The 65,000-nt window shown below is 38.4% G+C and overlaps 3 protein-coding genes and 3 long non-coding RNA genes across 12 annotated transcripts in view; 3 read left to right on the plus strand and 3 right to left on the minus strand.

Moving 5' to 3' along the window:
* Positions 1-12,073: 12,073 nt before the first annotated feature.
* Positions 12,074-24,744, plus strand: LOC138030965 (neuromedin-K receptor-like). Its single transcript, XM_068878820.1, has 3 exons — positions 12,074-12,191; positions 12,925-12,980; positions 19,597-24,744. Exons 2-3 carry the CDS (start codon positions 12,962-12,964, stop codon positions 20,694-20,696), a joined length of 1,119 nt encoding a protein of 372 aa, XP_068734921.1. The 5' UTR covers positions 12,074-12,191; positions 12,925-12,961; the 3' UTR covers positions 20,697-24,744.
* A 1,097-nt stretch (positions 24,745-25,841) lies between these two features.
* On the minus strand, positions 25,842-31,859 carry LOC138028847 (alpha-1B adrenergic receptor-like). The gene is made up of 2 exons (XM_068876466.1): positions 30,888-31,859; positions 25,842-30,376 (listed from the first exon to the last, which is right to left on the minus strand). The coding sequence occupies exon 2, from the start codon at positions 30,333-30,335 to the stop codon at positions 29,325-29,327; it is 1,011 nt and encodes a 336-aa protein (XP_068732567.1). The 5' UTR covers positions 30,336-30,376; positions 30,888-31,859; the 3' UTR covers positions 25,842-29,324.
* A 241-nt stretch (positions 31,860-32,100) lies between these two features.
* LOC138029210 (uncharacterized) lies at positions 32,101-33,180 on the plus strand. The gene is made up of 2 exons (XR_011127841.1): positions 32,101-32,371; positions 32,563-33,180. It is a non-coding gene; the product is annotated as an uncharacterized lncRNA (long non-coding RNA).
* A 6,007-nt stretch (positions 33,181-39,187) lies between these two features.
* On the minus strand, positions 39,188-41,402 carry LOC138029356 (trace amine-associated receptor 9-like). The gene is made up of 2 exons (XM_068877106.1): positions 41,268-41,402; positions 39,188-41,055 (listed from the first exon to the last, which is right to left on the minus strand). Exon 2 carries the CDS (start codon positions 40,964-40,966, stop codon positions 39,956-39,958), a length of 1,011 nt encoding a protein of 336 aa, XP_068733207.1. The 5' UTR covers positions 40,967-41,055; positions 41,268-41,402; the 3' UTR covers positions 39,188-39,955.
* A 5,135-nt stretch (positions 41,403-46,537) lies between these two features.
* Positions 46,538-65,000, minus strand: part of LOC138029346 (uncharacterized) — a 27,204-nt gene continuing 8,741 nt past the window's right edge. For 4 of the 7 annotated variants that reach the window (XR_011127865.1, XR_011127868.1, XR_011127866.1 and 1 more), the window contains 4 exons: positions 58,360-58,421; positions 52,387-57,499; positions 50,890-51,020; positions 46,538-46,683 (listed from right to left, as the gene is read on the minus strand). This is a non-coding gene — a long non-coding RNA (uncharacterized lncRNA). Of the gene's footprint in view, positions 46,684-50,889; positions 51,021-52,386; positions 57,500-58,354; positions 58,422-60,880; positions 60,919-65,000 lie in introns of those variants that run through there. The other 3 variants (XR_011127864.1, XR_011127870.1, XR_011127869.1) reach the window with 2 other exon arrangements.
* LOC138028366 (uncharacterized) lies at positions 61,446-62,928 on the plus strand. The gene is made up of 3 exons (XR_011127651.1): positions 61,446-61,482; positions 62,022-62,114; positions 62,388-62,928. It is a non-coding gene; the product is annotated as an uncharacterized lncRNA (long non-coding RNA).

A 65,000-nucleotide genomic window follows, 5' to 3' on the forward strand; every position in this document is an offset into this window, starting at 1 on the left:
GCACGGCCATGGACTTAATCTGAAGTGTGTCATATTGACATATAAGAAGTCTGCAAGGAAAGTGTCTTTGGATTTAAATAGAGAAGTTAAATCTAATATGATTATGAATTTCAGTAAAGCATCAAGTTTGAATCAGGCATAACCCTGTAATCATGAAATTGCTTACTAAAATAACATCTTTTTTTTTTTTTATAGATCTTTCCTGTTCGCTGAATAATGAGGAACCTAGAGTTTACTCGTCACTTATAATTCCTGGTTACATCCGGGACCTTCACAGGCCTTAATCGCGACCCAGCTAACTGTATAAACTTGAAATAAGGCAAAAATAAAGATTTTGTGCGGATTCGATCGATGTGGGTATGTTAAGGCATGAATGAATGTATGTGCGTATTTACTATAAAACTACGCGTAGTAAAAATGAATGATTGCGCCGAAATTTTACGGAATGTGCTTTTCTCAGCGGAGAAAAGATCAGCGTAATTCGATGAAAGTTAAAATGGCTCGATGGAAAGATCACCATCATTTAAATTAGCGGAGAAGAGCCTTGGCAGTGGAGAAAAAATTCTTCCAAATCGGGTGCTTTTGATGCCCCTAATGGCGCTTTGCAAACAGTGGGTTATTCGCTGTTGCCAAAAGTGAAATGTCAAATAGCGAAAGGCCTATATCAAAGCCTAGACGAATTTGCGAAGAAAATGAGTTCTAGGATTACCGGGAAAGCAGCTAGAGATGGCCTTAAGAAGAAGCCGAAATTGGAGCTTTGCCCAAGGATGTAATTGACTGTTTAAAGCAAAAACGTAAGGTCTTGTTCTAGAGTGTCTTGACAGATGAGAAATCCTTGAAGAAAATGCTGTTGGACATATCCAGAAAAGGCAAAGGTAGTACGTTGTTAAAATTCATTGAAACATCAAATTTGAATCATGTATTACACTGTTAGAATGTAGTAGCTTACTGAAATACACCAAATGTTGTTTTAGGTCGCTTCTGCCAGCTGATAAATCAGCAAGCTAGAGTTTCCTGTGCGACTCTCTCAATCCTTGAAGTAATTGAAGTCATCCTCTAAGCCTTGCTTGTCTTAGAGCCCTTAACCCACAACCCAAGAGAAGGCCTTCCTCTAGTTCGCGCACGGCCATGGACTTAATCTGAACTGTGTCATTGACATATAAGAAGTCTGCAAGGAAAGTGTCTTTGGATTTAAATAGAGAAGTTTAATCTAATATGATCTTGAATTTCAGTAAAGCATCAAGTTTGAATCAGGCATAACCCTGTAATCATGAAATAGCTTACTAAAATAACATTTTTTTTTTATAGATCTTTCCCGTTCGCTTAATAATGAGGAACCTAGAGTTTACTCGTCACGTATAATTCCTGGTTACATCCGGGACCTTCACAGGCCTCAATCGCGACCCAGCTAACTGTATAAACTTGAAATATGGCAAAAATAAAGATTTTTTGCGCATTTGATCGATGTGGGTAAGTTAAGGCATGAATGAATGTATGTGCGTATTAACTATTAAACTACGCGTAGTAAAAATGAATGATTGTGCCGAAATTTTACGGAATGTGCTTTTCTCACCGGAGAAAAGATCAGCGTAATTCGATGAAAGTTAAAATCGCTCGACAGAAAGATCACCATCATTTAAATTAGTGGAGAAGAGCTTTGGCAATGGAGAAAAAATTCTTCCAAGTCGGGTGCTTTTGATGCCCCTAATGGCGCTTTGCAAACTGTGGGTTATTCTCTGTTGCCAAAAGTGAAATGTAGAATAGCGAAAAGCCTATATCAAAGTATAGACGAATTTGCGAAGAAAATGAGTTCTACGATTACTGGGAAAGCAGCTAGAGATCGCCTTAAGAAGAAGCCGAAATTAGAGCTTTGCCCAAGGATGTAATTGACTGTTTGAAGCAAAAACGTAAGGTCTTGTTCTAGAGTGTCTTGACAGATGAGAAATCCTTGAAGAAAATGCTGTTCGACATATATAGAGAAGGTAAAGGGAGTATGTTCTTAAATTTGACGAAAGCATCAAGTTTGAATCAAGCTTTGAATCAAGCTGTAATCATGTAATAGCTTACTGAAGTACACCAAATGTTATTTTAGGTTGCTCCTGCTATGTGACAATTGATAAACTTTAGATTTGAATTTGACTTCCTTTACAGTCTTTAACTCAGAAACAAAGCGGACACACTCATCTGGTTTGCAGATAAATATGGACTTATTCCAGACTGTCTAGTTTTGGCAGAGGTGGATTCGGGAGAGGGAATCTCTTTGGAACTAAATAGGGAAGGTATTACACTGTAAGCATGTAATAGCTTACTGAAATGCACCAATTCTTTTTTAGATCGCTCCTTTCAGCTAACAGATAAGCAACCTAGAGTTTCCTCAGCGACTGCCCTAATCATTGTACTAATTTAAGTAATTGAAGTCATCCTGTAGGCCTTTGTCTCACAGCCCTTAACCCAGAACCCAAGAGGAGGCTGTCCTCTGGTTTGCGAACAGATATGGGCTTATTCTGGACTTTGCCATGTTGACACACGAGAAGTCTGCAAGGAAAGTGACTTCGGATTTAAATAGAGAAGGCAAAGGTAATACGTTGTTGAATTTCATTAAAGCATCAAGTTTGAATCAGGCATAACCCTGTAATCATGTAATAGCTTACTGAAATTACATCATTTTTTTAGGTCGTTCGTGCCTGCTGAATAAAGATCAAGCAACCTAGAGTTTCCTCTGTGGTTGCTTCAATCTCTGTTCTACAAAATACTAAATTTCCTGCAGGAATTAAACTCATGCTGGGAGCTTTCCTTCTCTGAAGGAAGAAAAAAAGGATAGTCTTTCAGTCTGTAATTAATGGAGAGGAAAAGTGGGGGAGTTTCCTCTGGTTTGCAGACATAGATAACAAATTCGGGAAGAAAACTTTGAATTAGGCATTACACTGTAGTTATTTAGTAGCTTACTGAAATGTGCGAAGTTTTATTTTAGATCACTCCTGTTAGCTGACTAATGAGCAATCTAGAGTTTCCTCTGCGAATGCCCCAATCCCAGTTGTACAAAAGACTGAATTTCTTGTATTCCTGGTAGCGTTCCTTGTAGTAAGTAAAAGAAACTTGAGAGTGTTACAGTCCTTAACCTAGAACCAAAGCTTGGAATATCCTCTGGTTTACAGACATGTGGACTTGTGCTAGACTGTCTTCTATTGACAGTTGAGAAGTGCGGAAAGAAAAGAGATTCGATTTAAATGGAGAAGGGAAAGGTAGTATGTTCTTAAATTATATAATGTAACATTTTACTGAAATACACCAAATTTTATCTTAGGTCGCTCCTGCCAACTGAATAGTGAGCAACGTAGAGTTTTCTCAGCTGTTTCCTCAATCCCTGTGGTGCAAAATAATGAATTTTCTGCAGAAATAGAAGTCTTGCTTGGAGCCGTTAAGGGAAGGAAATTTGACAGTCTTACAATCCGTAGCTGCGATACAGCCTTAGCGTGGGGTTATGCTCTGGTTTGCATTGACTTAAGCACTTATTCCAGACTCTGTCATATTGACAGATGAGAAGTCAGGGAAAACGATTTTGGTACTAAATAGGGAAAGCAAAGGTAGTGTGTTCATAAAATTTGATTTAAGCATCAAGTTTGAAAGAGGTATCACACTGTTATCATGTATAACTTACTAAAATGCACCAAATTTTATCTTAGGTCGCTACTTCCAGCTGATTAATGAGCAACCTAGAGTTTTTTTTTCTGCTGTTGCCTCAATCCCTGTGGTAGAAAGTACTGAATTTCCTGCAGGATTAAAGTCGTGCTGGAAGTTTTCCTTCTTTCAAGTGAAATTTGACACCCTTACATTCCTTAACCTAGATCCAAAGTGGGGTGCAGAGACTTATGTACTTATTTCAGACGCCGTCATTCACAGATGAGACGTTCGGAAATAAAATGACTTTGGATTTAAATGAAGAAGGCAAAGGTAGTATGTTTTTAAATACGATTAAAGCATCAAGTTTGATTCAGGCTCTACACTGTAATCATGGAGTAGCTTACTGAAATACACCAAATTTTACCTTAGGTCGTCCTACCAGCTGACAAAGGAGCAATCTAGAGCTTTCTTTTAGGCTGCCCCAATCTTTGTTGCACAAAATACTGAATTTCTCTCACAATTTCTCTACTTGTAAAAGGCGGTTCTATAGATCGCACAAACAGCCAAATGATGCAACTGTGGTGGCGAATTTTTGGCTCCACATTTCGCAAGAACAACAGATAACAATCACCCCGTGTCCACACTGTTTCACAAAGTTTGTTATAGATTATAAAAAAAGTGATTGCGTTTCGCAAATGACATTGAAAGAGTTCACGTGTCACGCAGTGTACTCCACCACAGTACTCCACTAGAAAGTGCTGTATATTGTGTGCAAACCTATATCGTTGTGTATTCTAAGTTCATAAAATACTTTACTTTGTGTTCTATAGCACATAACATTTGTAATGATTTTGTAAAGCACAAGGGAAAAAAACAACAGTACTCCACTTATGTACGATATTAATTTCATGGAAGTGGATTTAACATTAAATCCGTGAGCCCCAAAATTAAAATTAAAATTGTCAGTGTCAAGCAGGATGTTATAATTTAGTCATATTCTGCACGTACTGTTGTGTAGGCGTTTTTCGCTGTTCACACCCCTGCTGGAACGTGATTTGTACTTTGTAAAAAAAAAAAGTGTAAAATAAGTTCCTTTTAACCAACTTGTTCAAACTCCCTGATGAAGCCTGCGTAATCAGACCATACCGGTCGGAGAAAGTTGACAAGGTCTGTTGCTGAGTGCTGCTCACACAATTTATTTTAAAAAAATAATAGATTGTTTTAAAAAAAATTAAAAAAATGTCTTTCCGCATTTTGCTTGTTGGCAAAACTATTTCCAGGAAACTTTTCATGAGCTGAAGTCCACATATTTTTGCTTAATTAGTTCCCAGCAGAGTAACAGTGCATTGGGGAATGTCAATGCAGCAAAACAATTCGACACCAGTTTGTTTCTGTTCTTTAACATATTTTAGCCGATTGTTCCGCCTGGGCTGATAGGATATTCCGTGTTTGTCTTCTGTGATATAGTCAGGAAGAAATCTTCCTAACATCGGTGTATCCGACATTTTTCTTAATTAGGTTATCCTTGTAGATAGCCCTTTTTTTTTTTCATTATAATTCGTGGCATTTTTTTTTCTTACCAATTATAGGCAAGGTTATTTAATAATCTTTTGTCTTTTTAAGAGCTCTGAATTTAAGGAATTATTAATACTTAGTGCACTTAGTACTTAGTACTTAGTGCACCGCAAATGAAAAGAGGCAATATGACGGTAAGAAACACAAGATCAATGCTGTGCAATACACAGACTTTGCAATAATGCACGAAACATTCTGCTCCCGCTTTGTTAACATGAAGAAGTTCAGTTTGACCTTTTATTTCTATTCGGTGGGAAGGACTGGAGTGTATTTTCCCGTGATAAAAACACGGACAACGTGAAGGAGGGAATGTCAATATGAAACTTCGGATCGAGCATTTGGAAGTTCATCAACAATGTGAAATTTCCGAAGAAAGGGAAATCGTCATTTTGGAGCAACGTACACCATTTTTTAGCCCTTTGTGTCAAATATGAAGGTGAATTTTGTTGCTTTTATAATCTTTTCAGGAAGCGCCTAACTTAAAGCTACGTAGCTGATTTTGCCAAAAATAATGTTTAAAAAAAGTGCTATTGTTGATATCAGATCGAACATTTTGATGATGTTGCCAGGATTTTATACTGTTTCTCATTGAAGTCATGCTATGGCACAATTCCTTGTAAAATTACGTTGTTTCCTTGAATTGTTTTTTCTAAGTGTCGGTAGCTACTGCGCGTGCTTGTAATGGATTTCTGGCCATGGTCTATGCGAAAACTGTTCATCAGTAAGATACCTTAACTGTGCGCAATGTGCTTGAGGCATGACGACAGAAGGTTTTGTCACTGTAAAACACTTTGTAAAACTCATTAATAATTCCGTAATCACATTTACAAACTCTCAGCTTTGCGTCCAGTTCATAAATGTCTTCTGCTAACACACATACACAAAGCAATGCCTAAATAACTGCCTATGTCCAGAAATGCACGTTACTGCATGCACTCTCTCCCTCCCCAGTCCGGTGTAGGCCTGTCGTGAGCTTGTCGCATGCGACAAAATCGTATCGTGTAAATCAGCCCTAAGAAGGACTTGAACTAAACTAAACAAGTTTTTTTTTTGTTTGACGACTACTTGGCAACTTCTTGAAGCACAGCCACTAGTGCCTGATAATCTTGCTGTTGTTGTTGTTACATCATAGTCATTTGTATTTTAGTAAGTCGTTGAAACTGCTTGGGTCAGCAAACATTGCTTGTTAGTGCTCTTGTTGGCGGATCAGTTGCTGTGTCATTTCTTCTTGCTTTACTTGGGCGCACTGCACCTGTTTCTTTAATTCTAACTCTTCTTGCCTCATGATCATAAATGAAAGAAATGTCTGTATGAGTTTCTCAGGTCAATATGAAGCAATTACTTAAACCGTGCTGATAAGTGTCAGGAATATTCGTTTTCCGAATTCTCCTAAAGGCACTCCATGCGGTTGTTTCAGATCTCCCTGTTCACCGTTTCACCACCAGCCTTGCTGACCAATCCCTTTTTTGTTTCACCAACTTTCTCCAAAGCCTTGCCTCTCATGTCTTCTGCTTGGTTTTTCTGTATCGCTGAGCTGGCTTTTTCTCCTCGGTCACAACATCTGCTGATCCCTCTCTACAGCCTCAGCTTTTTCTTTCTTTGTTCTTCTTTTTTTTTTTCTTCTTCTTCTTCTTCTTCTTCTTTTTTGATTTCTAAATTGCGCTTCACAGGTCTTGCTCTCTTCTCCGACATTTTTTCCTGTGTTTTGTTATTAGAACCAATCAATCGACCTCTTACAGATGTCACAGAAAGAGAGAATCAGCGCTCAGTTATTGCATTTAGTTGTAGAGCTTTCCCTTGCCACAGTTTCGCCCTTTCTCTGTTCCCCCTCTGCTGGCCGTAAGAATCAACAGCTAGCACATCTTTTACTAATAGAAGATCATGTTCTTTAGTCCAGTACATTGGGACAGTCCTTAACGTAAATAAAGTAGAAGCGACTCACAATTCGTATCGGATTTTTCAAGACAGCCATTATAAAATCACCTTTCAAAATGAAACTGACCGCTACTGTAGCCGTGACAGATCGCTTGCCCTTCTTTTTCTTCTCCTTCCTTAAACACTGATATCTTTAGTCAAACGAAGACTAGTAAGTTTAGCGTTGTTAACTTTGCACTTGCTGATCCAAGAGCAAAAATATTCCTAAACAAAAATTCGCCACGTCGCAATAAAAATAAGCGTGCTTTATAAGCGACTGAGAGATAAAAAAAAGTAAAGAAAAAAATTATAAAATAATGATAATGACGATGACGACGTTGATGATGATGATGATGACGACGACGATGATAATAAAACTACTAATAATGGTAATAATAAGAAGAAGAAGAAGAGGAAGAAGAAGAACTAATGATAATGGTGACAATGACAATGATAGAGATGATAAGCTTTAATTGGGGAACCCAACTCTCCAAGGCGGTTTTTAGTGGGCCTTCCTAATCCATTAACAACGTAAGTTACGCACAAGATAAATAAAATGAAGGTATAATATGTAAATTTGAATTCTAAAAACGTCAAATTTGCTCGGTACATTACAAAAAGGACTAAATTAATAAATTCTTAATTATAAAATTTGGTTGTATTAATGACATGATATTCTTTTGAAAGGTTTTCAGTTTTTTTTTTTTAAAGGACTTCTTCCGGAAAGGAATCCTAATTTACGTACTGCATAAGGCTTATCATCGGATTTCTGACTTTACTTTCACCAGGATATGTAACATTTCTCACAATGCATGAATCGAGTTGATTTTTCACAGATTATGATCACAGCAGTCGAATTTCAGCCTCCCCCTCCTCCTACCCTGAGTCACGGACGGTGGCATCTTACTTCAGTGGTTGTCGCTAGACGTTTAAGAGATAAGATGCGACATTGCAAGCTTGCCCAAATACCTTTTTCCAGCTGGGGACGAAGTTTCTGTGCATTGTTGGCCGTGCAGCAAGCATTTTCGTGGATTTTTGACGTTTTGACCGCGCCTAAAGGCGGCGAAAGACGAGATACAAAACCCTCAACTTGCTGCGCAACATTGTTTCGTTGCAAGTTTTGATCGATGTTTCGCGTTTTTCACCTTGCGTGATCAACTTCACCCGCAACAAGTGTTTTTGTTGCGCGACAAGTTGATCATGCAAGGTGAAAAACGGGAGACATCGACCCAAACATGCAACGAAACAATGTTACGCGCCAAGTAGAGGGTTTTTGTCTCTCGTATTTCGCCGCCTTAAAATGGAGCGGGAGAAACATCGAAAATGTGTTGCTTGTTTCCTACACGGAAACACTATGTGCACTACACGACGCGCTTTTTAAGAGTCCTCTTATCAGACGGTTCTTCGTTCCTCCCGCTATCTTTAACGCAAAGAAAATGAGTCTGGCAATAAACTATGCAGAATCGTAAATGTAATTGGTAAGGCAACCAATCAGAAATACCAACGGGTTTTCTGGTAATAACTTGACAACGGTACCACCAGAGTCCTACGGCGAGTGATCCAAGAAGCCAAATTCTAATACCTCTATGTTGGGCAATCTGAAGATTTCTTGTTAAACGTGGTTTACCAGTATATAAACGACAGTATGTCTCTCTCACTTTCTCAATTTGATAGCTTTATCCTGTAGAATTTCTTGAAAGGAATTTTTTGATTTGACTTCACCCGATTTCTGAATCAAAACAATATATATTATATATATGATGATGAAATACTAGTATTTTCCTTTTTCTAAAAGGTCATATCTTCACCGCGTCCAGTGAGGATATTATTTTTCTTTATCTTTCACACGTCAGGATCTAGGTTTCGTCATGGTAACTAGAACGATTAGCCAGTAGAAAGAGAGCCTGCCCTTCTTGCAAGATGCTTTTGTGCTGTAATATAATTTTTGTATACCACATTAACATTTTTAATATGACTCAATTTGACATAATTATGGTTTGTTTTTCATATCTTTGAATCAAGTTACGTATTTCACAACGTGTGTTTTAGCAGTTGATGAGCACTTTTTCACCATTTCGAACATAAATAAAACAAATTGTTTTTGATAGGATATTTTAGCAGTTTCTACATTACATGGCCGCTTGGAGATATGAACTTTATCTTCTCGTGCTGATAGTATCTCGGACTTTTTCGCTGTGCTCACTCAACTCGTGAGAGATACTATCAGCGCTCCCTATTCCCTAAAATGCAATATTTTAATTTTTCGAGCGGTACCTAGTGATAATAGGGCCTTCAAGATCTACGACAAAGACGCCGACGGTAATGTCACCTTAAAATAGAACTTTGCACTATCATATATCTTTATTTAGCGATTATTCCATATCCTTCACGTCGTAAAATAAAGGCTAACTAAATTCTATCAATAAATAGGTGCAAGCGGTTTTAGAGTACATTTGTAAGCTCTAGTTGTCAAAACCTCAAATTTGTTGACTTCACGTCGTTGTTATACAGAGTACCGCAAAAGTGGTAAATTCGTGCCGCACGTGAAGCACGATTATTTTTTCCTTTTTCAACCAATGATATTCTTGTTTGGTAGCGCTGCTGTTGCCGTTTCTTTGACTCCCTAAAGCTCGCCGCACACGATGAGGAAAGAGCTGAGCAAACTGCCTCGCGAGGAGGTTTGCTCAGGCGTTTCCTCGCGTGTGCGGGGAACTTTTGGTGAGAAAGTCGTCTCGTGAGGATAAAATCAAACATGTTTGATATTTTTGGCCTCGCGAGGCAAATTCATCACTGTGTGCAGCCATCGTGAGAATCGAGTTGAGCTCGGTGAATGAAGCGTCCAATAAAATACATGGCATTTTCACGTGGCATCAGTGGCGTCGGAGTTTCGTCCCCGACGCCATGGTGAACTACTGAAGTCGCGTGAGAATGCCATGTATTCTATTAAATGCTTGATTAACCGAATTCAGCTCCATTCTCACGATGGCCGCACACAGTGAGAAATTTGCCTCGTTTAGCCCAAAATATCAAACATGTTTGATGTTATGCTCACAGCCTCGCAAGGCGAATTTCTCCCCGCACTTTCTCCGCACACGTGAGGAAACGGCTGAACAAAACAACTCACGCACTGCCAGACTTTATCCAACTTTACAAGAAAGCCAAGAGTCCCCTGTCTAGCTCTTTTGTCTTCTTTAAAACAAAGAAACGTCGTACCGTCAGGTATAGTTAATAGAGGGGAATAGTAATGTTCTCTTGTTTTCGCCTTAACCTTTCACAATAAAAATGGTTGTTTACTCCGTACTGGGGACTGAACTAACCAATTGAAACCTGTTGATTACGTAATTCATGCATAGTGTAGGGGCGCAAAACAAAAGATTGTGCACGGTCGTGAACTTTCCAACATAAATCTGGGCATCTTGCTCCTTTTATGTTTGCCGAGCTTCAAAACCACTCCCCTCTATTAACTATGGTTGTTTGAGATAAATGTTGCTTGTTATAGAGGCAAATACGATGTGCCCTATAATTTTGTTCCGCAACACACGCTATCAAAGGCTATGCTTATCAGTGAAATAACGAGCAAGGAGAAGTAAAGAGATCTGTTGAATCAAGCATTTCTGATATTTAACAGAAAACCTTGCGTAGTTTCGTCAAGAAGTAGATGAGTAGACGTCTGCACATGCGCACCTGTCAGGGGCCGTGTTTTCACGACAGCCGTTGTCTCGCTTAACATTCGTGAAAGTGGTTTGCTTGCAGACTTCCTTAAGCAACTTAAAATTGATACGTGTTTTCACGGGTAAGATTATACGTGGAGAGAGCAGCCAATGCAATAATAAAAATAGACGCCCGCTGTATTTCAGATTTGAAATTGTCCCTGGCTTGTTTCCTAAGCGAGGCGCTTAACTTTAAGCGAGTTTGCAAAGGAACAATTTTTACGGAATTTTCGGTTGTCACTCGCGAAGCAACCTGAAAAACCGCTCGTGCAAACACGACCAATGATATCGTTGTGCCAGGGCCTCGTTGGCTTTCCAAACAAAGGGCCTTTTGTTACTGTGTTTGGCACATTTGAATAACACAAATAATGTCTGGAAACAGATATCTTCCCTATAGTTTAAGCCAAGTATTTGTGTTAATTTAAATTTGGTGCATCATGCAGTCACTGTCCAACCGTCAGCCTAATGAACAACATAGTTCTTACTTTGTGCCAAAGCTTGCCTATCGAGAATGATGCCAATTAGTTCTCCTTCAATGCAAACAGTCGAGCCCCTTTGCTTTCAATTTCCCTTCGATTGACGCAACTGTGTACTTTGGCTTACTGTGAAAACAACAAATATCCTTCGACCAATGAAAATCGACAATCCATTCATTGTCACATTAAACTGAAATGTTTAGTTTCAATGACGTCAATCTGCTTGAAAAGATAACACTAAAGTTGTTATTCCGGCTTTCCGACGTGGAACGCCTCTGTGCAATTATTTTTAAGTTCGAGAAAAATTTCGATCATTCCAATGATTTTGCCTTCACAAAACTGAATGATTTGATTCTTAACAGGGTCTACACCAGTGAAGCTAAACGAAGGATCTCTAATTTTATATCTACTGTAAATATGACTTAATGCAATGATCTTGTAAGAAAAAATAATGATAATTTTAACTCAAAATATTCATTTTGCTGTTCCTTTGCAATAGATACAAAAAGTACCGGCCTGCGAAAAACAAAAGAAAACATTTTTTTAAATCTTGCTTCAAAAGGATAATTGTTTTGGAGGTTTGGCACTGTGTCATTAAATGAATGTTAAATAACGGGTATTTCATTTCCCACACTTTGAAGAGCCAATCAGATTAGGCTCTTAGGATACCATTTCTTTGAAGTGTCAATAGTTTTCCCAAACGACTGACGATATTCATGAGTTCGTAATTGGTCGGAACTAACATAAAAGTCCGACGGTAAGCCATATGTTCATTGTTAGAGCGTTGCCATAGACATGCTCCCAGTTTTCACGATAAAGCGTCCTTCGCGCACAGTAAAAGACGCTAAGGACTTTAGTATATAAACGGAGCTGTTCTTCCTTTTCTTAAATCACGGTAAGTTAGAATTTATGAAATTCGATTAAAGTTTGTCGGGAAAATGAGGCATTACTTAAATTATTAATCTTACCTTTGTTGTGTATGATATTGATTTCCATCTTTCTGGCATCCCTTTTTCTGTTTTTAACCTCTCCATTTGAACTTTGAGGCTAGAGGAACATCATTTTAGAAACCTTGACGAACGATGTCACTAAATTCATTTTGCATGAATGTACGATTCAAAGTTTTTTTTTTTTTACCTCAACGTATCACTGAGTTGAATGTAAAACTGTGTCATAAAATTGTGCAATACGCGCAGTGCTATGTGTTTCAGTTCTACTTATGTTTTATTATTGTTGTTATTTTTATTTTGCTTAGAATTGTAACCATATTCGTTGTCCTTTAAAACAAAGCGTGCATCAAAAACGTTTACACACATTTAAACGAAGGAAATACATTGACAGGCTAACTTTTCAATTTCACATGCCTGTTGACGAAAGAAAATTATCTTCCAACCGGAACTGCTTGAAGTCATAACTAGCTCATCGCATGGTTGTTATGGACTAGGAACCAAGAGGGATTGATTCGACCAAGTCCTCTAAAATCCCATTCCCCTTACAACCGTTCACTTTTATCATGATCATGCTAACTACTGCTATGAGCAAGAAGAAGAGTGGAAGGATTTTAGAGTACTATTCTAACCCCCCCCCCCCCCCCCCATTCCCTTTCCCTTTTTATTTTCTTTTTGCAGACGGCGTTTTAGTACGAGACTGACTGTGTTTTATCAAATGAATAACTCAACATCAGGTTTGAATTATATGTTTTTCATTAGTATATGCTGCGCAAGTGAATAGTGCTTTCCGCACATTCTGAATCTGCAACTATGACAGAACTAAATCATAAACTTGCAGTTGTTTGCAAATTGTCTGACGAGTTGATAATGTTGCTTGTATTTTCATCTATAATAAGCAGATACATCTTGTGTTTTAGTCTGTATTGATTCAGAAGAAAACTTGTCTCTTTTTGCCAAAAAGCGTTTCTTAAATTCAAGGAACTGAACCAATGTTCACAATATTATATAAAACGAAAAGAAAAGGCGCGTATGCAGGTTTTCGGGTTTGCATAAAAACAACTATTTTAAAATTGTTGTATGATAAAGAATTATACCAGTGCTCCTATATGATTCGTAGGCAATCCTTTAAATTTCGTTTGATATCGGTTCTTTCGGTTGTTTGGAATGCTACACGTCCGAGATGAAGAATCAAGCTAAACTTGTGCACTGCCAATGATGTCAGGTAGACCTAACATTCCATACGAGGCCCTTGCATTGTTGTTGTTATCATTATCATCATCATCATCATCATCATCATCAGCTATGTTCTTGACAAAGGATTGCTTCCTTAAAGCAAAGGGCCGGGATCAAACCATGATCCTTTGGCGCTAAGGAGTTTTATTGATAAAACCCTTCTTAAATTATGTACCGTACCAACTAGTGTTATCTTCTGCAGCTCACTATTACTGATATCTGTTTGTTCCTCCAGGCCTTTTTTTAAAGTTCCAAGTGCTCCCATTAGTATCGGAATAGTATATTATTATTATCATTATTATAAAGTTTCAACATCCTGTTCTGGCTGTTGTCATTGCCGTCTTTTCTTCTGTTAGGCGAGTCATAACAAATGACCAAAGGCTAAAAGAATTATCTCTTCTTCACATTTCCAACACTTTCCTCAATATCCTTGCAGTTTCCAACAACAAGGCAGGTTTTTGCATTTCTCCAACATTGAATGGTATCCCTAGTTTTCCAATCATCTATCAAATCCTTTGGTGACACTTCCAGGGGCTCCTATCACTACAGGTACGACTTCTACTATTTTGGGTTGCCATAGTCTTCCGGTCTCTCTCTTCAAGTCCTGGTATTTTTTTCCCCTACTCTTACATTAGCTGGTACAGCAATATCGATGATCATCCCCTTTCGCTCCTTCTTGTCAATTACAATTATGTCTGGTCTTCTTGCCTCTATTATTATTATTATTATTATTATTATTGTTGTTTTGTTATCATTAATTTGTTTTTTGCTTTTTTTTTATTTGGTAATCTTTCTTTTATTTATGATTAAGCATGTTTTTTCAAGTTTATTGTTTTACGAAGAAATGTATATTTCTTAACCTAACTGAAGACATTTAATTCAAATTCAAATGGAGAGTTCATTTAAATTTGTTAATTTGTCATCTCTCAGACCAATGCTCAGACAAATGTCCAATTGTTTTTTTTTTTTTTTTTTTGTTCGAAATCCGGGAAAGTTTGCTTTTGTTTAACTAAAACTTTGTGAAGGCAAATGTTATTTAACTTACAACGGCTTCATTCTCAAACAGCGATCACCTAAAACTGGCTCGCATAGTTTTTAAAAGCCCTTTTAACTTTTATTTACCTAGTAGTGAAATATCACTTAGTACTGAGGAAAGGAGTGTTCGATTTCAATGTTTATTTTTATTTTTCTCGTTTTTGCAGTTTTTCTTAAATGTTTCTATATGGAAATGGTTTTGAAATTCGACAAGTTTATTTCTTTTATGTTTTTATTCACTGTTTTGGCCCTGACCGTGCACAAAAAGACAGCGAATCACAAGCTTCGGTTAATTTAATCAAAACACAGTTGTGAACCAAGAACAAAAGATTGTGCACAGTCACGGTCAAGTAAACATGACGGGGGATGTCAATGTTCTCACTTTTGAAGTTTCCGGAGTTTCATAACCAGTCCATCTACATGAACTATGGTTTAAATTTATCAAGACTGAATGAGAAAGAAACTGAGGAAGGTTGTCTTGGTGAGAGCCAAAGATCATACACAATTTTGTATATAAGAACCTCTTTTATACTAAAGTTCAGGCTGAGATTAATGGATCAAAATTTTATGAACATACAGTAAAAAACGCACGTATATAAGAATTTAGAATTTTTGAACCTGTTAGGCTAAAATTTTCATTTTAAAGCCCCCTTTTATAAGAAGTTATTCAGCCTAAATTTTCAATAGGTTAGTATTTTACAAACATGAAACGTAACAAAGCATTTAATGGACACTGCAGCATGAAAGACATACATACTAGTACTTCGGAAATATAAATTGACTGTATGGTTATCTAAACTGTATTCTAGATAATTATTTAATACAGGAATATATTTCATATCACGTATGCCCGGTAGTAGTTGTCTGTGCAGATCGCTAGTGCCCCTGTCAAATTAAGAACCTATTTAAGAACCTAGGTAACCTAAAATCCCACTAAATACCATTTCTACAAAACCTATTTGGGCTAAGTTTGAAAAATCTAGGTTCTTATTGTACTAAAAACAAACCAAGATCGAGAGTCAGTTAAGAACGTCTTTGTTTTGTTCATCTGTTGTTTTTTGTTTGTTTTGTGAGTGGTATAAATAACTGTAAAAAAAATAATAAAACTGTAGTCTAACAGGACAATCAACATGTACAATATGGTTTTCTTATTGCATGATACTCTGAAGAAAAACTCATTTTGTAGTCGAACTTAGCATCATGATACTACACAACTGTAAGAACGTGTTAGGAATAATTTCAGGTTCAAATCGCAAAAAAAAAGGAAAAATAAAAAACTTACATCCGTTCGTTAAAAAAAAAAGTATATAGACTGCAGACAAACATGTTATAATCAACGTTGCAAGTGAAAGTCTTTTTAGACTATTTACAATAGGCTTCAAAAATAAACTTCTAACGAAAGCGTTCAGTGCTTTCTGTTATTTATTTTGTATGTTCGAAGTCTGGCATAAATTTCTTGTGAACTGTAACATATCACGGAATATTGGACTCGAATTATTCTTCAGAAGGATTCATCACCAGCATGTCTTCCCTTTAGTTATAACATAACGTAGTTATTTTTTTTAATAAAAAACTTCGGACATTTAAGTCGTACAACGAGAAAACAATAAAAATAAACATGGCGCCACCAAAGAGATATGAAAAGCTTGTGTCACAAGACCTTTACCCGAAATAATTGTGAGACAAATAACTTGGTAAGTTCTGATGACAGCGGAAAACATTTCATTCGCTAAAAAAAAGCGCGGAAGTCGATACAACACGATTAAGACGAATATGGAGCCATTATTTTTTCTTTCCTAGTATGGTGTAGGACGTCTGTCTCCTCAACCTGGTTTTAATGGCTTTTAATTACCTGGGACCCAACCCATTGAACTATTGTAGGTTCAGATGACAAGAGAAAAAAACTTAATTTCCGTAAGCCAACATGCATGCGAAATTGAAAACTGTGACATTTGTTAATGTCGAGTTCTTTTAAACCAAAAGCAGGCTTTAACGGATGCAAATTAAATTCGATGGTCGCTTTGTTTCAACTCTCAGTAGTATTCCCTTTCTCAACAAACGCAGAAAATGTTAATAAAAGAACCGAAGTCTTTTTATCACAATATTGATCCAGAAATGTGCTTGTAAATTTTTTTTGGACTGAAAAAGGCCTGAGGGGCCTAATAAAACGTTGGCTTTGCAATTTGCTGTGCCTCCCTTTTTCAACAACAGCAACAACATTATTGATGTCAAACACCCAACTATTATTACAGAGGAAATTAAAGATTTAGCTGACATGTGCATCCAAGCGAACATCCTTCCTCACAGTTTGTCTGCGAGAACTGACAAATGGTAGTGTGAGCAAGTTAAGAATCACTCAGGCATACCAAAAAAAAAAACAAAAACATGACAAGAGTGAGATTAAAAAAAATACAATGATAAAAAAAGCCATACAATACACACCGCCTGTGCAACAGAAGACTGGTCAACATTTGTTTTATAGTAGTAGTTATCAATTATTTGCTGACGTGGAGCAAACAAAACAAAACAAAACTTTATTTCACAATGGCTTATTAGATCACATAAAAAGATATTTGTATGGCTAGTTACATTAAAGTTATCGAGGTATTAATGGTTAAATTAAACCATATTGATAACAATAGTGGAAATGCTTAGCGCCTAAATAAACCACACATTTTTCTTGTTAGACACCAGACTTGTTAAGTTTCATTTTAAAATATAGACATCTACATACATACACAGCACACACACACACACACACATTCACGAACACTTGTTGTGAAAAATATAAAGTAGAGGAATTATAAAAACTTAGATGTTACATTTCTTTCCTTAGTAAATACTGTTTAGCTTTTCTCGGGAAAATGAAAAAAATGAGTTTTTAATGTCATGTGGTAGTTTTTGCCAGTGGTCAGCTGCCAGAGTCGACAACGTTGTTTTTCCAATATTAGTCCTGAAGCGTGCTGTATAGAAGTTGTTTTTTGAAGCATATCTAGTGTTGTATGTGTGAACATCACTAGCATAACGTAGATAAGAGGTAGATATCCACCACATTTAACGACAATGACATGCATAATTGCTCTTGCATGAACCACACAAGTTGAATAATCACCCTCGCTTATCCATAAAATTTATTGTTGGGTAGCCGAAGCGAAACGGGGCGCCATTTGTTTTTCTCCGTTTTCTGAGGACTGACTCTGCACCGCCAAGCTAGCCAATCAGAATGCGCGGAGAGCACTATTCACTTGTGTGGTTATACTTGTTTAATTAACATAAATTATGTTTAAATGTACTGTACCAAGAAAATATTGCGAGCACAATCATGGCTCTGAAAAACATAGGCCCAGAAATGAACTGCCATATTTAATTACTTTTGCGTCAATATTTGTTTTGCATAAAGCAGGCTAGCAAAATCTGGGCCCACACAAGGACAGAGAAAAACTCTGACCAGGGTGCGAATTGAACCCACTACCTGAAGATGTTAAAGTCATGGCAATGAACATGTACAAGTACGAGGAAGGCTTACGTTTCTACAAACGTTAGTCATAGTTTTTCTCTGTCCTTGTGTGGGCCCATTTCTATTGGTAGGTCTAACGCTCACAAGGTTCATATGGGGTACAAAACTAGCACTTCACATTACACTCTAATGAGTTAAGTCTGTTGAAATATAAAGTGCTACACGGCCAACGTTTGTAAAAACGTAACCCTTCCTCGTACTTTAACACAATTTGTACCTTGCTTAGTTAAGGAAAGGAAAGGAACTTTATTTTAGTGTCTAATCTTCTAGACCTGCAGAGCACTAATCGGGGACACTGTAAATTGAAATTAACAGGTTAACGTAAATCAAATCAAATTTCGGTTTTTGAGGAGAGGGGAAAACCGGAGTACCCGGCGAAAAAGCTCAAGGTAAAGAGTAGAGAACCAACAAACTCAACCCACATATGACACCGAGTCTGGGAATCGAACACGGGCCACATTAGTGGGAGGCGAGTGCTCTCACCACTGCGCCATCCCATCCCATCGCATTGTTGAGTGTTAAAATAGGATTTTTGTTCCTTTGCTTGTGACAGCAAGTCGCATATTTTGACGTCCCCCTTCCAGGTACTAACCCTGACGGAAAAGGCGGAAAAGGGTTAACTTCAGGAAACATTGGTCTTGGAAAGCTGTCAGAAGCTCAGTGTACAAACTTAAGCTTGTGGTGAAAAAAAGTTGTAAATGATCAACATGTCAGCCTTGAAGCCAAATGTTTCTCGATTTCCTTTTATTTTCGTCAATATTTCTGGGTTTAGTATTTTACTTAACCACATGTCTTCTCAGGGGGTATGTAGCAAAGATATCTACCATGGCACTGTAATGAATTACGATACCAAAACAAGATCGTGAACTATTAGAGCTACATATTACGCAAGGACAACTTGAATCTCCTGAAAAAAACAAAACGCAGCTCAGTTGACAGTTATGGAAAAACACTATCAAGTTACTTCACTACCATATGTGCGCAATGCGTTCCTACTTTAAAAAATATCCCGTATCTGTTTCAAAAGCTCGGGGTTTGAATTCCGTGGCAACCTTTCACAAGTGTACCAACGGCAGAGGCTCTGTGTTTTTTTTCAGTTCTCTGATGGAGATAGCGTGGCCGATAGAGCGACTTTCATATGATCTTGAAAAATAAACGTAAAAACAGAACGTAAACAAAAATGCAAAACATTTAATTGGTATATCAAACAAAAACAATTGAGCGCGAATTTTCATTGGCTTAACGAACGCGGATGCAAACAACGTCATCTCTCCTTGGAACTTTCTGGAAAGCGATCGGCATTTCCATTTGACGTCATTTGAAATGCAGTAATGTCGAACGACCTTCTCGATGGTGCGTACTGTAAAATCCCAAACGAAAACCAGCCAGAGGGTTACAATTTTTCAGCGTGAAAACGTTTCCTCGCCGATATGATGATGATGATGATGATGAACTTTACTTGAGTGTTATGTCATCTAGCACTGGGTTGCTAATCGGAGACACTAAATTGAAATCAAATCAAATGAAACAAATTACTAATTTTGACTGTTTCTACTTATTCACAGATAGTGGTTTTGCCTCCAAGCCACAAACAGCTTCGATAGACACGAACATTAGCTGGCCAATGACAGTTGCGTTAACTTCTTTAGCAGCCGTTATTGCAGCCCTCGATTTGTTTGGGAATGTCATAGTCATTTACGTGATTCGCGCAAGAACGCCCATGCGCACAACGATTGATCTTCTGATTGCAAATCTAGCAGCCGCTGACCTCTTGATGATCCCAGTCATTGCGTATTTGGTAAAATTCTTTTATTACCAGTTTGAATGGTTTGGGGGCATTATGGGACAGATCACATGCCACTTGGCTCTCCTGCTCCACGCTCTCTCGGTCCTGAGCTCCGTTTGCACAATATCCGCCATTAGCATCGACCGCTTTTGTGCTGTGTATTTTCCTTTAAAGAAAATACTCACTAAGTCACGTGTTAAAGTAATCATTGCTTTAATATGGCTGCTTTCAATAGCTTGTGCACTCCCTGAATGCTTAGCTGCAAGAGTTTTTCTTGTCGAGGATAATTACATTTGTGTTCCAGATTGGAAAGACAGTGCGCTATCGTCAGCCAACTATACCCTTATCTTCGTAGTTTTAAGCTACGTCTCTCCCTTGGTTACCACGACAACTCTTTACCTCCTCATCGGTGTGAGGCTGTGGAGAAGTGTGGCCCCAGGACACCAATCTGAAGAGGGAATTAAAAGAATAAAGGTGACGCGACGCAAACCCACTAAAATGCTATTCTGCATTGTCCTCGCGTTTGCATTATGTTGGCTTCCTCTTCATTCTGCGGAACTAATGCGGCGTTTCACACCAACAGTTTATTGGCTTCGCATTCCTTTTAATGTAGTCATCGTTTTACCATGGTTTGGTGTCGCTAACAGTGCCATCAACCCTTTCATTTATCCCATTTTCTGTGAGAAGTTCCGTTTGGAATTCAGAAGAATATTCTGCTCCCTTTGCTACAAGGAAGTCCACCGAAAAAAGTCCGACTTGTCGGTGTTTACTGGAATTGTTAAATGGAACGTAAAAGTGGGTAAGAAAAAGCATGAAAAGGAAGAAAACAACACGACTGCGAGTTTAACCACAAACACCTCTCTGGTCACCGCTCTTTAACCGATATCCACGCATAATTAATATATTTCATGTTAAAATCCGGCTTCGTATTGAAGAATCAGAAGCGAAAACTTGAGAACGGAACTGAAGTAAATCGGGAAGTGTCGTGCAGCAAACGAAGTGAACCGAGTAGGTGTCAAGAAGGCCGCCTTTACTGCCCAGATACCCGAATGGTTCACGTTCATCAAGCCCAGTAAATGAAGCACTAGAAACATCATGACCATGCCCCCCGCCTAAATGAGGCCTTATATCCCTTTTAATAGAGCTTATTCTCACTGCAACATCGCCAGTGGTAAAGTATCATACGCCCATCTTTCTTTTCTCCAAACAATAAGCCAAGAAACAAGTAGCGATGATTTTGAGAAACAAAGACATGTAAAAACTAGCGATAAAATGTTAAATTTCCGACGTTTCGGCGACTTCATGACGCCATTGGCCGTGTTTCTACGACAGTCGTTGCCTCGCTTAACATTTTTAAAGTGGTTTATTTGCAGACTTAAAAAGTGACTTAAAAATAATACGTGTTTTTACGGGTAAGATAAAATTAGGAGAGAGCACTTGCCAATGCAATTATGAAAATAATAAAATTAGCACGCCTGTTGTTATTCCGATTTGAATAACCGCAAGCGACTCTTCATTGGCCGAAAGTAATTGCCAATTCACTTAAGCTACCTGGTTTGGGTCGTGTTCTCTCCAACGGTTTTTCAGGTCACTTAGAGACTGACAACCGAAAATTTCGTGAAAACAGGCGTGCTATTTTTATTAGTGTGTGTAATCAAATGGCGACGAGTGAAATAAGGAAATAATTTCACGCGCGTTTTGTCAAAATTCTGATAATTTCCCGAGCCTTTAGGCAAGGGAAATTATCAGAATTTTGACAAAACGCAAGTGAAATTATTTCCTAATTTCACGAGAAAACCATTTGATTACCTTTTAATGTCGTTGGTGACAAATTACGCTCACAACCGTAATTGTAAAATCGCTCGAGTACTTTATCCAACTTCTCGGGAAGAATCATCTCCAGGTTTTTCTCAAGGCTATTTTCGTCACACCACTTTCAGTTAATTGTGCTCTTTCACGTATTTAAATTTTCTGCCGCTTCTTTTAATTTGGTAACTTCTTCAATGGTCACTGTCTTAAATCTAGACGCCATCTTGGCTCTGATCGAGATACAAGAGATGTTACCATGGTAACTTTGTAATTTCACATGTGAAATTATAAATAACGCTGAAATTTCGCGCCTCAATTAAGGAGTAATTTGTCACCCATGATATTACATGTATTTTAATTAAAGCATTCACAGGGATCGAGCTCTCTCCTCATTTAATCTTACCCGTGAAAACGCGAATTATTTTTTAAGTCGCTTAACGAAGTCTGCAAAGAAACCACTTTTAGGAATGTTAAGCGAGACAATGGCTGTCATGGAAGCACGGCCTTGGTGGCTTAAACGTAACGAGAATTCTTCTGAAATTTGCCGAGTCGCTAAACTTTAAGCGATTTGTGAAGCGATTTGTGCAGGATACGAAACGACAAGTATAAAATGAAAATCTTTGTAACTGCTGTTTGTTTTCTTTACCTGCTGAAATTGAAATGGTCAAAGAGCAAAAACATTTATAAGTTATATCTGTTAGGAACTTGTATATTCATTTCCAACACCTTGATAATGGCCTCATGAGGACGCCGAAATGTCGAAAATTTAACATTTTAACGCTAGATTTACATGTCTATGTTACACAAGTAATGATATCGAGAACCACTTTTAAGAATTAGCCTGAAAAAAAAAAAAAGGAAACTGTCACTTGTTATTCCTCAAATGTTGGGGCTACTATATAGCTGAAAAAGGCTTAAAATTGGAGAGGTGACGAAGTTTAACGAGTTCTTTCAGGCTTTGAGGCAAGGTCACAATATGAAAACAATAACGTCACCACTATTGTGATCCAAGTGAGCCCTGACAAGTTTTGGTCGTCTCTGACTAAAAATTCCCAAAGAAGATTTCTACAGAAAATAATGATATTTAATGAGTGCCCACATTCACCCAATATTCTTAATCTGATTGGCTGTACCGTGATCTCTTGGTTAGTTTATTGATGTACTTTGAAAAAGTTTGGGAGGGTTGACTTTTTGTCGTAAAACTTCGCTGACGAGTACGCTTCTCTATTTTGAATAATCGCGTTAGGTTGTTTATTCATTTATTTCGTTTTTCAAATACGCGTGCTAGGATCCGTACTTCGGAAAAAAGGGGACTTAATCCGGAACAACTTCGACGTAAACGTGAACGTCTCTCCCAAATATAATCATAAGCATTTCACGATTATTCTAGCTTGTTAGGAGTTGTGCAATACGGGCGAAGCATCCTGAAATTGGATGGGTACGAACGGTTTTAAAGTAAAGGTAGGAAATCAATGCTTAATTGTTGCAGGTCCATTTTATCGCCAGAACCGAAAATTTGCTGATCATTTACGTTATTAGGGAGTTTAAGCAAAGACGACGGTTACGGCAGCGAAAACGTCAGTCCAATATATAACTTAGTGCTATCGCAAGTATTTCGCAATTATTCAGTCTTGTTTACCTTAAACAATACAGTCGAACTATCTTGTAACTGGATGGGTACGAACGGTTTTAAAGCCAAAACAGAAAATGACTGTTTCATTGTTATATCCTCGCGTTCTCGTCAATTATATCACGTTGTTGTTTTGTGGAGTACGTCAGAAAAATACACGGAAATTCGTGTTGCACGTGTAGCACGAGTATTTTTTTCTTTTTTAACCAATGCTATCCTTGCTTTATGGCGTTGTCGTTCTCGTAGTTGTCGTCGTTGCTTATAATAAATTAATTAATTAAACTTGCTAGTACCAGAGTACTAGACCAGCTTTGGCAAAAGCTCTTGGGATGGGTCCTCCCTTAAACACAAATGAGCCACGTCCTACGTGAAATATCGGCTAGTGATTTCTTTCTGATTTATGTTCCGCCTGTTCGGCCTTTGTACGCTTCTGAAATAAATTGAAAAGCCAGAGGTTGACGTCATTCACAGAATGCTGCATATATTAGACTTATTAAAAAGGGTCTATAGCGATAAAATAGACTACTTTGGCAATGTCAAATGTCCATGGAATCATGGGCAGTTCTCGTATTTGGTGGGGAAACGTTCAAAACTGAAGACTCAAATGAATGCTGGTCATTGGCCATTCTCCTCACCCACCTGAAGAACTAAGGAAGTAATGCATCGCAAAACAGTCTTTTAAAGAACGGTATAACACTGAGACAAGGGCCAATGGTTTTGACGACATTTGTTTTCAATGACCACAATTCGCCTTGACTTCAAAGTAATAATTTACTCGTATGTTCTTGCGGTTCTGTGGCTCTTTATAAAACGAAATAGCAATTAAATAAGTAAATAAATAAAGAAAAAAGAATAATAATAATAATAATAATAATAATAATAATAATAATAATAACAATAATAATAAAGTAACATCCAACCTGACGTACATAGGGAAATGGCAAAATAGGCAAATAGCGGAATCATATTTGAAGGTGTGTACTGTCGCACTTTGTAATAATCGTTGCACTTTGTAATACCTGTCGCACTTCGTAATAACACTTGTCGCACTTTGTAATAAAAAAGCTGTCGCACTTTGTAATAACAGACCATCGCACTTTGTAATAAAAAAAGCTGTCGCACTTTAAAATAAACTTGAAATAGGTGGTCGGAGGACGCTCGTGATTGTTTAGGCCGCTCATGAGACGACCACCACATTAACACAGAATAATATAATATGCGCTTAATTTCCAACAACTAGGAAAGATGTGATTGTCACAATGACGTAATTTAATGAGTGTAGGTATTGGCAAAATCCAATTCCATTATTTTTCCTTCGAAGTGAAAAAGGTGTCTGACAAAATCAAGAAGTTGGAAACAATCCGCCATTTTAAATTAATTAAGTGTACTCCATTTTACTTGAAACCCAGAAATCGAGGCAATCGTCATTGAAAAATTGATCTGTTCTTCAAGATGTTTAAAAATCTAAAAAAAAAAGGCCGAAACTTATCACTGTGAAACTATTGAACCCATCTGCCAGTTGATCATTTTAAATTATTTTTTTAACGTCCCGGTTAACGACGTTAACCATGGGCCAACATCTTTCCGCCAACTGGAGATGCAAAGGAAGTAATCGGTTCTTTGACGACTGACTTGCATCGACCGACACTTGTTATCTCTATTTTATCCTACCCAAGGGAGATGTGTACATGTCACAGCGGCACCCAACGACGGTTTCCCCCTAAATACATTGAAAACACTTTTTAGACTATCACTTTTAGATCTCTAGAAATGCATTCTAAGCTGGCGTAGCTTATAAGATTTTTTATCTTTTCGGTCATTCTAGGAGAAGTTATGTTTTTTTCGAAATTACAAGGGCTTCAGTTTCATTTTACCAAGATTTTTGAAGTAATTTGACGTATTACGAAAGTGTAAATTTTACTAATTCCTCTCTTCTTTCAATCCGAAAATTTTAGGTCTTTTTTTTGTTTTCTACGAAAAATAGCCCAGCCTGAGGAGTGAAATGCCGAAAAGCTAGACTTAAGAAAAACGTTGAAGAGTAATTCGATAAGCTTCGACCCACTACTTATACACATGACATTCATCAGTCAAAGCCAAGTTGTATAGGTGTTGTCTAGTTTGGTGTTAATTTTCACGCCCAGACGTCTGGGTGGGTACCCTACACTTTTAAAGGCTGATACAATTAGAATACATAATTGTACTGTCAACATGGCTTTTAGATGTATTGCATTCCTTATAAGTTGCATTTGTTAAAATACTGTATTTATGGCGAAAAGGCGAAAGGAAAATATCTTCATCCTTTCAGTGAAGAGGCTTACAAGACTCTCTTGCTGCTGGTACAAGGAAAATTTAACGTGCCCGTAGCAGAACGTACACACGAACAAAAGGATGCCGTCGTGCGTTATTGCCGAAATCGTGATCGCTTCCATCTTGGGCCTCAAGCAACCCCAACCCTGTACTTTGAGGACAAAAAGGTGATAAAGAAGTCAGCAATATCGGGTCTTGTCTCAAAAACGTTTGATGACGCAAAGTCTGGTGGATGCAAAAAGCTGCAAAATCGAGCTGCTGCTGGGTTTGTGGGTGTGAGCGAGAGAAATATACTGAGGGAGACAAACAGCAAAATAAAGTATCGCATTCATAACGTCAAGTTTACCAATAAAGCTACGCCAATTCCAGTTACCGCAAAATCCGTTCAAGCTCAACATCAAGTTGATCTCATGGACTTAAGCAAAGATGCAGTTGAACACGACAGGCGAGTGTACAGATATGTTTTGAGCCGATAATGATGGATGTTTTTAGCCGGTATTCTTGCCTGCGCCCACTGGAAAAGAAAGCAAGTCATCATGTTAGCCAAACCCTTAAAGCGATCTATGCAGAACATGGTCCACCAGATCGCATTCAAAGCGACCGTGGATCGGAGTTTGAAGGAAAAGTTAGACCTCTTTGTAAGGCATTAAAGATAAAATTAATTAAGTCGAGGCCTTACCGCACGCAGTCTCAGGGAAAGGTAGAGAGATCGCATAGACAATTGAGAAAAAAGATTAATGTATGAATTGGTAACTCTGGGGAAGAAGGGAGTTAATTGGTTAGCAAATGTCGATGACTACAATCGGATTTTGAACAACGAATGCAAGGAAGAGCTTGGCTGGAAGACTCCTTTTGAAATCTATTACGGACGGAAATATAATCTATTAGTGAAGGCGTCTCTGGAATGTGTAGATTCGGATGGTAATGATGTAATTATTAGCGCACCAAGAAAACGAGAACTGGCTTCATATAGGAAAAAATGTCAAAAAAAATACGGTACAGAGCTAAGCTTTATAGCGCAAAGCTTAACGATCGGATGGTGAGACGACACAAACGGCTCCACAACTCTGAAAATTTTAAACTCAAAGACAACGTTTTGATCCGTTACAGACTGCAAAAAGGGGGTAGCCTCCCACCAAAAAAGAGATTTGTGGCCGGTGAAAGGCACCGATGTTAAGAAGAGTAAAAAGAATCATGACATATATAAAGAAAGAGTTGTGCCGCCGAACTCTAACGAACAAATTGAAGAGTGGATCTCGGTGGAAAACATAGCGAGCATTCGGAAACGCCAGTCAGGGAACACAAGCAAGAAAAAGCAGGGATTTGCGAGAGCTTAGGAAAAAATTGATGATGCCTTTAACTGCCTGCGATCGGTTTTTGGAGCGAGATTTTCCCCACATGAGTTTAACTCTGATGCATAACTCCTTAGGTGACGGAAACTGTCAGTTTGGAGCGCTGTGTTTTTGGTTAAGTCGCCTGGGTATACACCGATCGCCGGAAAAAGTCCGTGAGGAGATTGTAGAATACCTGGAGAACAATCCAAGTGACAGCGAAGGCTTTCCTTTAGAACTACATGCAGGCGTGCCTTGGCCATATTACTTGCAGTCAATGGCAACGGATGGTACCTATGGTGACCAAATAACTTTACAAGCGGCAGCAGACTTGCATAACATTGAAGTTTTAGTTGTTTCAACTCTTGGGCATAATGTCACCACGCTGATTTCTCCGTCTGCGAGCATACCTTATGCAAGAGTGCATCTGGGACACTATTCGGAGCAGCACGGAGAACATTATATTTGTGTCGAAGGTGGGACTTCAGTTTCGGAGGAAGACCCACACCTGGCAGAAAGTTACGAATGTAACCAAGAAAAAGATGGTGATTCATTAAGTTCCCAAGACACATAGGTGGTGCCCGCGAAACATAGAGAAGAGGCGTCGGCAGTGCCTAAGACAAATCCCCTGTACCAGTGGAGATCCGCTTTGTTGGAGATGTCAGCGTCGGGATGGTCAATCACTTCGACGATTTGACCTGTCACATGGATAGGCTTCCAAATGAAATTCTAACCATAATCATTGATCAGGTCTTACTTTCTTCAAACTTTTCGTGGCCTAACCACGGATGCCAAGTTTATAATGAACTGTGCAACGTTAATACTCGTTTTCAAGATATGACCCAAAGGCTGGCTTTGAAGGTTCTGCCGCGTATTTATTTCTCTAGTCTCGGTGTAGCGGGAAAAGTCAGCGTAAAAAAAATCCTAAAAATGTTTGGACCTTCAAGCAGTGTTGTGCTTGAATTAAGGCGAATAATTTATCCTGCGTTATATAGGTCTTGGATGGTTCCTCATCATGGACATATATTGGCGAAACAATTCAGTAGAATACTAACCTACATAGAGGATGGAAATTGAACATAAACGTCTGAGACTCATATGATTTGTTAGTATCATTGACTGTAATAATATTTGCTTTTCGTGTTCGCATTTTCTTTAAGTTTCGTTATGTTACCTGGGCCATACTTTGTGATGTCGCATTTTCTCATTACTATGAATGATGCTGTTTCATGCAGGTTCCAGCGTATTCGAAATTTCCACAACATTCATTAGTAGTGGTCATCGTGGCACAATGACGTGATGTGCAATGTTTTGAAGAACTCTTTAGTGCGAAAATAATAGTGATAATAGTAATGATGATGACAATGATTGTGGCACCTGGTTGTGCTCTGAGTTAGTGATTTTTATTTGGTTTTATGAAATACAGTATAGCTTATTCATGGTAATAAATACAAATCAAGTAATATCTCTGTATATGTCTTAAGTAATACCTCGCAGGTAACAAAATCATAGGTTTCTAGTTGCCTATACGATCACGTTTCGCCTGAAGGACACCTTCAATTACTTTTACCAACAATTAATTAAATGTAATTCCAATACAAACTCCCATTTTAAACGACTGTCCCTGTCATAGGCGTAGACACTTTCTCTGTATCGATGAGTTGATGCGAACACTTATCATTATTATTATTATTATTATTATTATTATTATTATTATTATTATTATTATTATTATTGTTGTTGTTGTTGTCGATGATGACACTTATTTCTGGGTTTACTTGTCCTCCGACCATCCATTTCAAGTTTATTACAAAGTGCGATGGTCTGTTATTACAACGTGTGACAATTTGATTACAAACTGCGACAGGTATTACAAAGTGCAACGGTTATTACAAAGTGCGACAGTACAAGGTGTATTATTTTTAGCTTTACTCATCTATGGAATTCATAATAGTTGGTGCAGTCCTCCAAGTTCTGTTCATTTCTAGTATGAGATGATGAGATGAGACGAGCTGTACATGTTGTAAAAAATTATAGCAATGTTACTAAGTAACTGAAAGAGAAAAACAAACAAAGACCAGGTAATGAAAGATTTGTGTGCAGTTTATAACTCCACCTAATGTACAATTATCGGATAAGAGATGCTGTCACCGTTGAAAAAGGAGTCAAGTTACTTTTGTTGAAGCCTGCGCTCGCACACGGGCGGAGAGAAGCGACAACCGGAAATACGTCTGCGAGCGCAGGCTACATTTGTAGGAGTAACTTATCCGTTGTAACCGCTAACAAAGTATAAGCGCGTGGAATTTAGAAGTCAGTCGTGAAGATAGCGCGCCACTCTGGATTATTCTTCCTGCCTTGGTTTGGTTCATGCAACTCGTTATATGCATTCCTACCTCGATTTTCTGTTCTGTAACGCTGTCTCGCTCATTCTTATTTTCCAGTATTTTTAGTTTTTCCAATGGTAGACAGTTCGACAGCTCGCGTGGAATCCAATTGCAATCTGCTTTGACCGCAGCACCGTTTAATGATTCGACAGAACGCGTTTCGAAGCTGTGAGTTCATGAGCGAGTAAATCACAAAGTTGCAGCAGGAATTTCCGTAAGCTAACGTTATGACAATTCTGAGAACAGCGTCAGGTACTGATGAATCCCCTTGAAAAGCGCGCAACGGTGTTGTTACGAAGTAAGGCATCCACATAAGAAAAAATACACCAACGACCACGGCTAGTGTCTTTACAGCTTTTTTCTCCCGTGTAAACCTATTGGAATCGTTTTGGGCGCCACCGTAATGTATTGCTGAAATGCGCCGAGAATTACGTCTAACTTCTTTAAAAATGATAGCGTAAGCAACTAGCATTATTGTTACGGGCACTAGGAAGTAAAACACTGTTATAAGAATCGCGAAAGTTGCTTGGTCTTGCCAATACAGCGCGCACTCGGCCAAAACCGGATTAAAGCGATGCTTAACGAGTCCCAAAAGAGGAAATAGGGCGAGAATAATCGACTGTATCCATATGTAGACCAAAGAGATGACAATTCGGTTCCGAGTTACCATAATGTTGTAGGATAGAGGCCATTTGATTGCCACGAGTCTTTCGATGGTTATAACGCAGAGATGAAGAATGGAAGCTCCGCATAGAAGAACGCCACACATTGAAGAGATACCACACCATGTTTCACCAAACAGCCACTCTCCCGCGAAGACCGAGATGACAACGTATATAACCCGTAGAAGCGGAACTAGGAGATCGGCACAAGCCAAACTGCACACTAAATAATTAGTTAAGTTTCGCAAATTCCTAAATCTCCAAATTGCCAGGCACACAAGACTGTTTCCCAGAAGAGTTAAAATAGACAGTAACGAGAGAATGATGCCGTAGGCAAAAGACCCGATGGGGGAAATTGAGACAAGAAAGTGCTCAGAGTTACTTGTCTGATTCATTACTCGGCTTGGAATGAAGTTACTTTGTATTGCTTTAGTTCCTGAAATAGAAGTTCATATGTAAATGATGTGTAATAAATACACTAGGGAATAGACCTTCAATTTAGGAACCGTCCTAAGTTGACAATAGGGACTTAAAATCATCGAAGGCGAGGTCGGCGAAAATGTCACCTCAAAATATAACTTTGCACTATCTTAATTCTCTTGCGGTTAGTCCATCTCGTTCCACGTCGTAATACGTCGACGAATTATTCTAAACGTAAATTGGCACGAGAGGCTTCAGAGTATAGAGATTGAAAGATCCGCATTTATATATTCAACTTTGGTGATTTAACGCGGTTGTTACCAGAGTACCGCAAAAATATGTGATAAAATGTGAATAGCACGTGCAGCACAAATATTTTTCCTCTTCAAACCAATAATGTTATCGTTTTGTGGCCTGTCATTTTGCGAGCCGTCATTGATTCTTAAACTACCTGTTGTAGAGTTCACAGAATCTTTAAATGAAAAGATAATCAATGTGGGCTTTTAAGGCAAGGAATTTTCCATTACCTTCGAGGGCGCAATTTAAACACCACGAAAAGCTCCTGCTTGCCTTCGAGTATTGAGGCAACAACGTACACAAAGCATTCTTTGAATGCTATTGTCTGTCTTTCTCTTTTCAAACAGTGAAGTAAACTGAATAGCAAACACAATTAGCATCTTTCTGCGTCACTCTATGAAAACATAAGTAAAGAAAATGCATTAAGTTAAAAAACCGCCTTAAGATTAAGATTACTTTCCCAGTAATTGAGTAGCTATAAAGTCAATAAAAGACCGAGAAAGCAAACTTTTGCTCATTTTTTAAAAACAGTTTCTCCTGTGCTTGATTAATGCTCCATAAACCAATTCATCGTTGAGGCGGCCCCCAACTGGTGAAGTGTATTAACATCGTCTGGCGCTAGACAGTAAATTGTAAAAGTCTAGCTTTTAGGACCAAAATGATACAGCTGATGGTAAAACTCTAGAATATCCCACCACTAATTTGTATTCTTCAAACAATGCCGCTTTTAAGAAAACAATACCGGCGGGGTATTGTGACACGGTGGTGTGATTATCAATAAAAGGAATAGCTCATTCTTTTTTGTGATAGATCCTGTGGAAATATCTTATTATTTTAACTCGTGAAGTAAAAATGAGTTCAATCAATAAACGCCTTTAAGCCATGGGCGGAGACCGGAAGTGAACATTTCGCATGGCAGGGCAGTGGTCCAAACAAGTTAAAAAAAGAAAACACCTCACTTACAGTTGCCGTCCGCGTTGTTCAAAAATACCATGTGCCTTAACTACCCTAAAATCTCTTCGCAAAGGTTAACCCCCACATAAATAAAAATGTAAAGAAAAAAAAAAAAAAGGAAAATAGCGAAAGAAACATATTCATAACATGATCTCGTGGTCACTTCCACCGCAGAACCCTTATGGTGGGTTTTTAGTGTCAAAGTTCGTCGAAAATTCAAACAAGTATTCCGCAATTCAAACATTCAATTTAGCTATTTAAACCTTCAGTTTGAAAATTCAACAATTCAAACATTCATTTTGATAATTCAATTCAATTGAATATTTGAGTTGTCTAATTGAAAGTTTGAATGGCATGCATGTTTGAATTTTGAAAGGTTTGAGTTGATGAACTCAGATTTAGTGGAGGGGAATGGTTGTGAAAGTCGGTAAACTTCACAGTGACATGTTATTGTTATGATTTTTTAACTTGGTCACGTGACGTTAAGCCTGCACACACACACACAAAACAAGATGGTGTTTCAAGCGACACGAGAGGCGAAAGAAGAGTAGTTTTTCCCTTATAATACTGATTATATCAAAGTTAATATGGATCGTTATAGAAAAATAGTTCATAGAAAGTAATGCCATGTGACAATTGTGCAGTTTGGGGCTGTGGATCGTGTTGAAGGACGAAGGGTATTGGAATATGGAAGCTGCCATCGGCGAAGAACGAAGCGCACATGAAATGGAGGGACGTTTGGCTCAATGAGATTACAAAGGCAAGAGTGATAGACCAGGATTTCAGGCGGTTAATTGCAAATGATAGAGTATTCACCTGCGAGAATCAATTTGAGCCCGAGGGCATAGAAATATGTAGTACTACTTATAGTATTTCGTCTCAGTTTATAACTTTTGTTTAGTCTAAAACTATATTTTAGCTACATGTTTTCTTTTTGGTTGTCTGCTGCAGTTCATACGGAGAAATCGACAAGGAAAAAGCCACGATTTGGTGCCCTTCCAAAGCTTAACATGCCAAGCAGAAGTCATGAAAGTAAGAAGCCAGCCCCTCGAACATGCCGAAAAGTCGTGATCACGTGGTGGTGCCTTTCAACATCAAAAGCGAAACAATAGGCCGGTCCTCTGAAATTTGCCGGTAATCATAACCTTTCCCCTCCATTAACTCTGATGAACTCAATGTTAGAATTGCCAAATTGAGGGTTGGAATTACAGAACTTGATGTTTGAATTGCCGAACTGAATGTTTGATTTGCCAAACTAAGGGTTTGAATTTCCACACGGAAGGTATGAATTGCCGAATTGACCGTTTGAATTGCTTACCTCGTCCCTGCCTTTTTTACTCGGCGAAAGCAACATTTATTTTTCGTAATGTAACAAATGAAATTTTAAACTTACCATTGCTGTTATAATCGTTAGTTATGACTGGATCATGGAAAGAATGTTGCCTTCGGGTAAGCAGGTGTTTGTCAGTGGAACTTGAAATACGACTTCCCTAACAACGACTGCGTAGGAGGAAGTTTTTCTCTCACCTTCAGTGATGTATATACATCGTCATTAAACAAGTCCGGGATGAAGGCGGCCTCAATTCGTATTGGCTTCTTGTTAAAGGGAAATGACATTAATTACTCCGCCCCCCCCCCCCCCCCCCCCCCACCCGCGATGAATACACTAGACGGTAGTTTCAAAACGTAAGAGGCTTGAACTCTAGGTCGGTTACAATCTAACGAAACTGTGGTGCTGCGTAGGTGGGGAAGTAGTATACAAAAATTTGGTTTTATCAACAGAGCTGATAATGTAAATTGACCACCGTACAGAGATTCTAAAAGCTGACGTTTCGAGCGTTAGCCCTTCGTCAGAGCGAATGATGTGGCATCACGGTGGCACCCAAAGGCCGTATGTCTTAAAATTAGTCAAAGTTACCTAAATTGGTTTCCACAATGCTTTAAAACCGGTTTAGAGAGTTTAAATCATTTTAGGACTCTAGATTTGACTTCAGTTTTACTTTTACCCGTGACCAAGCGACGTAGGAGAAAATTTTCCCATCCTTCCCACGGTCGAATTACACCTTAATTAACTCTCATGATACAGTTTAGTTTGGGGGGTTAGGGGGTTCATCGAGGCATGATACGGTCCCAAGAGTATTTAACTTGTACTGTTTTCATGTAAAGAACCCCCCAAAACGAGTTGCCTTATGGGAATGGGAAAATAGCCATTTAACATCATGATCATCAGTTCATATAAGAATAATGCTTGTAAATACATTAAACAAGAAATATAAGTGATAGAAAAGGAGGTTTAGGTGCATCTTGCGCCATTATCAAGGTTACTTAATTAATGATAAAAAGCGGTTTGTGAAGAGGCTAAGTTGATGCAAATTTGCATAATAAGAGTGCCAAGCTATACATGAATACTTTAGCATAAAGAGGATCAGACTGTACATTCAATGCTGGTTTAAGATCTCGAACACACAGCATTTCATTAACAAGGCAGTCAAATTTGTTGGTGCATTTCTTGATGACATTGAAGTGTGCTAAGAAATTTTTCGAAACAGCAGTGTTCTGTTCTTTGGAGTAAGGATTGAAAATAGATGACGCCTTTTCACGGTGTCCCTCAACGCGCGTGTGAAGGAGGCCCTTTTTGTACCCGACATAACCTGCATCACACAGGTCACACTTGAATAAATAAACATCGCATTAAAGTAAAGTAAAGTTAAGTAAGCATATTTAACGTCGATAACTCGTAAAATTAGGAAGCTTAAGCATGCGCGGTTTTAAAACGCAGAGGGCAACCGGAAGAGAACATTTCGCGTGGGAGGGCAGTGGTCTCTACCAGATTTTTATATTAATTATCTTTAATGGAGAAAAGATACTTAGCAATGTAAAGGTGGTTGTTTGAAGATAAGTTAAAAGGGAAACCGTTCACTTCCGGTTGCCGTCCGCGTCTTAAAAACGCGCGTGCGTAAACTCCCTAGTAATCCAACTGACAAACCTGAGGTCGACGGTGCGCTGATTTTACTCGCCCCTCTCCGTCAGTGCTCCGTTTTATGGGTATTTAAAGCTACTTAGCTACACGGAAAGGATAGAGGTTGAAATAAGGATGCGAAATCCGGGAATCGAACTCAGGACATCTTGCACCAAGGCCGCGCACTAGCCGACTGTGCTATCCTTGAGCTCACGCAGGCTAAGATCTTGTTTAACCCTTTCACTGCCGAGGGCTTCCCCATTGACGAGTAAAATCGTCTGACCTCAGACAGAGTAAAATCAGTGTCAATTTGCATTTTTGGCGGTGAAAGGGTTAAGCTTGCGGCTAGTAAACACGGGTTGAATCGTCTTTTGCATCTTTATAGGGGATAACTATCCAAATGGCGTCATCGGTATGCTGTCTAGACTGGTCCACTGCCACTCTCGAGGTGATAAACCTGTTGATGACGGAAACAATAATGTGTTTCGGCTACCTCTTCTTACGGAAACCTCCACTCAAGCGTTTACTCTCTTCTGAGAAATGCACGATAGCCGTTGCGCACGATGAAGCATGGTAACGAGCAAACCATGCTTGTAGCGGCTGTCCACATGGCTACGGTAGTGCAGGAGTAGCCCTGTGTTTGTAACGTAAACCTTTGTTTCAATAATTGGCACGTGATAGTCGTGATGGATAAGCAGGAATATCTGCGGTTGTTATCGCAGATGTTCCAGAAGATCTTAAACCAGCATTGAATGCACATTGTGATTCTCTTTGTGCTGAAGTATTCATGTAATTAGCTTGGCACTTTTATTATGCAAATTCGCTTCAATTTTGCCTCTTCACGAACCGCTTTTTATCATTAATTATGTAACTTTAATAATGGCGCAAGATGCACCGAAACGTCGGTTTCTATTACTTATATTTCTTTTCTCATGGATATCACTTCAAAAAAGGAAAAAAAATAGAAAAGAAAAAAACAAAATGCCAAGGAAAGTCGCCCATCTCCTCACAAAGCCTCGTTTGTTTGTTGTAGTAAAACAAAGTGTTTGATGGCTTATTGCGACACCATTCTTAGTGATTATAATAACAATGTATCTGGCTCGGGTTGCTCGAAGCATGGTTAGCGCCAACCAGCGTTAAATACCATATAAACCTATAGGTTTTGATACCTCTTAACCAACGATTAGCGCTAACCAGGCTTCGAGCAACCGGCCCCTGATGACTAGTGAAAGTTCTAATTGGTGAAATATCATTCATTCTGTACCTTTTACAACTCTGATTGGTCCCATGTAATTTTTTCAGGGGGTTTGCCAAATATTCATATTTCAACTCGCTTTAAGACAAACACGAAAAATGGCAATGAAGGACTGGCCAAACGGTAGACCTGGTCTAACGCTTGCAACATTTCAACGCAACATCTTGCAACATTGTTGCATGATGTTGCGACATGTGTTGAACGAGCTTGCCAAATTCACGCAACATTTCCGACATTTTCAAAGCAACATGAAGATGTTTTTTGTGCCCCAGGCCTCTGACGCGCAACAACTGGACCTAGCGGCATTTCCTAGTGCAACAGTGTTGCGCGAATGGAGCCAAACGAGTACAACATCATGCAACATCCAAAATGTTGCACGAAAAATTTGACCGTTTTAAACTTGATCCAACATCATGTCGCAACATACCGTAACAGGGTGGCCAAACATATGCAACATGTTGTGCCCAACAATGTTGCAAGATGTTGTGTTGAAATGGTGCGAGTGTTTGTTCAGGCCTTTAAATATGTTAAAACATTGCTGGGAGGAAAAACTTTTCTTTTTGTACTTGGCCACCTTGTTTTGTGCCGTTTTAACATGTTTTCACGTGTCGGAGACGATTTGGATTTTGTCAAACAGTTGTTAAAACATTGTAAAACATGTGTTTTGTTCTCGTGAGTTGGTGACCGATGTTATGCACGTTTGGACAAACACGTTTGACACACGCATGCAGACTGAGCATACTAATTTGTTATATCCATGGATACGGTTTCGTATCACGTGTACATTTCTTTCAAGAAGGAGAAAGAAGAGGACCACAATTCTTTGCCTTTTTTGATTTCAAAAAAAGATGTTTTAGGATGTGTTATGCCGTTTAACAACTCAGTAAAACATCAACATGTTTTACCATAAAACTCATGTTTAAGCACATTTTACCGCAAAACATTTATTGTTTGGACTGAGGCCTTAACAATGGTAATATTTAAACAAAATATTAGCTTAAGAGTTTGAGTAAAATCACCTATGCAAAATACACAGCTGATGTCACCGTGTCGTTTGGTGGCGTTGCTTTTTAATAAAATTGACGCAAAGTTGACATTTTCTTCCACCCCTGCCATTGTTATTATAGCGTCAAAGGTATTAATAATTCTTTTTTATTTGTCTATTGAAGACACAAAGAATCAAAACACCTGTTCCTTTCAGAAGCAAAGCAACCGAAACTGACGCTCGTTGTTAATTCTAACGTCTCTGTTCTCAAAGTATTCCGACTTATTCATTTTGTTATTTCACTGAAAACACTAAAATGCAATACATGCTATCAAATTGTTATCCTTAATTATAGCTTAAACGTCTTAAATAACTACCATAGACATAAATCCCCGGGGGGGGGGGGGGGCGTACTCGATGTATCGCTGGTTGGGGAGGTGCGGCGCGGCCACTCATACCCTGACCCTGTTTAAGACAAATATTGCTGATTTTCCTACCCATTTTAAGACAGAATTTCGATTTTTGATACCCTGTTTAAGACATTTAACCCAGTTTAAGACAAAAATTGATAAATAGATACCCTGATTAAGACAAAAAATGATAAATTCTATAACCTGTTCAAGACAAAATCCCGAAAAACATTGCCTGGCTGGCCGCACGTTCCCATTAAGCCCTTAAGCCCCCCCCCCCCCCCCCCCCCCCCGGCATAAATCCTGCAAGAGAAGACCCAACGAATATTTAAAAAAAATTACAGTAGAACATGCTTCGTAATTTCCGTTTTTGGGCTTAAATCCATTTTCTTGGTGAATCAAAGTTTGTAATATTCCACGCCTCATAAAATATATTTTCATTTTTCCTTGTGCTTGCTCTGTCTTTAATATGTGATCTCATACAATCCTTCGTCAGCATTGTTGAAATATATATATATTTTTACCTGTGAATCATCAAATTTTTAAATCTGCGAGAAAATCAGATGAATTTTCCGGTAGTTAAAATAATTAGAAAAAAGACATTGGTACCAATGGAAGTAGTATTTAAAGATAAAGTATTTAAAATTGTCAATGGCAAACCCAAATTAAGCTGTGAATCGATCAGCTGACCATCAGGCCCTAGTTGTTCAAACGATGGATGGCGCTATCCACCGGATAAACACTAGCAAAATCGATTGAGTGATCCATTGGATAGTGATTTATCCGGTGGATAGCGCTATCCGTCGTTTGAACAAGTGGGGCCAGCTGTGTACGTGCCATGCACAAAGCTTCAGTGAAAATTGCTCGCACTTTGCCTGCGTATAATTTTATCTAGTTAAATTTATTGTTTTTTCTTTTCTGGTTTTATTATTATTATTATTATTTTACTGCTGTCCTGCCTACTCTATATCTGACAGTATAAAAAAAAGCCTTACTTGTTTGTAATTCCGTTCCTTATTTTTCAATATATGAATAAAAAACTCTTTTTTTTTTTGAAAATTCAAAATGGTCAAATGAGAGTCACTTACCAAAACTGAGCTTAGCCGCGATATAGCTCTGGTAAAGTTTATCATAACCCTTGTTCTTGTGATTTAAAAACAAACAGGAAGGACTTTTCCATTTCCAAATAAAACTTCATATAATCTTTGACTTAGCGGATTCATTTGTCACGGCATTGCCGCAAGATTATTAGCTGTGTGTTTGAAATGATGCTCTGCTTTTCCCATAGATGTTATAGATTTTATATAGAGACAATTGTTTCTCATGCTGAAATAAATAACAACTTAATTTTAAAAAGAAATTTGATTTCAGAAGACGACTAAGAGTGATGGCAGGTGTATGATAGGCTCCTTTTGATGGACAATCTTGGACAAAAGCTAAGTCAGCGAAGTTTGCATGGGAACAAGCTGAATTCAAACGATGTTATTAAACTTGGTGATTTGGTTCACTGGGAACTATATGACACCTTTTCGGATACAACTTTCATCAAATAAAAAAAAATGGTAAGGATCTACTGTGGGAAAGGCACTCATGGGTTTGGTTGCAAATGAGAAAATTAATTGAAAATTTGAGTAGCTTTAGACCATAGTTAGTAGAGGGGAATGGTCATGAAGGCCGGCAAACTTCAAAGGGAGAACTAGCTTCATCTTCCTCTAAAATCGCTAAAATAGCATCAAAATCGTCTCCCCACACGAACATTTCCTCCGAGTCCTCCGCCATTTTGTTTTCAGCTGTGCACCTTTGCGATCACGTGATAGGTTCCTTCAAGTTGTAAGAGCGCCTATTGTTTAAAACCTTTGAAGTTTGCCGGCCTTCATAACCATTCCCCTCTACTAGCTATGTTCAAACTCTGTAAGATATCCTCAGCATGCACAATCTAAGCAGTAGTTAGCATGGTTTTGAAGTTGTTGGGTTAACTTTTTTGTTTTTATTTTGTTTTTTCAATCCAACACGATGCAAATTTCTGCAAAGTTTGCTGTAGACATAGAAAAATATATTTCCATAATACAAGGCATTTTTCTTACGGCTAAGCATACCGTGAAGTCGGCCGGCCGAACGTTTACCGGTAACCTTCGAGTTTAAACCTTCTCTTTTTTTCCCGTCCGTTTACACCATTTTCGGAAACTAGGATTTTCCCCAGAAAACTTACCTGCTGGTTTGATTAACTGTTACATATAGCCCAATCCTACCCTAATTCTACGCTGACATGAACAATATCTTTAGGTGCCTTTTCTAGATGAAGCTGAGCTTGCTTGAATCCGGATAATAGGGAATAAGAAAACAAATTTCTTAAGTTGAGTCAATCTCCAAGGTAGATTATCAAGATCAGAAAGTTGTTTTAGCCAAACAAATATCAAATGCTAGGAAAAAGGTCTTAACAAATACGTTTGACGTTCGAATCATTTGACTGAGACTAAGTTCTTTAGTTTTCTACATTCGGTACATTTGCAACTGAAAGTATGTTTGACATTTTCACTTAACAGTTTCATTTGAAATGCCTCGTTAAAACTTGGCAAAAATCAGCAATCATTTGAACTTGACTATTTTTTAGCGAGTATATATTACGAGCGACGATTCCTTTTGGTTTTCGTCAGTTGTGTATGAATTCCTCTTCTTTCTCTTATTATTATTAATATCATTATGTAGCCCAACTACAAGCTACTTTATGGCATCGATCAGCGATGAGTTGAAGGTAATTGCACGATTTCATCGACTACGTGGGCTTTTGTGAATCGTAGCAAATTGGGACGTTTAAAAATTATCTTGCAAGCGGTTCTAAACTGGGTAGATCTTATAGAATATACCCAGGGGTTGATCGCTGAGGAAAAATAAGCCACAAGGCAAACCCAAAGCCACACTCTACGCTCCAATATAACAAACGTTCTCTTGTCTTCTGGATTTTCTGAACCAGATATTCTGAGCTGAATTGCCGCTGTCACAAGACTTGGACTCCACAGAAAGATGAAAAGAAGAATCACTATTGCTACTGTAAAAGCGGACTTTCTTTGACTGATCAGGGCATTGTTGTCTCTCCAAGCGCTTGATACCTCTCCCGCTCTTCTGATAGTGTTTTGGCGGGCAATCTTTCTCACCTGAATCCTAGCCGCTTTAAGAATACTCCAGTAACAGAACGTTATGACAATTCCTGGTATTATGCAAGTCACAACTGCCATGACGAGCCAAAGTATTGATAGATGCTGTGGCTCTTTCGTGAAAATACGCACACTGGCAAAAATCACAGAGACTACCCACACAGATATTGTAGCGATCAAGCACTTTTTGCGAGAAGATAATTCCGAATATCTTAAGCCAAAGTTCACCGCGATGTAACGATCGACACTGATGGCTGTTAAACCAAATGTAGTCGCAACTACAGCCTGAATCCAGGCAAAATCTTCAGCCGTGTTAAAGACAGATCCCTCAAGACGGCGCTCAGGATTGAGGTAGCTAAATACTATTGACTTATAGGCTAAGAGAGGATTAAGGACAACCCCAACCGCCAAATCGGCCGCTGCTAATGAAGCTATGAAAAAGTTGGATATTGTATGCAAGGCCTTCGTGCGATAAATAGCTGTTAAAACAACAGCGTTGCCCACAATAGCCATCATAGCTGACACACAGCTCAGTAGGACAAGAACTATGAATTCCGAAGACTTTGCTGTTATCAAGAAGGCTGTCTCGTTCATAGCTTGTGTGATTCAAGGCTTTGTTTTCCATAAAATGTCTGATGCAGTTCGTTGTTGTCTTGAAGGCAATTTTTGCCAGCTGCATTCATCTAAGAATTAACATCGAAACAGATTTTCATTCAAAATTAGCCTTCATTAAATAAACAAAAAATTCACTGCTTCATCTTGACAAGATATACGTCGAACCAATCATAGATCTTCAAAAAAATTAATCTGTGGCATGATCGATTAAAATATATAGAAATGGGATCCATGCAACCAGGTTCTTTATTTGGGAACTTATGACACAGTTAACCCTTACCCGAAAGATCCACATGTCTTTAAAGGCTTCTTGAAATTTGAAGCAATTGTTAACAAATGTCTCAATTTCCGAATCGCTTTCAAAAACATAGCCACGAAATTAAAGCAACTGAGAAATTTGTTTTGGCAAGCAAATCCTTTGTCATGAATTTTCTTTCCATTATTTGCTTTGCCGTCAGGCTATGTTTACTAATAGATCATGAGAAAATTGAATGCCCAAAAAACGACAAGCATCTACATAGGTCAATATAAAAGAAAAACGGCGGCAAATATTTCGTCCGTGAAGGGCTAAAGCTAAAATAAAGAAAACACCAGACACACGGTTTTGAATTACATGAAAATCATCGGTTTCGTTTGTTGTTCTTCAGATGAATTATCGAAGACTCCGTTATGAGGGCTAATAATACGCTGGTGCACTCAGCAATTATTCTTGCAGCTTGTCCCGTATTTTATTGAGGCAACAGTTCTCACATTGCGAAACAAGTTGCACGTTTCATGCAACTTAGGTTGTCCTGAAGATGCTCGGCAACTTTGGGGCAACCTTCCCGATTTCGGGGAACTTTTTTTTTTCTGTCAAGCAACGTCTTTTATTTAAAGACAACAAAACCAAAGGAAACAGCCATAAAAATCGTTAGATGCTGTACAGTTCTACCTTCTTGTGCACGTTGCCTAGTCTTAAACAGTACTGGTTAGTATTTAAAGTGCCCATAACCCCAAAATACTTTTTTCGCTAAAATGAATCTTTGCACCCGTTCGAAACGCAATGCGGCCATTTTTTTTCATTTTTCTAACAAATCCTGCCATTTTATAGGCTTCGAAAGTTGCGAAAATCCAAGCATCTTTTGTTCACGACCAAGTCAGAAGGGGAGTGAGTCCATTCCCGTTTTGACGTCAAAAACTGATTTACATGTCATTAACTATTTGTAAAAATGCATGCAAAGTAGTTTGTGACGTCAAAACAGGAATAGACCCACTCCCCTTCTCACTCGGTCGTGAACAAAAGATGCTTGGATTTTCGCAACTTTCGAAGCCTATAAATGGCAGGATTTGTTCGAAAAAGGAAAAAATGGCCGGCAATACGTTTCGAACAGGTAGCAAGGTTCATTTTAGCGAATAAAATATTTTGGGGTTATGGGCACTTTAAGGCTATTCAGCTGGTCAGCAGTGCGTGAAAAATATGGCGGACAACAGCACTTAAGAATAAGATCGGTAAACCGAAGAGGAGACCCTTGAAAAAGGCATAGCATAATGAACATGGTGCCAAAGTGATAAAGGTATGTTCTAAACATGCCCAAACATGCTCTCAGAAGAATCACAGAGCACACAGTTGAGGGGTTAAATTAATTGTTTTATTGAAGTTAAAAAGCTCAGGAGTCCGGCAGGAACATTGAAAAATGGTTCTTTTATGGCCTCTTTTTGCTGTAAATATATGGCAAATTTCGGAGCAATTTCCGAGAAACTTTCAGATTTTTTTAAGCAACTTGTGAGCAACTTTCCGGAATATTTCGAGCAACCTCTTTAGAAAAAAAAAAGGAAAAATAAAATTTTGGAGCATTTTGTGTTCAGCCTTAATACAACTTGTCTGGCTAGCCTTCGATGATCACATAAGGATAAAGTATGCCATAAACCACTTCAGCACAAGTTGCATTACGTAATGCTTGAAATATTCGTTGAAACGTTGCGTGAAGCGTTGCGGAAACTAGAACTAATTCTACTTTCCGAAACGGTTTCTGCAACCTTTCTCGTAACGTTTCTTGCTGTTGCAAGGTATGTTACATTCTCTTAACCAATAATCCCCTTGCTTTGGGGCGTTGTCCTTTACGTAACCGTCATTGCTTCTTCGACTTCCTAATTCTTTCAACCTCTCTAAACAAATTGCCTTCGCTGAGTGGAATAGACTGGTGCCTAGAGAACAACTTAACTCCTCACTCGGCAAAGTGCGAGGCAATGCTACTGATGAAAAAAAAAAACCTTTCATTGGGCCGCTCAATTTAATCGCTATTGTAGAGATGATCAGATCGAATAGGTCAACAAAACCTGTCTCTTGCGCAACGACCACGGCCGACGGCAACAGGAATGTCAAAATTTTGCATATTTAGTTTTTCACTTTTTTCCAATGCATTTCTTCGCCGTCGTCTGCAAAACAGCAACGTGAAATAGCCAAATTTGAGGTTTTGTCAAGGACGACAGCACTTGAAGATATTTTTTTATTTCCTCCCCTAAATTAGTTAAGCGCCATTCCGACCAATGTCATTCTTGAAGAACTATCTCACCCTTGTCATATTACAGAGATTGAAACAGTCATTACAATAACGCAAATTTATCTTTTGAGATGATGTTCTCGCCGCGGTCGCCGTTATCGTAGTTTGATGAAGAGATCTCTCGTCAGATCACCTTGTAGTTGCAAAAATAAGTTTGGTAAACAAATTGAACCTTTTGATAAGGATTTGTTTTTATTTCAATTAATAAAGAAGCCATATTATATTTATACTTTAGGCTTATCATCTCCTCACACAGTTTTATACGGCGTTATCGTGTGGGAAGGCACCATAAATGCGGAGCAACTAAATTCCTTAGAATTGACCCCTTGAAGAGCAGATGGAACATATTTTAACGTGACTTGCGATTTTCCATGTTTTGACGTTTATGAGAATTCCAGTACGCTAAGCTACCTATACAAATTCAGGGTAATGAAACTTTACTAAAGGATATTTGCGGTGAAGCATCTCCTGCATTATCGTGCCTAGGGATTAAAACGTGCAAGGCCCATGACCTCAGACTGATAACTGTCCGTCCAGCCTGCAAGCAGGCGCCTCCATTGAAAATTGGGCGCGGTCAACATATAGAGGCTTCGTGACTAGTCACTAAGCCCCCATATTTCGACCGAGCACTATTTAAAACGGTAGTTACTGCCTCTCGTTTTAAGAGTTCTTTCCTTAAAAATCTCTATCAGTTATAGATGGGGGGGGGGGGGGGGAAGGGGAAAGGTAAAAGAGATGTATTACGAAATTTTAGAAAGTAGATAACGTCAGTTTTCACGGGCTGCTTACCGTCTTTGGCTTTTTCTGGTAACGTGAAAGAGGACAGATAATACACCAAGGAACTATACTTTTGCGGCCAGTCAGCACTGTCGCTCGGAGGTATTACAAGAAGTTTAAATCCTACAACTAATGCATTAGATATCTTCCACTTCGGCAAATTAGAGGACACAACAACAGTTTAGAGTACTTAAGAACATTGATTTTATTTTTTTTTACCCAAGAAACACAAGAATGCTGTTCTTTTAATTTCTTTTACTCTTTACTAATTCGTTTGAACTTTGTAAAGAGATCGAAATCCAACTCGGAGTATTTGATGACATATGAATATGTTCATTATGTCACGTTACATCTAGAAATATAAAAGTTTTCTTAGCATTACGGAACTTTAGTTTATGCTAAATGCCTCCAAGGACAGAAATACAAGGAAGGGTTACGTTTTTTGCAAACGTTGGCCGTGTAGCACGTATACTCATAATTAATAGAGGGGACTGGTTTTGAAGCTCGGCAACATCAAAGGAGCAAACAAAGTTGCCAAGATTTAGGGCAGCAACTTGTGAAAACACAGTCAAGTAATATTAATATTTAATTTTAGGAGAAACAATTGCGATTACTTGTTAATAACATAGGGGGCAAAATTTTCTTAACATTCTTAACATCGAAAAACAATCGGACAAGTCGAGTAAAAACACCCGTTCGCTCGCAAGCAAAGCAAACAAACAGACAAACAAGTCAAGTATCAGTAAAGATGATTGCTATTTATATCCATTACAGAGAAAAAAATCGAGTTTTAAGCTTTTCGTGAGAAAAAGCTCTTGCGCTATTCCTCTTATTAATCAATAATTCACCTTCCGGAGTATCTAGTTCTTGATCCTTTATGGCCTTTTAGCGAATGCAATGCTAACATAGTAAAAGACAAATTGAAAATGAAGAAACCAACTAAACGTGGAAGCAATGCGTTGAGTCAATCAGGTGCGGGTATATTTGCCTCTCGACCAATCGTGAGCGAGTAATTTTGTTCTCTTCACAAAGAAAATAATTTGCCCTCCATGTTATTAACAATGGTATACTTCAACAGACTTAACTATTAGAGGGTAATGTGAAGTGCTAGGTCTCTATCTATATAGACATATAGACCATGTGAGCGTTAGCCCTACTAATGGAATTGGACCCACACAAGAATAGAGAAAGCTCTAACCATGATGGGAATTGAACTCACAACCTTTGCTAAAACGTAACCCTTCCTTGCACTTGTACGAAGTCATTGCCGTGACCTTGATAGCCAAGCTCCGGTGCGGTGCACCATAGTTAAGAAATTATGGTAACCCATCGATGCGAGAAATGTGGGTTTTATAGCCATGACGTCATCAACCGTCCGTACGTACGTTTACCCGTCCACGTATGCCAATGTGACAATGTGTATCACGCTAGTTTACAACATACATCACTGATATTGGACATCCATGTTTTGATCAATTGATACCTGTCAAAACAAGGTACCCGCTGACCGGTATCACGTGACCATATCGCGGGCTCAAGTTTAGAGCTCACCGAGATCAGCTTTTTTTTGAGTTGATCGCTGACCAGGTACTGGTTTTCGATTGGATTGTTAGCTCAACCCAGGTTAACCCGAGGCTTCATTTTTCGCACGCTTTTTGTGCCTCGACGTGGCTACACGGCAATACTACGTCAACTATAGTTTCCACACAGTCAACGCTTTTCTTGTTTAAGGGAAAAACGGTTTGGGAAAAGTTTCCTTTGTGCATTGTTTGCTGGTTTCAATCCAGTTTGACATATCATGATAGCTGTGGTCCACACTGGTGGCTACGCAGTTATTGAAGTCAAGCATCGCAGGGGTATAAACTTGCCTTTAATTTGTTTGTCTGCTGCTTTTTTTCTCTGTATTGCAATTTTTGGCATATATTTAGAAGCTCTGATAAGGTTGCATTATGCCTGGAGGACCTATGACTAAAACAGAAAGGAAAGGCCTCTCTGTAAAGGTCAGCCTCGACCTAAAAAAATGTTCATCAGTATACTAAAGAAAGTGTAAACCCTAACCCTAACATTACACACAGATGTGAAATTTTTTGATGATACGGGGCGTGTATAATCCTGTTTTCAAATTTGAATATATGAGAAGTCTAAGTCCTTTTGTCCAGGGTTGTTGACCTTTTCAGCAGTTGCTCGTAACATTCATCAAATAATTGTTTATGTCAAAACGCAAACACAAAGATGCCTTTTCTTCCCAATTTATTAATTTGACAACAAAAATGCGAGCCTTATGTAAACCGATTTTATCCATAGTAAATCCAATAAATCCCTTGCAGATATTATTTCCATCAGCTGACTCTGTGAACAGCAGTTTCTCATCTTGCTCATCTGAAAAATAAAGTCAAATTAAACAAAAACAAAAGAAAAGAATAAAAGAAATGCATACATAACAACTGTCCTTAGCTGGCAGATGTCAAAAATTATGAAAAACATAAGTCAAAAACGTCAAAAGCCGAAAGAAGTTTGCAAAAGTGAGTGGACGTGTGTCATGAAAGTAATGAAGACGAGAGACTGACACAATTGAAGACAGATTTAGGTTTCAAGTCAAGTTATGATCCTCGCAGTTATGCGATAGCTTAAAGAAGCCTGAAAAATTCAGGACTTCAACGGGGTTTGAACACGTGACCTCGCAATACCGGTGCGACGCTCTAAACAACTGAGCTATGAAACCAATGACGTTGGGAGCTGGTCATTTATGGGTTCCAATTAATATTCCCGACCAGCTTCCAACGTCAGTGGCTTCATAGCTCAGTCGGTTAGAGCGTCGCACCGGTATCGAGAGGTCACGGGTTCAAATCCCGTTGAAGTCCTGAAATTTTCAGGCTTCTTTACGCAATTGCAAAAAATTGCGTTCATAACTGCAAGGATCATAGCTTCACTTGATTTCATATCCGCAGTTCATGTATGATCCATTTCATATATCACTTCATCGTTTCACACTACAACTAAGGTTGGCAGTCATACAAACTGAGCCTTGTGCCAAAAGTCCGGCAAAAGGGCTTCAACATTTGCTTAAACACTCGTTTGCATTTTCAAGTGTAAAACGCTGTTGACCCGCTCGGATGGCAAACGGTTTCATCTTATTATCAGTAACATTTGCCAAATGATTCAAAGCTTCACCAGAGGCCTGGTATTTATCCTACGGCTGTTTCTATGGATAAGGGCAAGTATACATCGTTTAGAGGCCGATTAATGCTTATGACCATACCTAACAATGTTGAAATATGGTGGTAAACTCTACAACAACTTCGATTAAACATGTTTCAACACAGCTAGGGTATAATAAGGTAACAAACGGTTTGGAAATTAATGATGTTCAACAAAATTGAACGAGGCTGTCTCTGTAAAATCGGTCCGGCCGATCCGCTTTGAAAATAGATTTCGCTCATTTCGAGTGTATTGCAAGACTTCCATGTGCTTATACTAAAACCACAATCCGCTTGATCGGATCTTTTAAAGTATTGAAGTTCTGAGGGATTTTTGGTTCATTCGATCGAACTCTCCTGGCGTCCTATATCGAGGCTTCCATTTCACACAAATTTGAAGATCAATTAATCAAGAACTAACGAAGCCTGTCTAAAACAAAAACGATGGCCAGCTACTTCATGCCCTTTGAATACAACGGTGACTTTCATTAACACTGAGATTGAATGATGCTACCAGTGAGACCTAAAGGCACCCTTATCATACAGCCTAATCAGACACGCGAACACCGATCAACTTCAAACTCTATTTATGAAAAAGTGAGACGGTCTTTTTGAATCAAACCAACGCAGCTAGAACGTAAGTACCATACGTAATGTCATTACGGAGAGAAACCTTAGGGTCCGTCCTTGACGGAATATTTATAGCTCTCTGAATTTGTCTAATTCCGGGGATCTCCAAGTTTTGGCTCCACATTGAAAGACTCGTTAACAGGGAGTGTTGCACCAACCTCGCACGCAGATAGATCTAAAACAACCGTAAATAAACAAAAAATACATTTAAATGCATTACAGGTCAAAATGAAGGGGAATAAACTTTCTTTTAACGGCTTCAGCTTGGCTTACCTGCGACAGATAAATGTTTCAGCGTTCAAATTTTGCTCCATGATTTTACAAAAAAAAAGGACGATCTCTGCTGCCCAAGCACTGGATCCCTGAAGGTGCAAATCAAGTTTGGGTATCTAAGTTGCCTTTTCTCTGCCAGTATCATTCTTACATGGAAGTTTTTCCTCGACAAAACGGTGAACATCAATTAAGATCGCCGCCATATTTACCTGTTGGGACAACCGCTGACCAAATTCAATCATAGCACTTGTGAGGTAAAGTAAGGTAATAAGAGTTGGCAAATTGCTTCCTTTGCGTCAGTCTGAATACTCTTTTAGAAAAACGAATATTTTATCGCTATGTAAACCTGTTACTTCTACTTATGGCCTCAACTCCTTTCGTTACTTTGCGTCTAAGAACTGGAACTCCCTACCTGATAATGTAAGATCAGAGTCTACTTTACCTGGTTTTAGAAAACTCCTCGAAGCAATCTCCTTTTAGATTTAACAGTATATTTAACATTTTTTCATGTACGTAAATAGGTTTTTAATCATGTATATAGATTTGCTTTATGTATGTATGTATGTATGTAGATTTTTGTGTATTATATAGATTTTCTCTTTTCTCTTTTGTTCTCGAAGATATTAGCCTTCAGGCTACTCTGAAATTCGAGTTTAAATAAAGTTCATGTATGTATGTATGTCACTTACGAGATTTTTTGCAATTGTCTGCAGGTTTAGCGAGGAGGAAGTCTAAACAATGACAACTTTTATTGCAATCAAAGTCCTCACTGACACCTTCCTTCCCTCAGTACCTCACAGGTGCTATGATTAAATTTGGTCAGTGGTTGTCCAAAACGTAAATATGGCGGCAATCTTCATTGGTGTTCACCGTTTTGTCACATGTAACTAGAGACAGCGCGTCACCCACGACTTGTCCCTCAAATTTTCATGAAAATTACATGACGGGTGGCTTACATCATACTTACAAAAAATGAAGAAACACAAACATTTTGTAAAATCTAACCATTCTTGAAAAAGTGCGTAGGCTTAAAAAGTGTATATCAGTGCTACAAACCCACAAATGCCAACTTTGCGTGCATTGGAACGTTTTGCTCCGTTGCTTCTGGCTTGGGTGACGCGCTGTCTCTAGTCGCTTCTCGTTTTGTCGAGGAAAAAACTTCGATGTAAGAATGATAATGGCAGACAAGAAGCAACTTAGATACCTAAACTTTTTTCTCACCTTCAGGGATCCAGTGCTTGGGCAGCAGAAATCGTCCTCTTTTTGTAAAATCATGGAGCGAAATTCGAACACTGAAGCATTTATCTGTGGCACGTAAGCCAAGGTGAAGCCGTTAAAAGAGGGTCATTCCCCTTCAATTGACCTGTAATGTGTTTAAAAGTATTTGTCGTTTATTTAGCGTTGTTTTAGGTCTATCTGCGTGCGAGGTTGGTGCAACGCTCTCTGTTAACCAGTCTAATGTGGAGATCACCGAAATTAGGCAAGTTCGAAGAGCTATAACTATTCCATCAAGGACGGGTCGCAAGGTTTCTCTCCGAAATGACATTATGTATGGTATTTATTTTCTAGCTGCGTTGGTTTGATTGAATTTGACCGCCTTACTTTCTCATAAATAGGGTTTGAAGTTGATGGGTGTTTGCGTGTTTGATCAGGCTGTATGACAGGGCTGCCTTTAAGTCTCGCTGGTAGCTTTATTCAGTCTCAGTGTAAATGAAAGTCATCTTTGTGTAAAAAAAAGGCATGAAGTAACTGGCCGTTGTTTTTGTTTTGTACAGGCTTCGTAAGTTCGTGATAAATTGATCTTCAAAGTTGGGTCAAATTGAGGCCTCGATATGGGGCGCCAAGAGCGTTCGAGCAAATGAATCAAAAATCCCTCAAAACTCAGATAATTTAAAAGATCCGATCAAGTGGATTGTGTTTTTTTAGTATAGGCGCATGAAAGTCTTGGAACGCACAATAAATGAGCGAACTCTATTCTTCAAACCGGATCGGCCGGACCGCTTCTACGGAGACAGCCTCTCAAAGCCATTTGCCTGGGCCTGAACATGCTTGTCAAACTAACCATACAATTGGGCGGGATAATTAAAAAAACTGTCGATCTGTTTACCCCTAAGAGAACAATCAACCCTCTTGTTCGGATGCGGACAGCATGTCATTCTATATCCCGTTACGGGTTACCGATCTGGATCATTGAAATACTTATGCTGTAATTTCTGCATTTGTTAGTCTTTTCCACTACGTTTTGACCTAACACACAGGCAGTCCAAACTCCACGCGAACGAATCATGACAAACCATTCAAATCAACTGTAATGTTAAATTATCAACAAAGTTAAAAAGTTAAAAGAAATGCAAGATTTTTCAAGTCATTTAAGAAGTTCGATTACTTGACAAATTTCTCTTGTAAGGCCAAAGCTAAAACCTTACAAATTTTCTAGTAAAATTATTTTTGTCATATATGATTCAATATTCTTTGTGATACATACCTTTAGAAGTTCAAGAACACTTCAAATGTTGCAAAAGTCCTCAGAGCAGCACTGCGCTACGCATGGGATACTATAGGTTCCATCTTGACAGCGAGTTGACAATGACAAGCATTCATCATTCGAAAGGCATCCTAAGTGAAGTAAAAATTATAGATAGGTAATTTGACCAACAAAGAAAAAAAGATCATTAAACTACCATTCAATAGAAAATAAAATATCACATAAAAAAGACATGTCAGTGGAAAAAGCAACTTTCCAAGCGTCTTGAGTCACCTTTGTAACAACTCCTCTCGTTAAATTCACTTTAAGTAGTTAAAACTACTTTTATTGCAAAAAATCATCAATAATTCAAAACATCAATAAAAAGTCAAGTGCATGAGTGTTAAACCCGATAAAAAAACTCCTGATTAGAATTCTTTATATAGAGAATATTAATGAGGCCCAGCCCGTTTTTCGTGTATGCTAATATATAATCTCCACACGATTTTAACCTTTCTTCGGACTCTTGCGGGACATACTTTTGAATCAACTAAAAGAAGAAAAAAAAAAATTAACTCGAAGCACGTGCTTTATCGGGTCTGAAAACAGGAGGCATGTTCAAGCTCGTGTTTTCAACAATTCTTTTTTTTTGTTTTTTTTTTTCAAAAATATCAAGTTTTCCATTTAAGCCTTGTTTTCCTCATCCTAAATTAGTCTCGGGCCGAAATCTTTTTGTAATAGTGTAATGCTTGTAAGCAGTCTATAACTTCAACGTATTAAACTAAATGCTCTGGATAGCACAAGTGTTACTAATATATTTAAAAATAGAATACACTCACTATGGCTGAAGATGATGTTTGAAACATCGAAACATGTTCCTTAAACTCAAAAGTGTGGTTGTATTAAAAAAAAAAAACATTAAATTAAATACACGAAAAGATGCGCCCGTGAGAAGGATAGAATACAAGTTGCTTGGCAACGGGCTAAAGGACAACTGAAACACCAGAGTCCAAGGCACCTAGAGCCTAGATAAACGACCTACAAACAATTGCAAAAAGAGTTGAGACACTCACTGTTATAAACCGTACAATGCGTATCATCCAAGTAAACGCATCCCCACCCCCACCCCTCCCACCAAGCTAAAGGGGGGAAGGGAAGGAGGGGCGTTAAGACTTTTTTAATGAAGTGGAAGATGAGTTTTAGGAAGAAGAAGTGAATTTTCAATGCAGTGTCTCAACCTTTTTGCAACTGCTTGTAGCTCTCCAGTGAGTTGCAGTAGCTCAATGGGTAGAGCATCTGATCGGTGTTACAGAGCTCGTAAGTTCGAATCCTGCCTCAGGCGATGATTTTTATGTTAACGCAATTGTTTATACGAACACCCCTTTTAGAATTGTCAGATTTAAAGCTGCTCTTTTTCTCCAAAATTGCAAAGCAAGGAAGACAAATTTTTTTGGTAAATTATAAAGGGAAGTTTCATTGGCAGTGGCGTGAAATTAAACACAAGCAGCATGATATTACCCTTTTCATGATGATCAATGTCAGTGCGATATCCATGGACGCATACTGCAGTTGACAGAGGTCCACCAAGGTCTGGCAACCGGCATGAACGGCTTGTCATAGACGAAGAACAATCCGCTAATGGACCTTGACAAAAGTAGCAATCCAAGCTCAAAACTGGAAAATAAAACAGGAATTTGACAAGAAATTAGATAAAATGAATCAGGTCAAAAACAAATGGTACCTAAGGCAGGTAAAGCTTATGCCAAGGATCCTTTGGTGGGATCATATTTTGTCTTTCCATTACCTCTTTTGGAGGAGGCTACACCTAACAAGTGAATTCCACGGTACATTATACGCTAAAAACCGATATCGCAAGAATCACAAAGCGATGAGTACGATATCGGTTTTTCGAGTGAAATTTACTTTGGAATTCATCAGTTTGGCAATGAATTTTTCTTGAAGCGCATGAGATTTAAAAGAAAACAAGAAATAAAACGTTTGTTAGTTTAAGGTCAAAACAGAGTTTTACTGATGTACTTTATTCCACTTTATCTCTAAAAACGAGATCATTCACATTTTGATGTAATTCATTAAAACACGCCAGGTTGGCTTGGAACAAGAATTGGCAAAATACGGCAATGCAACCAAGAAAGGACGAACTTGAAATAAGATCCGCTCCATTACTTAAATAACGTTTCGGTGCTTTACACAATTTTTTGAAAACACAAGCTAGTGAAATTTCCCCCTAATTTTACAAGAACTCATTGCGATTACGTGTTCATAACATAAGGGCAAAATTTTGTTGTCACTGTCAAGACACATAGAAAACCAGTTGGGAAACGGATTAAAAAGCAATTGTTCGCTCGCATTTTAGAGCAAAGCGGACAAAAACACTTTTTCTTTATGTCCAAAAGAGTAGAGATAATTGTTATTTAATTCCAGTTGACAATAAAAATTCGATTTTCATTCCTGAACAAAGGAAAAACCGATTAAGCCACTTTTTGAAAATAACAATTCGTTCAGTGCCAAAGGAAAGAATTTGTGGAGTAACTTGTTTCACTAAATATATGAGTTATTACTGGTATTCTGTTTCGTGGTTGTCATTCTCTTTCGCTCTCCTTTCGTTTCTGTTCTAGTCAAAGGTCATCCAGGCATCATGTAACCTTATCAGGGCTTCTAAAGATATACCAAAAAATTGCAAACGGAGAAAAAAGCAACTCTAAGCAAATTATAACTAAACACTCCGGTTTAAGTTTATATCACTCCGATGCTTAGCCGCCAGTGTGGATCACAACTATCATGATATGTCAAACTGGATTGAAAAATGCAAAAAGAAAACATTTTCCAAACCGTTTTCCAGCTGAACACGAAAGGCGTTGACTGTGTAAGAACTATAGTTGACGTAGTATGGACGTGTAGCCGCGTCGAGTTACCTAAAGCGCACGAAAAATGAAGGCTCGCTTATATCTAGGTGAGTTAACCTGGGTTGAGCCTGCAATCCAATCGAAAACTGAAACCAGGCCTGTGGTCTCCCTTGAAATTTAAAAAAAACAGCTGACCTCGGTGAGCTATAAGCTTGAGCCCGCGGTATGGTCACGTGATGTTGGTCAGCGGATACTTTGTTTTGACAGGTGTCAATTGATCAAATCATGGATGTCCAATATTATAGATGTATGCTGTAAACTAGCATGATACTGGTCACATTGACATACATGGAGGGGTGGACGGACGTACGAACGTACGGACCGTCGATGACGTCATGGCAATAAAACCAAAATTGCTCGCATCGATGGGTTACCATATTTTCTTAACTATAGTGCTCCGCGCGAGTGCGCCTTCGGAGCGCGCGGAGCTCCCCTATAAATTTTTGAGTGAATATTTTATCAAGAGATCTTTTTCGTCAATTTGTAAACATTATTTAAGCGAACATAACTCGAGTGGACAACCTTGTCTTTCAGAACAATTTCACGTGCTTACTAAATGTTCTAACAAATTTGATTGCCTAATTAATGAGATGCTTTATACAAGAAAACTTGAACCATCCTAAATGTGCAAACGGACTTCATTCGCGCGAAAATATTCACTTGAAGAACTTGTGATCCTTTGTTATTATGCTAATTCGTAGAGACTATAGATATCAAATCTTCGCATTACTTACTCACTTTGCCTTGAAACTGGTGTCATGATGACGCCGAAACGTCGGCTTTAAACGTTAATTAAGGGGGTACTTTCTAAAGAAACTGTTGTGCTGCGTCGGTGGGGAAGTATAATACAAAAATTTGATTTTATCAACGGAGTTGATAATGTAAATTGGCCACTGTACAGAGATTCTAAAAGCTGACGTTTCTAGCGTTAGCCCTTCGTCAGAGCGAATCCAATCCGATTCGCTCTGACGAAGGGGTAACTTTCGAAACGTCAGCTTTTAGAATCTCTGTAAGGTGGCCAATTAACATTATCAACTCCGTTGATAAAACCAAATTGTTTGACGCTAATATTCGCTTGCTCATGTCTTAAGAAATCGTTTTTGATGAAGACTTTTAGAAGATTTTCTGTTTGTAAAATTCTGCAGAAAGACGACTTGGCTGGCGCACTAGAATACGAGGAAGCATCTCTATTACCAGCGAACAATAAACTCAACATGCTCAAAGTGCTAAATGTTCAGTCATAACGGACAGAAACGTAAACTCCTGTCAGTAACGGAAGACAGAACAGTTTACAACAGTTTACAAAATCAAAAGATCCATGCTGGAAACTATTGTATGCAGTTTAATCCTTTAACGAATTGTCGAGAACAATAATTGTCGGCTGTCTTTTTACATGTGCTAAGCTCCGCCCAACAGAAGGAGGACTAATTTACAAAATCAAAAGATCTTAGCTGGAAAGTATATTGTACAACCCGGACAATGTACATAAACCCCTATGTAGTTCAACTTTTACTTCGTAATTCTTTAATAAATAACTGTGAAACCTACGGTGACGACCACTGCGTCGCCAGCTCCAACTGAGACAAGTCCTGCTCAACCTCCTACGATATCTTTAGGGAAAGCCTAAAAAATTAAAAACTTCCCGCTTCTCCAAAATATACACCTGCGACTGGATTGAGGAAAACTAAAATTCCCCATCCCGTTCAGTGTCAGATCTGTGTCACCGACAAAACGAACACCTCCCTCAGAAACGATGCGTGTTTGAGCAACACCAAAATCAACACCTACGAGTCAATCTAAAATTTCTGTTGTTATTGTAAAAGAGGATGTACCAGTTTCATTCGAGACGGCGGCATTTCGTTTGGAAACGCCCGTGTCTACACCGAATCGTAAAAGGAAAACAACAAGAAAACCAAGAACGCCTATGTTAGCAAGGCTGAGAAGCAATAGACATTGGGAACCAACCTGATCGGAAAAAAAAAAAGACAATATATAAGAGAAGGATATGGGTTGCTGTAGTTGTAATTATAAGCTTTGAGTGAAAATCATGGCACCCATCATGACTGAAAATAAGAGCAGATCGTGTTGTAGAGAGCTTGAGAAAGAAAGAGTAAAGAAAGCCTATTGGATGACTCTTGCCTTCTTGGTGTATAAGAACTTATAAGCGCCATGTTTAAATGAAACAGTTTTGGATAAGTAACGCGGGAATGTGTGCTGGCTACGGCACGACTTGTTGGACGTGTTGTATGCAATGGCGCCGTAAGAACAGACAGATAGCCTGCCTTTATATTAGCGCGATGATAATTAAAGATATGCAGCTTATGGGATCGTGCATAAATACTAAACATAAGAACAAAATGTGTGCATAATAAAGTAACAAAATAAAGTAATAAAGTAAAGTAAAAGTAAAGTAATAAAGTAATAAAGTAATAAAGTAACAAATTAAATCAAACTATCTAAAGTTAAATTATATATAAATACTTTGCACAATGGAGAATCGGCTTTCCTTTTAACGCTTCTCTATATATATCTTTTATACGCTTCTCTCTCTCTCTCTCTCTCTCTCTCTCTCTCTCTTTAGATATGTATATATATATATATATATATATATATATATATATATATATATAGAGAGAGAGAGAGAGAGAGAGAGAGAGAAACACAAAAGCTTCACAAAAACTCCAAGTTTCCACAAAACTCTGAACTCATTGTAGGGCATCCTGCACACCGGATTGCTTCGAGATCCTGGACTCTGCAGCCCCTAAGTACCAAGTGAAGCTTAAGGAATCCATGCTTATAAAATGAGAGAAGCCCGATCTCAACTAGCAGGTGAAACACATTAACCTGACTCTCTCCCTGTAAAGACTAAGCGTCACTCATTTCAAAATTTTTGTCTTGTTTTGTTTTGTTTTAGTACGCAATATTGACAACGCAATGTAGCGAACTTTGTAAGATCGCTCGCGCTTTAAATTCAATGGCGATTTCATAATATGTAACACTGAAGATGACGGATTGTACCGTCGGAACATGTCTGGAAAATTAAAGAAAGTTGTTATGTTTATACGAATATCTATATCGTTGCTGCTGTCTAGACCTTTTGAATAAAGTTTGTCTAGTCATCCGACCAATACTACTTCCGTTATATTTACTGCGTCCTTACCCAAACTATCCTGACAACAATTTTGTGTGTTTATAGAGGGTGCCCCCCTGGGAATTACCACAAAGTTGATGTGCTGATTATCTAACAGGCGTTACCCGGTGTTACTAAACAAATGGTGGGAACTGTCACAAGATGAATTTGTTTGCGGTGAAAAAAGCAGCAAGCAAAAATGAACAAAAAGCGAGTGCTAGTGGTAAGACAGGGCCTAAATTATATGTTCCCCTAAAAAAAATGTCCCTTGTGTCGCCATCCCTCGAACTCGCCTCGTTAAGAATCTAAACTATTTGCTTCTTAACGGTGACATCTGTCATACCTTAATTATACTGTCAAAAGTATTAACCCCAATCCGCAAAAATAGAAATCTTGAATATTGAAATTATTTTAAATTTTTAAAGTTAACTTAACTGATATATCTTTGGTGTGATTTTCAAAGCATCATTGTTCCTAGCACATTCTCTTCCAGGTGACATTGCTCAGGAATAGTCAGCGCTAACCCGCATTTAAGACGATATGGTAACAAAGGTGACAATCCTACCTTTCATGACACCTACAATAAAGGAAAGACGAATTAACGAGGATTATAAAAAATATATATTGTTAAGTATTGAAAGAAGTATTGTGAAGTTAAAACTATCGAATTAAAATAAGTAGATTAAATGAAAGCAGCTGGACCTATCACAATCCTGAGAGAGCGGCAGCTAAGAGACGAAGTTACAAACACCTAATGGGGATAATGAATTCAAGATGCAACATAGTTGAATACTCCAGTCCTAAATCCGACCAGAAACTTATCAGGAGGACACCATACCAGCTAATTATGGTGTCTTATCCTCGACTGACACAGCACAGCTACGGTGGGCTCCCTCCATCATCATTTCACATTCCAACCATACTTAGACGTAACTGCGACGAAATCAGTGAGTAGGAATGGCGCAGTGGTGAGAGCACTTGCCTCCCACCAATGCAGCTCAGGTTCGATTCCCAGACTCGGCGTCTTATGTGGGTTGAGTTTGTTGCTTACCTTCTCTGCACTGAGGGGTTTTTCTCCGGGACTCCGGTGTTCCCCTCTCCTCAAAAACCAATAGGCCACTTCGAAAAATACCATAATACTCTTTGCTTGTCCCCCCAAATTTTGTATAAGCATTTTCAGCAGTTTCTCTTGGGACTTACAATGGTCCCAAGAGAAAACAAAAACAATGCCTATTCAAAATTTGGGCGGATAAACAAAGAGTATTATGGTATTTCCAAAGTGGCCTAATATTAGTGCTCCAGTGCAAGAAGACTAGACACTTAAATAAAGTTCCTTCCCGACACTTGTTACTCTTTATGAGCACAAATGCAGGGTTGTCTATTTAAAGACCCTATAATGTATAAATTCAGTGAGCCCTCAATGGTATATAACATTACCAAGTGACAGCGACAAAGCAAAGACCACCAGAAACTTCATGACCTCAATCGTTTAGCAAGGACTGAAAAATTAAATAAAATAACAAATGTCTAAATTTTCTTCGTGCTATTTTTCCGTACGTTATCTAGATTCCATGTACCGTATGGGTCTTGAAAAGGCTATTCGTAGCCGCCGCACTTATCACTTTGCGCTGTTAGGACCTCCCAGCCAGTAAATAACATTTATCAGACAGTATCTCAATGCCTGTCGAGAAAACAACGTGCAAGCTCTCTTGACAAGTTTCCCAGACCCGTAAATAACCTTTGCTTTCATCGTTTTTCATCGTACTTAAAGTAATCTCACGCAGAGCAAAATTGTTTCAGAGGCCTTTGAAATAATCACTTCCAGGCTAGCCGGAAAACCTTCCAAGGCAACCACCAGGTATTATGTGTTTCGGACGTGCCGGCCAGCAAGCGAGACTCGTTATGGACAAAACTTCAGTGAATATTCCATAAAAATGAGACTAACTGCGACATTTTTATCTTAATAACAGTTTAATATCGGCCTGCAGAGCCATTACTTGTAAAAGTATTCCTGCTATGTGACAGCCAACTGGAAACTACATGCTATTTCTAACATTTGTAGACTGTAAAATTGGCAGAAATAGATATTTTGCCGGCACGGACCAGACGACTGGGTCCGGTTGTCTGGTGGGGATTATGGGTAATTTCTTGTACGAGTAGTCAACCGTTAGGAATTTGAATCAGTCGAGGTTCAGCTTTCTTCCCGTGCTCTCTTTGTTATCTCTTCCCCTTAGGCTCCATAGGGTAGTGGCACTTTCATAGGGTTTGGAGAATACGTTCCCTCATTCCCTCAGGGTTTTGGGTTTTCGTATCCTGGAAGAGCCCAGTCTACCTTTCCTGCAATAATTTTTTAGTAGGTCAGTACCATCAAATATGCTAACATATTGTTATGCGGGAGGGGAGATACCATGCATATGGCAAACAAAATAAATCGGCTTGTGGCGCTTCCTATCCCACATGCATGCCTAGGTATCTATACAGTTGTGTTGTGATTTTGTTACTTGAGTTGTGTCTGATTGGGTAGTTGAGTCAAAATTTGATAGCGCTTACAATTAACTTAAATCTAAGACTTTTCTCTTAAAGTGAAAGGAAGCAGTGATGGAACAACTTTCTAGCCGCAATTTAGTTCAGGAAAGAAAATTGCTCAATTCTTCTCCATTAAAGTTTTCACCGACTGCTCCATAAGTTTCTCCTAAGTTATGGCTGAAGTGATTGGCGTGATAATCGTGGTTCTAACGCAACGCTAAAATACTCAGTGCATTTTTTTTATTCTTAACGCTTCGCTTTTAGCGGGCCAAAATTGACACAACTTTGACACAGTCAAAACATATGATTGAGCTTCCTATGCGAGTCTAATTTTGTTCAGGAAAATATTAATTATGCCAGTGTAGACAGAATTTAAGCCTTTCGTCGTAAAGTGAAAGGAAGCAGACTGAGGTGGAACAACTTTATAGCCACAATTTCGTTCAGGCATGACAAATGGCACAATTCTTCTTTAGTTTTAACCAACTGCTCTATAAATTTCCCCTGAGTTATGGCTGAAATAGTTTGCGTGATAGCCGCGGTTCCAACGCCACGCTAATTAAAAATGCTCAGTGCAATATCCTTGACGCGTCGCTTTTAGCGGTCCAAGTTGACACTTTGTCACACTCAAAACGAATGGTCCAGCTTCCTATGAGAGTTTATTTTTGTTCTGGAAAATATATGCTAGCGTAGATGCAGGACCCTCTATTTGACCGAAATTTCACTTTGAATTGGAATCCTTTGTGGTTAAATCTTCGACCGGACGTAAAGATGACATAAAATACGAAGTGATGACGAAAGATAATTATAAATATGACAGAATTTTTATTACGGGAAAAGTTTATATTTTTGCGAACGAGGTTGCTCAATATCCATCATTTTCCTCAGTTTCCGTGGTACCTAAGCGAGCTTTTTGAGATTTTGCAAAACGCAAGAACAGCGGAACTTTTAAATATAATTTTTGAAATAAAAGTTATGACAGGAATATTTAAGTTAAAAAGTATACATATGAATTCTATCGTCGGATTCTTGATATTTCTGGGCAGTGGCTCTTAAAAAATGAAACTATTCTTAAAAGATTTTATCTTTATACAACTGTTAATGTTTCCTTTGTCTAGTTTTCAACCTAAAGGATAATATTCGGGCCGTTTTAAAGTTAACAGGTAAATCCATCAATATGATTTAATTAAGAATCTGGTTAAATTTTATTCATTTATCCCTGCATAAACAGAACTTTTCAGATTGTCTTCGGGGAAGCGATACACTGTTGCGAGTTCTTCTTCCAAAAAAAAAATTTTGCGTACATTTGTCCGATTATGGGAAAGAGAAAAATACTTCCACTGGAACATCTGGACTCCCGTGGAATACAATTCATGGAAAGAAAAGGATTGCATGAGAAAAGTTAAGTAATGCGATCAGAACCTCTCCTACTTACCTTGATACCCTTTTAGCTTTATAGCTTTTAGCCAACAGGTCAGAATCCGCCACGCCTTTCTTCGGTTATATTGACAAAATAATTTGAAAAGTGTTGCAAAATTGACACAGTGACATTTCCAAGGAGATTCTTATGATTGCCATTAGTTCGATTAATGCTGTGTTTACAGTTAAGCGTTTATGGCGGTAAATATATTAATTCCCAACAGATGACGATTGTTGAGCGATAGAAATGTCTTACTTTAACTTGAGAGCACGGTCACGTTTGTCCAACGTTTAAAATTAGCCACTTGCTTGGTTTTATCAACACCCTTCCGTTCGTTTATAAACGATTCTGAAAGTTTTCACACCCCCAACAATGAAGAAAAAGCTAAGCGGAGTCAAGGTTCAAAACCTCTCAATCGGAAGCGATCATGAGCCAATATATATAGACATCTGCTTTATTTAGTCACAACTTTTCTTTTTTCAACGTGTATGTTTTTATTTCTTTCCCAGAAATCTATTAAGGCTACCGTATACCTTCAAGGGTGTCTCGCATCCCCATATCAAATGAAAGCTTGTAGAGCTGGCTATCAAACTATATCAAGAATTTTGAAATTAAAGGTATTGTCGCATTTTTCACGACCTGTATATGCGAACGTCCGAATCGCCTTTTCAAAGCTACAAGTCAAAGCAAATCTTTTTTTTCGCAATTTTATTTTGTTCCTTCGTTTCTATACCCAAAGCGCTAAAAAATGTGTCTGCGTTTTGACAACTCAGCTACAGTGAAAAGTTATAGAACGTTTTCGAAATAGTATTTTAGAAAAATGTGAAGTGTTCGTACAGAAAATTCTCTCAGAGAAAAAAATGTCTTGTAATAAAAGAAATTCGCAGGCACCTTTTTGCTGTTTATATGTTAATGTAGCCCATGCCAAATTTTGGGGGCAATCAGACAAATTCCGTTTGGGTTTTAGTTCTTTAAAGTGTCCACTTCAACTGAAATAATTGATTCCATTGAGGAAACAGCGCTAAGACTCTGAATCACACGGGTAATTTTTACTTCCAGCCAAAACGTAAAACCCACATTTCTCCGCCAATAATTAAATAAATAATTTCTTTTTTTAAATTAGATATCTCATTTGGATCGTTACTTTAACCGACAGATTCAAGTTTAAAGGAAATTGCCAATATGAAGGAATACGGTAACCGATCGGTCCTTAGCCCAGTACGTTTTGCGCTGTACGATCTCCCAGCCAGTAAGTAACATTTATCAGATACCTTTTTGTCAATGGAGAAGATAACATGGTAGCTGCCTTAATTAACTTGATAAGTTTCCCAGACCCTGAATAACTCATGATCGAATTCATATAACACTCATGGGAAATACTGCTGCAGGGACAGCCCTATTTCACCTTTAGAGCATATTTGGTCTGTTACCGAGGCTTTTTTATAATTATCTTTCCACATCACTAGTGACTACAAAACGTACGGACAAACTGATCAGCCATCATTACTTTGATTTATTTCAGCGCAGCGAAGACGCAAGGCTGGCAAAGCTGGCTGTGCAGCATTGTTCTTGGAGCACAGGTCTTCTGCTTATTCCTGGACATGGTTTGAGGCAATTGGATGGCCGAAATTGCAAGGAATTTGACATGTTGAAGATAATGTGACATGGCAATTGTTTGGAACAAACGAGGATATTTGAATTCGGTTGCTTGAACTTCAAGTGGGTTTCATTCAGCTGCTAGTCAAATTGCTATTTTGATCACATTTTGGAAAGAATTGTGCTATGAATTCAAAGACTTTATGGTCAACATCTCATGTTTGCTTGAAGCTCGGATTCCGAATTAATTAGGAGCGGTGTGATACGAATTTCTGCGCGGAAATCAGGTCGGTGCATCGTAGTATTCTTGGTAATATTATAATTGGAGTTATTATTTGAGGACGATACTGGATATTGCTTCCAATGGGCACAGTTATTTTTCTTCCCCCCTCGTGATATTCTTCTGCCACCTAAGAAAGCATTATGACTTTCATGGGGTATGGGGGCAGTGTTTACGAAGGAGAATTCCTCATGCTTCCCATGTATGCTTTATTCCTTTTCTCCTTAGTATTCAAATTATCCCATGGGAGAAATTTCATTGACATTTACTTTATAACACCAAATTATAACAAAATACATGTTTTTTGGCTTCGAAATTTGCCGTTGAATCAATCCAGCGCGACGAAACATAACGGGAACTTCAACTATCACGCTTCCGTTACTGTCTTTCATCCTAAATCAACGTTTCCCTTGTTTTTCCCGTGTAAGAGTGCAAACGTTAAATGAACATCGGCATTGATGGAAAATACTAAATTAAGCCTTTTAACAAGTCACTTGAAAAATGTAATTTCTGAAAAAAAAAAGTTCTTGGCTTTCTACAGCAACTGTTTACATTTCGTTTTCGAATTTTAACAGGTAAATCTATTGAGAGGTTCTTAAGAATCTGGTTACATATCGCTGCATAATGAGAACTTTTCAGGTTGTCTTCGGAGCACTTGATACATTGTTGTGAGTTCTGCTCCCAAAAAGAAAGTTCTGCGTGCGTTTGTCCCATTAAGAAAAGCGAAACACTACAACTTGATCATGTGGTCTCTCAAGGAAGGAAATGGATTGCATGAGAAAAATTGAGTGATGCCATTAGAAACCCTAGGCTTCCTGCTTACCTTGATCCTCTTTTAGCTTGTGGTCCAACACTTAGATGGGTATCAGCAAAAAAAGTGACTTCTCAGCATCCACCACGCCAATTTTATGTATTTCTTTGTTGTGTCATATTAACAAAATAATTTGAAAATGGTTGTGCAATTGAAAAATTTCCAAGGAGATTTTTATGATTTCCATTCAGTACTCAATTATATTGAACACCCCGAAGGCATTTTGCTTCAATAACGCTGTTCCAAACTAAAATGAGTTTTTTGTTTCCAAAATTACCTTTTTAACTTTAAAAATATTTGTAACGGTCGAAGTGTTAACTTGAGTCAGACTAAAACTACATATTTTTACTGAAAGTTATTTGTTTTAGTTAGAAAAAACGTTTATTTCAGCAAATTCATTCAAGAAGTTAGTGTTATTTCAGTAATATAAGCATCAGTGGAGAATGCATCAAATCTGCTGATTATGTTCTTATGATACAAACTTATGCGGGAGAGGACAAAACGCGCCGAGCCCTCCTCCATGGAGTACCCTATGGAGTACCCAAATGGAGTACCCTAAAAGTACTATTTCGAATGAGTAGTGTTGATCCATGTGTTAGCAGCATCTATGTGTTAGCACCCATTTTAAACAGCATTCTTCAACAGTATTTAAGTGTAAGCACCCATTTGAAAAAGGTTAGCTTACATGAAGTAATCGGCGATCACAACAATAATCCAAAGCTAACCTATTTAAAATGGGTGCTTAGACTGTTGTTCAGTGATGACATTTCATCTTTTGTATCCGTCATTCTTGGCAGTTGCCTGATGATTGTTCCGCAAGGAGCATGAAACTCTTAGTGGCAATAAATATCTTCGACCAAATAATCCAACTCTGCAAATCAATCAATCAATCTATCTACCTATCTATCTATCTATCTATCTATAACTAACTGTATACAGTACTGTACTGGCCTTTTGGGCCTCATCAGTGCAGGGCTGATGTCTAGGATGATGGTTAAGCTTATAAAGCCATCCCAAATGTCCCGTACATGTGGTACATCTAAGACATGCCATAGTGCAAAGACGGCAACATAGCGACATTTTCCTCGGAATATACGGAGTACTGTTGCGGAGAACTGTGTCATTGACTATAATTGTAACCCGACCCGCCTACACACATGGTTCTGTCAATATGTGAAAAGCAACTTACGACCTATCCTAGCAAAATCTATCACGCATTTATGGGAAATATTGCATATCTAACAACACTGAGCAAATAGATAGATGGTACGACTCAATCAGGATTTATTCTTATTCATTTCGTAAACATCCCAGGTTATCATTTGCGAGATTAACAAAAAGAAAATATAACGAAGTTTTTTGAGTCTGATTTCAGCGATAACTACATACATATCTATGTTATGATAAACTTCCTACGAAATAAAACTGATCACTGCTGCTGGCAGTGA

The sequence above is a fragment of the Montipora capricornis genome, chromosome 13 (assembly GCF_036669925.1).
Source record: "Montipora capricornis isolate CH-2021 chromosome 13, ASM3666992v2, whole genome shotgun sequence".
NCBI lineage: Eukaryota > Metazoa > Cnidaria > Anthozoa > Scleractinia > Acroporidae > Montipora > Montipora capricornis.

What these genes read in the sequence shown, in the direction of transcription:
- LOC138028847 (XM_068876466.1), bottom strand. Translation starts at nt 30,335, where the DNA reads ATGAATCAGACAAGTAACTCTGAGCACTTTCTTGTCTCAATTTCCCCC.
- LOC138029356 (XM_068877106.1), bottom strand. Translation starts at nt 40,966, where the DNA reads ATGAACGAGACAGCCTTCTTGATAACAGCAAAGTCTTCGGAATTCATA.